This window comes from Scomber japonicus, chromosome 2 (genome assembly GCF_027409825.1).
Source record: "Scomber japonicus isolate fScoJap1 chromosome 2, fScoJap1.pri, whole genome shotgun sequence".
NCBI lineage: Eukaryota > Metazoa > Chordata > Actinopteri > Scombriformes > Scombridae > Scomber > Scomber japonicus.
This window is the reverse complement of record NC_070579.1, coordinates 32,488,223-32,558,130: the sequence shown is the minus strand read 5'-3', so window position 1 is coordinate 32,558,130 and position 69,908 is coordinate 32,488,223. Positions and strand designations below refer to the sequence as shown.

The 69,908-nt window shown below is 38.2% G+C and overlaps 5 protein-coding genes across 5 annotated transcripts; 1 reads left to right on the top strand and 4 right to left on the bottom strand.

Moving 5' to 3' along the window:
* Positions 1-13,090: 13,090 nt before the first annotated feature.
* cabp2a (calcium binding protein 2a) lies at positions 13,091-20,106 on the top strand. Its single transcript, XM_053334816.1, has 7 exons — positions 13,091-13,138; positions 13,485-13,703; positions 17,157-17,187; positions 18,622-18,756; positions 19,313-19,422; positions 19,618-19,765; positions 20,081-20,106. The coding sequence occupies exons 1-7, from the start codon at positions 13,091-13,093 to the stop codon at positions 20,104-20,106; spliced, it is 717 nt and encodes a 238-aa protein (XP_053190791.1).
* Positions 20,107-21,340: 1,234 nt separating this feature from the next.
* LOC128366592 (up-regulator of cell proliferation-like) lies at positions 21,341-33,522 on the bottom strand. The gene is made up of 13 exons (XM_053327333.1): positions 33,430-33,522; positions 33,210-33,293; positions 31,616-31,705; positions 30,935-31,024; positions 28,464-28,532; positions 28,261-28,344; positions 26,761-26,817; positions 26,511-26,618; positions 26,045-26,342; positions 25,905-25,950; positions 24,844-25,113; positions 24,486-24,752; positions 21,341-23,934 (listed from the first exon to the last, which is right to left on the bottom strand). The coding sequence occupies exons 1-13, from the start codon at positions 33,456-33,458 to the stop codon at positions 21,467-21,469; spliced, it is 3,960 nt and encodes a 1,319-aa protein (XP_053183308.1). The 5' UTR covers positions 33,459-33,522; the 3' UTR covers positions 21,341-21,466.
* A 5,647-nt stretch (positions 33,523-39,169) lies between these two features.
* On the bottom strand, positions 39,170-44,621 carry LOC128374533 (CD209 antigen-like). Its single transcript, XM_053334807.1, has 7 exons — positions 44,478-44,621; positions 43,989-44,119; positions 42,379-42,477; positions 41,476-42,270; positions 41,039-41,181; positions 40,210-40,319; positions 39,170-40,087 (listed from the first exon to the last, which is right to left on the bottom strand). The coding sequence occupies exons 2-7, from the start codon at positions 44,095-44,097 to the stop codon at positions 39,940-39,942; spliced, it is 1,404 nt and encodes a 467-aa protein (XP_053190782.1). The 5' UTR covers positions 44,098-44,119; positions 44,478-44,621; the 3' UTR covers positions 39,170-39,939.
* Positions 44,622-50,280: 5,659 nt separating this feature from the next.
* Positions 50,281-52,789, bottom strand: LOC128374544 (N-acetylaspartate synthetase-like). Its single transcript, XM_053334814.1, has 3 exons — positions 52,497-52,789; positions 51,945-52,109; positions 50,281-50,669 (listed from the first exon to the last, which is right to left on the bottom strand). Exons 1-3 carry the CDS (start codon positions 52,723-52,725, stop codon positions 50,281-50,283), a joined length of 783 nt encoding a protein of 260 aa, XP_053190789.1. The 5' UTR covers positions 52,726-52,789.
* Positions 52,790-66,338: 13,549 nt separating this feature from the next.
* Positions 66,339-68,902, bottom strand: rtn4rl2a (reticulon 4 receptor-like 2 a). The gene is given in 5 exon segments (XM_053334796.1): positions 66,339-67,256; positions 67,454-67,687; positions 67,828-68,054; positions 68,655-68,762; positions 68,765-68,902. Coding segments are annotated over 5 exon segments (1,512 nt in total). The 5' UTR covers positions 68,853-68,902; the 3' UTR covers positions 66,339-66,401.
* Between the last annotated feature and the right edge of the window lie 1,006 nt (positions 68,903-69,908).

Genomic DNA, 69,908 nt, shown 5'->3' with positions numbered 1-69,908 from the left:
TCATTGGAAAAGGTACAGTGTGTTTTTTCTTTCAAAAGTCATGTAGTTTCACTAACAACTCTCAGGTCAGATTTTCAATCTTTTACTTCATTAGTTGTTACGACCTTGGAAAAGTCCATTTCTTGAACACACCAGAAAACAAAAGAGATGCTAGCATGACATTCTCTAAAGATCTAAGGAATTAGCAAAATAGTAGCAAAATTTTCACTTGCACCATGATCTTGATTGAAATGTTATTGATAAATATCGAAATGCATGTTGTAAAATGTGAAAACTGAATGAACAATAATACTGGACAATTTCAAGATGATTTCATTCTCACCCTGTGAGAACCATGTTGTACTGACAACTGTACACAGAACACACGTTGGCTGGCTCACTGTCATGACTTACATTGTTAATTGTTATATGTATCACCTATTCTTATAATGACATTTCAAAATATCTGCTGTCAAAAAGGCCTGCAGCTCACACATAATCACAATGAGTGTGTAGTTTGGCATCTTTACACAAATCCTTCACAATCAAATTGATCGTTTGTGCTTTCATTTAATATTTAGTAAAACATTTCTTTTTAAATTTGATTGAACAGGTTGTGGTTAAAGAGTATGTTATAAAGCTTGCGTGTGTCGATGTTCAATTTGTCTACGGGATTATTCTTTTCAGTAGAATGCATTAAAGTAATGGATCACATCTAGTCAAAGGGACAGTCCTCAAAGTGGGATCTCCATGAGGTCTACTCAGGTACGGGAACAGTTCAGTTCCCCATTTTAACACCACACATCAGCTGTAACAGCTCATCACGATTATTAATCCTTACCTGGCTCTTGCTCTGCAGAGCCCCTTCTTTGGTTCCCCTTAGGGAATCAATCATTTCCAAAAACCTATTTAATCCTGTTGAATGAATTTAAGCTCCATTTAGTTACAGGTGGTGTTTAATTCATGAAAAACATGTTTTAACAGTCCCTGGCCCACCTGAAATGCAATGTATACTGCAATTTAATACAATACCACATATCACAGTAGTGCCCTTGGCCCCAAGCTGGAGAATATCTTTCATTGTTGGCCAACACATTGTACATGTAGGGATTGTGTAGTGTGTATGCTCGTGCACAGGCCCATATGTGATGAACAATGGGAAGTATTAGAAAGTGAAGAGGATTGAGGACAAGCCGACATCAGCATTGGAACAGACGAGATCATAGAGGGAGAGAGAGAGAGAGAGAGAGAGAGAGAGAGAGAGAGAGAGAGAGAGAGGGAGAGAGAAATAAATACAGGATTATTGAAAATGTCACATTCACAGACAGACAATTGTGTCAGGCTCAGAAAATGACAAGATATGTGAACAACTGTCACTGACACTTCAAAATATTCACATTTTTTAGTTAATTTCTTTCATGAGAGAATCCAGAAACACACTCACACACATACACACACAAACACACACTCTTATTGATGAAATTTTATTTATTGGTGAAAGTAATATTAATTATCACCAATAGTTTAAAAAGACTGTGTGTCATGGAGAAATGTATAGGGAAAGAAAACCAAGAAAAGAGCTGGATACAAGCTGGGGGATGAAAAAGTGAGTGATGAATGTAGAGATATAGGAGAAGAGATGAAAGAGAGAGCGGGAGAGAGATAAGAGAAGGAGGGGCAACAACAGTAGGAGATATGCCGCAGATTATCAACCGGTGTCAGATGCTCTAGAGACACATAAACAAGAGGAGTGGACAAGAGCGTGACAAGAGGAGAGACAGAAAAAGAGGACGCCTCTGTGCATGCAAGCCGGGCTGCAAAGATGACTGACGTGAAGAGCGTATCATCCATGGAGGTGCCAGAGGGGAAGTTAATGAAGAAGGTCAGTTGACGACCATGCCAGAATACAGTATGACTTTGCAGTGTCCTACATCCTGCCACTCTTCCTCTTATAAAGTCAACTATGGTGTCACAGCATCTGTCATTTGAGGCTAGGCTGGCATGGACACTAACTAATATGTTTACTGCTTTCAAACTGAATTATTGTGTGTTTTACTTACTTAAACAAAATAAAAATCAAGGAGGAGCAAAACCATGAAAGTAAAACCAACATTTTTTTGTTGTTGTTGTTTGAGGTTTTCTTTTTAGACTGTAAACTTTTCTGTCCAAATTCTACAAATATTGGAACTGCTCTGAGTTGGTACATTTATAAAGGTTATATGAAATGTTAATAGCAACAGTACAAGTGGGTGTGTTTTAGTCTTGAATCTGCTGCTGCAGTTTCTCTACCTTAACCTTTTCTCCATTTACAATCTTTCAAGTAATGTCAGTTTATTTGATTGTTTGATTTATTCATTCATAATCTCACCCAGTTCTCTTTCTCTTGCCATTCATTTAAATTTTGTATGCATTAATGACTTCATATTAAATAATTTTCCCTCACCTAATGTTAACCTCTCTGTGTTCTACAGGGTTCCATCAAAAAGAAGATTGAGTCATTGAGGCGATGGAGCTCAGCCAGTATAAAGAGGCCTCCAAAGACTAAGGCCAAGACCCTGAGTCTGTCCTCTCCTGTGGGAGACCCGGAAGAACTCTGGTTACAAGAAGGAGACAGGAGGAAACTGCGACCAATTGTAGACTCTGTCTTCGGACAGGTAGGACACTGATTGGACTTTATAGATGTTTGTGTGTAAGTGTGCTTCGCTGATGATAATAGGAAACAGGGAGGAAGACTACAAGTTTGCAAACTTGGGTGTAAATAATGTAGGTCTCATAACATTCATGAAATAAGCTTTGCAAATCATTTATGAAGAAGGAAATGTATTTTATATGTTTGTTAAGGACACATGATTCATTTGAGATGAGAAACAGTGATTATAACTTGCCTACAAAAAAAACCTCCATGGAGTGCATTTGAATTATTTGATTTAATTGGCTTTCATGAAATACATCTCACTTTGCACATGCTATAGAAAAACTACAAAGCAGCAATTTAAGGATTTTAATTAAACTGTTTTCTTATATGTCTATAGGGAACCATTTGAGACCCATAAATGAGATAATTGTAACAATATGACACACAAACCTATTTGCCAATAAGCCTGTTTATCATTCTGATTCAAATACAATAACGTAGTGTACCAAATTGTGGATCACAGATGAATATTTAATATTTAGCAGCCAGTAATGAGGAGTGTGGGGGTATGAGCTGTAATGCCCAGACATCATCCTGTGACCCTACTACAATCACATTTCAAAATCAAAACAAAAAAAAAAACAAATCAGAATAGCAGGAGGGATTATTTTTCCACTTCAAATCAAGATCATGTTAAAAGCGAGGTGAGTAGAGGACACATAATTAGATTCCTCATAGCCTGATGGAAAAAAGCCAAGTTCTAACGTAATACAATCACCTGATAGAGACAGGCCATAGGCAGAGAAAATAAAACACAAGCAAAATGAAATGGAGACAGACTGTGAATAAGTTTAACAGCAGAAGCAAATTGACACACAATGACACACGAGGACATGGTAATCACTCTACATGTGCTGTGGATAAACAGAGCTTCAGCCTCTCAGAATGATTTCACACCCTGACCTATGACCTCCCACAGGCATGTAGGCATTATGTACTCATGTGGGAATCAGGCATGTGCATATGCTTCAAAAAGTGCTCTGTTCTGTTGAATACCTGGTGTTCGTGTGTACAGTATGTGTGTAAGTGTATGAGCATACAGGTGTGTAACAGGTCTGAATGTGTGTATTCAGATAGAGTCGGCCGTGCTTTGTTCAGCTGTGCATGTAATAATAGCTTCTACACAACAGAAAGGAGTCTTGTCTAGGTTTTTTGTTCTATGTTTTATATTTCCTCATAGCATTTCATCTGTCACTGGTAATAACAGCAGTAGATTAGATAACATCGGTTACAAAATGTCACTTTCCTAAACAGTCCACTGAAAAGAAAAAGGAGGTCCTGGTGTATTTTTCCTCTCTCGTGTGTTTTTCTTTTTTTTTATTCTCTTGTTCTCATGGTTCATATGAGTCATCCATACCCTCAGCAACAGATGGAGTGAATGATGAGAAACTGAAGGAAGGGAGGGCTGGGATGAGAGCTGGAAAGGGATGGATGTCATAAAGAAAGAAGAGATTGATTGCGACGTAAACAGGATTTAGAGCTTTAAAGACTGAGAGGACAAGACAGTCGGACGCACATCACTTGTACAACAGGAGAAAGAGTTAACTTGAAGCTTAAAATACATAAAACCCTAACTCTACCAAAAATGGATTTGTTTGACAGATACAACTGACCAAACTGAAGTAATGACTCAGTCAGCATCAGTGAGAGATTTTGAGTTTTAAAGTTGATTAACATCACACAGTGACCTGCGTGGTAATCCGTGCTTTATACAAGTATAATTACTCTGCTTAAATAATTTTTCTTACCATCAAAGTCAAAACATGGTTTATAAGCCAATTTCCTCAGATAAACCTGTTGGTTACTACTAAGCAGGCAAATCAAACACCCCTGAGCATTACAACATAGATCCTCAGGCATGGAGTGAGCAGCACAAGGTGGGGCACAGTAAGTTTGTCTTAAAATCGGATGACTCTGCAAGTCTGTGCAGAAACTTAACTGTCAGCATCAGTGAGAGATTTTGAGTTTTAAAGTTGATTAACATCACACAGTGACCTGCGTGGTAATCCGTGCTTTATACAAGTATAATTACTCTGCTTAAATCATTTTTCTTACCATCAAAGTCAAAACATGGTTTATAAGTCAGTTTCCCCAGATAAACCTGTTGGTTACTACTAAGCAGGCAAATCAAACACCCCTGAGCATTACAACATAGATCCTCAGGCGTGGAGTGAGCAGCACAAGGTGGGGCACAGTAAGTTTGTCTTAAAATCGGATGACTCTGCAAGTCTGTGCAGAAACTTAACTGACAATATTGAATTGAATAGCTGGGAATTGAATATCTGACTCAGATATTCAATTCCCAGCTAACCTTTCAGGTGGCAAAAGATTTACTGAACTAGATATGATTCACCCATATCTTCAAATTAATTCTGATGATAGGCGGAAGCAAAACATGTGTGACCATAAAGGGCTTGTTCACGTACAGGGCACTGCCTTTCGGAGTATCATCTAGCTCAGCTATTTTTCAACGGACCATGGAAGGACTGCAGGGTATCCTTTGGGTGGCCTTTTTCTTAGATGACATCCTGTTGACAGGAAAGGATGAACAAAAGCATCTGCAGACACCATAGTGCTGCATCAGCTTCAGGGTGTAGGTCTCATGCTCAAGAGGACCAATTGCATGTTCATGAGCAAGGAAGTGAGGTTTCTCAGTCATAAAGTGGAACCAACAGGACTGCACCTTGTCCATGAGAAGGTGCAAGGTGTTAAGAACAACTCAACTTGATACAGAAAGACTAACAGTGATAAAATGCAAGCAGTACCATAAATGGCATCACGTAGGATCCACCGGTAGGCCATAATTTTGAAGGCAGATGAATAACACAATAGTGTACAACAAAGGAAAATACCACAGCAATGTAGATGCTCTAATCCACCTGCCTTTGCCAGAGAAACCTGACGGGGAGAGGCAAGAAGAGAGAGGGTTCTCATACTGAAGAGCTCTGACATCATACCAGAGATCAAGTGAAAGCTCGGCTTCAGTAGTCTCATGGGTTTGGGAAATGGTGCACAGAGGCTGGTCATCAGACAGGTGCAAAAGGCATTATCCTCCTTTTGGGAATGGGTAAGCGGGCGAGAATGAGAGCAGGGAATGTGGAACAGTCCAGGCAGCCATATGTGGTGGCAGTCTGTAAAATGAGTTTAAAATTGGGTTAAACTGAAATCCTGCTCTGACTGTACCAGCACTTTTACCTTGCCTTATATGAAAATTGCTGTCAGCACACTTACTCTAGGAATTTGATCAAAGTTGAAGTGTTGATGGAGGTTAACACTTTATATAACAGATGTATAGTCCTTATCTGTTTTTCTTTCTTTCTTTTTCTCTCTGTTCCTGGTCTCTATTTCACTCAGTATATTTCTGGATATGCACATACATGGAATATTTGGTGATGTGATGTTAAATAGTGTGTCTAGTTAAATATAACTGAGCAATTCTGATGTACCATACAGGGAAGGGGTGTATGATGTCACCCATTGGTTTGTGGACTCTTGTTTTAAAGCCTCAAGTTTGCACTTTAACCATCACCATCTTGGATTTTTCAAGCAAGAAGTGAGCATATTTGAATGAGAGAGAGAACCCTAATGCTAGGTGCTAGCTTGGTTAGCATTAGCAGTGGATTTACGGTTTTAACTGTGATAATGCTAATGCTACTTTGTACTTGTGAAAAACAGGCTTTAAACCATTAACACAAAATGTACTTACCATAAAAACTGATGACTCCTTAGAGGGTCTTTTAGAACAACCAAATACTGAACAAGACTTTTTAGGTGATGTGTAAGTTAATGTTACAATCAACTTTTATGAACTGAAAACAGCAAAGAACACAGAAATAGCAATGGCCACTCACTTTAAAAGGGACCATAATTCATTTAATGAACATCATGCTACATTGAAGAAGGCTTGAAACTAGCTGAACATAAACCCATTAGGCAACTGTTTGCTGATGTGATAAGTTACGTAACAATTAGGGTCATTTTCTCTGAGACTTCCCTACAATCAAACTTTTTGCAAAATTTTGGAACCAGTGGAATCCCCATCTATTGGCCATTAGGTTTAGGTTTAGGTTACTAAGTGATAGAGAGTTGAGAGCTGCTGTCACAGCTGCCAATCATGATGTCACACCCCCTTCTTTTTTCTTCTTTTTTGTTTAGTTTTAAACATTAAATAACCAATTAAAAATAATCTTTAAAAGGAGCACTTTGACATACTTCAGTGTGAAAAGAACTGCCTAAAATGACATTTTGTGGATGTGAACTATACTGCACCTAACCACCAGGCAGCAATCAAGGTGTTTGAGTTTACTTTTGGGGAGCTGTCCTTACATCCATATGTATATATATGTTATGGTATATGTTGGTGGCACAACTCTTAGCCATATTCACCCATCTTACAGTTGTTTTAGCAGACATGCTGCATAAACTCATTGCCAGAGAGAGATTAGCTCACGTTCAAGGTCAGAAGGCATTGTTTGATGTGAATGGATGGTACAGAGTATGTGCACGAAGACTTAATGAGGGGATGAACATTTTATATTTCTGTGAAAGCTCTGGCATTATAAAGACTTACATATAAAGGTGCTTTTACCCCTTTAATGCACTGGGATTAGCACCAACCTTATGGGAGATCCTGAGGAGAAATTTTAGAATCACAGTTCGATGACACTGATACTATGTTGGATGAAACAATCTTTTATAAGATTTTGGTTGACTAAATGTGTATCTGTAAACCTAATTTGTCAGTCACCATATTTGAGTCACATTTGCTGATTTGCAGCCTATGTCATAAATGTGTGTTGTATGTCAGCGTGCATATGTAATCATGCAAATACACATGAACGTATACCATATCAGCCACAATGTTTGACGTGACCCACACCAAGGGTGTTAGCATAGCATTGCATGCAAAATCCCAACTTTTAGAATCTGTCCATAGTGATGTTTACTGCCCCAGCACTGGATTTTCTGTTGGCCTGTCTTCAAACCTCGTCTTTCTGCCATGTGACGTCTTTCTTCAAACCTCGTCTTTCTGCTGTTGTCGAGGGATGGGGCATGAATTCTCACCCAACAGCTCTGATTTGGATTTTATCACTGAAAGGCTTTCTGCTCACGCTGCGATTTTTGTTTGAGACAGGGTTTTAATGCTTTTTTTTCATTGAGCAATTTGCTCTGTTCTGTGCTTTCTGCAAGCATCTGTGCCTACTTTATTTGTATGTAACTCTTCCTACATTTGTGCAAGTCATCTCCTACTTAAAACCAATGTTGACAGAAACCATTGTGGTTCACTTAATCTGAAGCATTCTGTGCATGTTTGTGAAATGTATGATAGGAAGCTATGCAGGAAAAAGCCCATTACAGGACTGAGGCTTCCATTTGCTAAGCTGGTGGGCGTCCAGCTGGATCAGTGGGCTAAGGCACATATTATATAACCGAGACATTGTGGATTCAAATCCTTTGTCGCAAGTCATCTCATCACACTCTGTCCTCTTTACTTAATAGATTCTCTTTAGAAATTCAATTGTTTTAAAATTCCCCCAAACTCCATAGAAAGGTCAGACTGCAGGGTCAGGAGAATCAAGTCGGCAGAGCTGATGGGGACTCAGTGATTGGTGCTTGAAAGGTTTTCCCTTTCAACATCTCTCTTCTCACTATTCTTCTCTGCTCTCCTCCCTCTTTATGCTTTGTGTTCTGTCTTGATCATTTCAAATGTTTTCTGAAACCAAAATGATGAACTAAAGTCTTAAATAGCAAGGCCATAGGCTGACACCTAGTGTTGGCCATTCAGTATTACGGCTAAGTGCAGGTTCATATTTGCATCAGCAATATCCTGAGCTTTGCTGCACTCTTCTGGTGATACATTGACAGTGTAAATTGTAGAACATCAATTCACCAATTAAACTTTATCATTCTGCTAACGTACCAGATGAATTAAAAGAGACTAGAGGTATGTCCTGTCTATTTTCTTCTCACAAGCTTGGCATGTTAGCGTGCAACTAACTTATTTATTGAGCCGGAAAAAAAATTAAAGAGCAGAAATATGGAAAGATTTGCGCTAAAAAGGCACTGTGGTATAAAAAGAGGAAGTAAACTGAGTAGAGTAGAATATAAAGGAATCCAGGGATCCAGGAGAGTGAATGTCCGTCATTAGCAGATATGGTGAAATGTGGAAAGACACTAAAAATGTGTTAGCTCTCCGAAACTGGCCGCAGAGGATTAGGGCTGCAGGCACTCAGCATGGACCTTACACATACTGCGTTAATCTCTGGCGCAAATACATGACTAGTATACAACATGGAACACCACACACACGCTGTATTATATACCCCCCCCCCCCCCCACACACACACACACACACACACACACACACACACACACACACACACACACACACACATTCAAATAACCCTAACCTTACCTTAACCTTAAACCAAGTCTTCGTCATCTTTTAATGATTTATGTAATGGAGATTTGATCTTTGTCCACAAAAGGGAGGCAAATCCACACTGTGTCTGTTTAAATACATTTATGTCCCCACAACACAAGTAATACAACTTGTAGTACAATTACCCAGTCTTAAGATCCATACTGTAGTTGCTGGTCTAAATCTAGCATCAGAAAACATATAAGAAGGATGTATGAAGTTAGAGATCATGAGATCATATGAAATAAAGCCTGATCACAACTGCAGTTTTAATCTATTTGAAGGTGCCAAAAGGATTAGAGAGTCCTCATAGCAGTGATTGCACTACAGCTGTACAGTTGTTACATAATGAAAAAATATTACATTTCTTTGCTGAAGTAAAAGAAGCATCAGCACAGCATTTAATATACAGGGTGTCCACAAAGTCTCTTTACAATTAAAAAAATTCATTACAAAAGCAAAAGATGAGATATGTTAATCAGATTTGTTGTATGTACTCAGTGTTTATCAAAGTTTTTAATCACATTGCATTAGTGTATCGTGTATGGAACAAAGATACGGGACATCAACGACCTGAAGCAAAAGATCACTGATGCCATTGATGAGGCTCTGCTACAGCCAACATGGCAAGAAATCCAGTACGGTCGTGATTTGTTTCGTGCAAATAATGGTGCCCATATAGAGGTGTATTAAATGAAGCAAAGAAAAAAACGTCAATATCTTCTCCTCATTTTGTGATAATTTCCACAGATTTGTCTATTTGTCTAAAGAGACTTCATGGACATCCTGTATATTATAGAGTTCAGTTTTGCTGTTGGGTAACGCACCTCACATCTCCAGTTTTGTGTCCAATTTTTTTATGTTTTCATGTTAGCACTTGAAATGTGGGCAAGAAGGAAGGAATGATGAATATAAGGAAGGAAAAGGGAAAGAACGAGGGCCGGAGAGCAAGAAAATAAGTAGAGTGGACAACAAAGAGAAGTTGTACAAATTGCAAAAATTGTGTTTCATTTGTTTGTTTCTGTTTCATTAATATAGACACCATAGCAGACAAAAACACAAGGGTTTATATGAAGAGTTTATAACACATAAAGCGAAGTTTACATTCTACAATAACACTACGACACATTTTATTTATGTTGTATAGCTAATTATAATATATTTACTTAGACAGAATGTATCTGTTGCAAGCAAAAAAAAGCCCAAATATCCTGCTGCCATTCCATTTCACATTACATGTCTCAAAGCTCAACATGACAGCCTCCAACAACTTATAGGAGTTTAGAATTTAATACAACATCAGAAGCCTACCTTGCCTCTCACTGGACCAATAGGATCTTGGATTGTGGCACATGCACCAAGAAGAGTGCTCAGTCCTTCTTATTGTGGTCCCAGTTGAAATGTTGCCTTTGCCTCACTGGGTGGTCAAAGAAAATTCCTTGTAGGATGCACTGCATGTAGTGTGTTGCTGAATTTTGGACTTTTACCCAGCTATTGAACAGAGTGAAAGAACAAGTGGAAAACCGGAAACAGGCAGGATGTAAGAACATAAGCAAAGGTGGGGGGATAAGGTGGAAAAGAGGAAATGGAAGAAGTGAGGGAACAAAGGAGGAGGGAAGGGGTGCTTTCAGAATCGTGGGACACATTGGCAAGGCGTCTAAAAAAGAACAGAACTGATAACTTTCCCATTCCATCTCCACCAATGAGAATTTCACCCAGTAAATCAGGGGTGTCAAACTCATTTTAGTTCAAGTTACCACATAAAACCCAATTCAAACTCAAGTGGTCCAGACCAGTAAAACTATTGCATTAATATATAATATATATACAAATTATACCTTTACTATAATAAACCATCTATTTAGAAAACAGATGAACAGCCTGAGTTGTCTTAAGAAAAATGAGTGCAATTTCAATGATATTATGTCTCAGTTTTTTTTTTTACAGATTATTTTGCACAGAAGCTACTGATTGATGTTCTATATACAGTATGAATGTTTTAAATATGATGGTCAGGGTGGAAAAACCTCTGAAGCAGCAGAAAATTAGAATTACTTTTCTGCAACTTTCATACTTAGCAAAATTATCCAGGGGGCCAGTTCTGGTCCGTGGGTCATATGTTTGACATCCCTCCAGTAAATCCTTCAATATGGCTGTAGGGAGAACAATGTCAGGGTGTTGGTTTTGGTAGCTTTTGAATGGATTTACTGAGAATTGTCACCATGGTGACAATTCTCAGTAAATCAGTTTTTTTTATTTGTCTTGGACTGCTATTGAAAATTGTGTGCACACACAGCAAACCAAATGTCCTCTGGCATATTAATAAAGCTCATCTTAAATAACATGATGAATTACTGAAATCTTCTCTTGTGTTTTTCCTTAAACTTTAAATCTCTGCCACTCTATTTTAGACATTTTCTGAGATGATCAGTGATTCCAGTGGTTTGGAAATGAAAACACCAACTGTGGCTCAACTTTGCTCATTTTGACAGTCACAAATTTTAGCAAAAATCTTATGTGTCCATTTGCTGTCCATGTTCCTGTGCAGGTGTAAAAATGTTGGTTCAATCAAGTGCTGGCTGGACGCAGATGAAAAACATTAAGCGGCAGGTAGAGAAATGAAAAACGGACAAGCCTTTGTGGTTTGTGATACATTTGAGCGGTGTAATCTCTCTCCCACTGTTCTCTCCCCTGCATTCTTTAATCCAGCCCTGTATTATTCCTTCTGCTGGTGTCACAGCAGCAGGTAGTTTATTTAGACACAATGTCTTTTAGGCAAAAAAACCCGAATTAAATTACCCTTGCATTCTTACCTTGACAGACCATAATACTTACTGTAGAGGGAAAGAAAATATATACAAAATATAACTTCACAGTTTAATGACTAAATAAAAAAAAATTTCACAGTGTTTGGTTGAAGGATTTTCAAAAATGTCTTAATTGGATGAGATGTATTTTGAAATTTGGCCAAATTTTCTTCACTGTAATTTGACAGGTGTCCCCCTTTTTTGTCATACCCTTTCATTTGATTTGATATTTTCTGACATTTTGGAGAACTTTTTGGAGATTACACTCTCTCGTATCCTCTATTTCAGTGTTTCACTACTTCTGCCTCTCTTGAAAATCAGAAGGGATTGAGTCAGATAAATATTTCTCCTCTATGTCCCCACTTCAAGCTCCTACTCCCCAGGCCAACATCACTCTTTTCCTCTAATCTGAAATGCTGGGGATTAAACAGTTAGCCAACTCCCCCTCCATAATTCTACCCATCCCCTCCCCCTTTCTCTCTCGCTCTCTCCCCCTTTCTCTCTCTCTCTCACACACACACACACACACATACAGTTGTGCCAGACTAGTCATTTTGAGAACATAAGCATAATGTTTGAGAGAGGGGAAGGTGGGTTGGATGGATTAGATTAAGTTGGTCCAAATTCAAGGGATCACTTGAGGCGAGACGGGGTGACACAAATAGGAGGGAAAAAAATATGTGTGTGTGTGTGTGTTTGTTTGAGAGAGAGACACAACGAGAGAGAAAATGGTCGAGTCATGCAATCAGAGCTGGAATCTGGCAGCAGGTTGTTTCAGCCCAGATATGACCCAGCTCTCCAACTCCACCCCGTCAATCTCCAGCACCCTGATGCCATTCCATATCACACTACACGTCTCAAAGCTCAACATGACAGCTTCCAACAACCTATAGGAGTTTAGGATTTAATGCAACATCAGAAGCCTACCTTGCCTCTCACTGGACCAATAGGATCTTGGATTGTGGCACGTGCTATGAGAAGAGTCCTCATTTGCTTCTAGTTGTGGTGCCAGTGGAAATGTTGTCTTTGGCTCACTGGATGTTCAAAGAATTTTGACCTTTTTTGTAGCTGTTGAGCAGAGAGGAAGATAAGGTGCAAAAGGGGAAACAGTTGAGAAGTGAGGGAACAAAGGAGGAGGAAAGGGAGGGTGGGGGGGGGGGCTGGAAGAGATCACAAGAGATCAGAGTCATGGGTAACATCAACAAGGCATCTAAAAAGAACAGTAAAAAGAATAAGGTAAGGAAAGATTAATTGTTTTTTACTGAGAAAAGTAGATTCATTAGTGCATTAAAATGAATATGTAAGATAATTGTAAACTATATATTTAGATATTAATATATAAACTTCCAATATTGTGGACATTTTAATTTCTCAGCCACAGTTCAGAAAAAAAATCTATTACTAAATGTCAGATGCAATAATTTGCAGTTCAATAATGATACTTAAATAAATGAATCATATTTGAAATGCTGACATATGGATGTAATAACAGTAGGTAGTGTGAATTAGCTTCATTGCAGTCAGCAGAATTTAGGCAGTAATGTTCTCTGTTTCCTGATCTGGCTGCTTCCCCTTCACTAAGGGGGTGTCACCTGTAGAACGAAACGACAACCCATTGGCTGCAGCCATGCTAAGGGATCTGGGTGGTGCAGGTGAGGTGGACACAGACGAGGAGGAAGGAGGGAGTGAGCGGGATTTGGATGAGCCGCTTTGCGCTCTGGTTAAGAACTGCAACGTGATTCACAACATAGTGGGGCCTGCTTGTATCTTCCTCAGACAAGGCTTCGCACAGAGCCAGCTTGTATGTATGACTTTCTCTCTCTCTCTCACACACACACACACATGCACACACACTCTTGTTTGACCGCACACATACACACAGTGCAGCTGGAATTATCATAGCCAAAATCTCTTCCATAAACCTCTTCATCCATTTTCATAGTGCCCTCACTTTCCAAAGACTCATGGAGTTAAGGTCATCTATCAGTTCAGTGTGATGTCATCACAGCTCTTCCATCCCATCTCCACCTATAAGTATTTCAGTAAATCCTTCAGTCCTGTACACAATCATTTCATCATATTTGACTAGAATGTATCAAACAATCAAATCTTCAAGACTTCTGTTGCATTTTTTTTTTACAAAACATCTCAGTGACAAAAAGTAAAAAGAAAGAAAGACATTTAAACGATCACTTATTCATATTGTATGTCCTATAGGAATGGGCTGTAAAAAGAAAATAATTGAAAGTAGAACAGATTGTAGTTTAACGACAGAGTTACTGCCCTCACAATTTGTCCAGATCGTAATTAACATCATAAATTCATTTTCTAACAGCGCAGGAGACATCAGGCACACCTCCAATGTCAGATTAATGTCACATGTAGGAGAGGGGAGATGTGGCAGAGATCAATAACAGAGTAATTTCCTGACTGTGCGGACAGCAGCCCTAATTGAAAAGAGCCATTAGGAAGGAGGTGTAGTCTATAATCACAGGTGCTTTAGTGAGCTGGAGGCTCCTGAGATATTAGTTGACCTTGGGTTGAGTCCAGAGGAGAAACAAAATTTAAAAAAATATTTATTTAAACAGGGGCTGAATATCATTAATGTATGATGTGATGTAATTTACATATTCTTTTGCTGTATTGGCGTGTTTTTGTTGAATGGATGAATATAATTACGTTTCAAAAGGATGAAAGTTGTCCTAGATTCTTGTCTGTGTGCAGTGTTATGTTGTGCCACTATTTTTTCATATGGCTTGTTTAACTGCGCATGTCTGACAGATTCAAGGTGACTCATTGTGACACCCTTGAAACAACTCTTCAGTTGGGTGACTCAGTTTCCCTAAGCTCTATAGAGTGATTTCTTGGCCCGGATCTTCATTGTTATGGTTCAGTCTAGCTGCTGTTATCAGCATTGTTTCTAGCAGTAACAAGCAGCTTCAAAGAAAAGCTCTGATAGTCTTACTGGGAACAGATAGCAAACTTGCTGTGGCCCAGATCCAACCCAAACCCAACACTTTCTGCACTTTCATCCAGCCCACATTTCCCAAATCTGGGCACAAGCCATAGCAATGCCATAAATCAACCAAGAAAAAAACGGATGAACCAGAATTGGCCCACATCCTGAATACACATACCACCACAGCACTGCATCTTTTTTTTTAAGATTTTGTCTGGCATAAACACCTTTTATTTTAGCAATAGACAGACAGGAAACATGGGAGAGAGAGGGGGGTGTGACATGTAGCAAAGGACCTCCGGCCGGGATTTGAAACGGGGTTGGCTGCGTATGTGGCATGCGCTCTAACCACTCGACCACCTGTACGTCATAGCACTGCATTTTTACCAAAAAAGGCCCACATTTGATTCGGGATAATGGGTTGTATTTGCTATTTTACATGTGAGCCATTCGTTTTGTCTGGGCCAGAAGAAGGCCAGCAGTACTGCATCATTGCCTGAATTGGCCCACCTCTGTATACTATCTGGGTGCACTACATATGTCAGAACTGAATATCTGAATTAAATGCACAAACATTCCCAAAAGCTACAGTATAAAACCGGCAAGAAATGCTATACCTGTTTGTATTCATATGTCTGAGCAGCAGTGGTGCTAATTAGAAAATGTCTGCATACTAAAACACACAACTAAGATGGTGAACACAGTTAACGTTATTCCAGCCAAACATCGTCATTGTGAGCATGTTAGCATGCTGACGTCTGATGTTAGAACTCTGTCATGCAGCACACTTTCTGAGCCATCACAGTCATGAACTTGTAGGACAATTCCCTGAATTTAAAGTCACAGATCGAGGAAAGAGATGAGATTCCTCGACAGAATGCACAGATTAGTCTATGAGATGAATAGGGTGAGAGTGAGCCTTTACTAGTTATTAATCCTCCATAATCCCTTTTGTTCTCTAAAATGGCAAACTAAAAATTAGACATAGAATTGATGCTCATAGCAGCAGAGTATGATGTTTTGGACTATTATTGAGAATTTTGTGCACACAATACAAACCAAATGTCCTCTGGCATACTAATAAAGCTCATCATAATTGTATGGATATGGCTTCTGCTTTGCTGTTGTGCCCTTTTTCCCTGGGTGGTATTTAAGTTTTTCTGAATGCAACAAAAATATTTGTCTTCAACTTGGCTCAACCTGACAGTCACAAATATTAGTAAAAGTGATAACAAGCAACAGTGTTATGTGTCTGTTTGCTGCACATTCATGTGCAGAGCCTGTGCAGGTGTGATAATGTTTATTCAATCAAGTGCCGGCAGGACCGCAGTTGCAGATGCAGATGAAAAAAATTCAGCAACAGACAGTGAAATGAAAAACCGATAAGCTTTTGTGATTTGTAATACAGTTTAGCGCTGTAATCTCTCTGCCACTGTTCTCCCTCCTGCATTCTTTAATCCAGCCTTGTATTATTCCTGCTGCTGATGTCACAGCCTCGTAGAACACATCGTGGACAGACGGGCATCACGTCTGTCCATGCCATCACACCGTGGAGCCAATTCAACATCAAACTTCAATTTTTTTTTTTTTTTTTTGTGCGTGCTGTTGAAATTGGAGCAAACACATATGTTTAAATGCATTCATCTTGTATATCATTATAAGTATTATAAATGTATTGATTTTTGAAGGTATTTCATTATATAATTTCTCAAAGAGTCATTAAATTAAAATTTTCACCAATTCTCTTAGTACATGAGCAAGTGGGTTGGATTTCATTGGTTTTGTTTCTCAGAATTTTATCAACACATAAATAACTTAATCAGTTTTGTTGTGTCATGGACGCTTCACTTCTGTGTGTTTAGAAAGTGAGAGAGGGGCAAAAAAAATCTGTATACTTGTTCATTGTGTATTTGTATTTTTTCACGTGGCACTGTACACTTTCAATGCTTGTTATGAAGCATATGCACAGCAGACTTACAAAGCTTCTGTACCAGCAAGAGCAGGATGAAAAGGTTATTAAGGTCAGTCCGATCAAAAATCAAATAATCCTGTAATAGAATCTCTGCTCAGGCAGACGAATATGAAACAAAAAAAAAATCATAGCGTCATAGGAGGGAAAGGAGTGGAGGAACATAGCAGCTGAAGCACTGACATGTTTGTTTTGTCATTGTGACTGGGTGTACTGTATGTGTGAAGCAGAACCAGATGAACAGAGTGAGACTGATAGTTTGTGTGTAAACTGACTGGCTGTCCATTACTGTATGTGTGTTCTCTCTTCTATCCACGCAACTCCAGGACAGAGATCTGCGACCAGAGGAAATGGAAGGTACAGAGATATCCAATGACCAATCTGAACCTTCGCTCCATCTCAGTCATTACATCTCTTCTTTCTGACCTGCCTTCGTTTCAATCCCTCTGTTTGACTGTGACACTTGTGTTCAGCCTTTAACCTGTAATCCATTAGTTACTGTGAAAAAAATGTGTAATTAAATTACAGTTACTTAGGAAAATGTTGATGATTACAAAGGGCTGTTACATCTGAAGTCAGACCTTTAAGATTTTGCTCAGGAGGGTCAATAGGGTGATATTTAACATGTTATTGAATTGTATTACTGTTTTTAGTTCTAATATTTTTCTTTAAAATATTTGTTAACTGAATCATGGCTTATGTGGTGCACACATGGGCTTAAATGATGTCACAATACCAATTAAGCTCATGCCAGACTTTTGACTTTTTAAATATCTTTATTTTATATTCTAAAATCTACATGAGATAAATCTTGCTTTATAAGAAATTATTTGCCTTATAAATCATGTCAGTACCCATGTAAAACACCTGAACTTGTAGGCAAACTTCTCCTGACAGTTGAAAACATTGACAACATGAAAAATAAACATAATAAGTCACATTACTTTGGTTAAGTAATTGGAATTAACTTAGATTACTTATTACATTTTAAATAGGATAACTAGTCATTTGTGACCTATTACATTTCCAAAGTAACCGTCCCAATTTGTGTTGTTTTGGGTGAGTCTCAATGTGAACGCTAAGAAACCAGGAAGCCATCTTGACTCTTGGCAGGGTGGAGCTCAGCTTTTGTTGAAGTAGAAGAGAAAGGTGGCTGTGTGAAAGAAGGCCATTGCATGCAAAAGCCTTACAATGCCATAAAAACAAGAAATGTTTGTGTTCTGGCTGAAATATGAGATGTACCATCGATTTCTTGGGTTTCTTGCAAAAGACACTTCAATTCTACAAGTCGATGCATAAGCCTAATTTTTTTAACCCTCTGAGACATGACAACTTATCCTTCAGATACTGCTGTGTCACATTGCTGTTGTATTTCTGTCTAACTTGTTAAAAATGTGTAAAAGCAAAGTGAATTCAAGTGAATTAAATTTAATTGTCAATTTATCATAATTTATAATTTGATTGTTTTTGATTTGATTTCATTGATGTGTTGATTTCTGATTTTTTTGTATTATTATTAAAAAAACATAATTTTATTGATAAGATTTGGAGATATTTTAACTGATCAGAATTCACAAATCATAATTAGAAAACCCAAATACTAGTCTCTAACCAAGTTAACATTTTAATTGCAAAGTTCCAATTACAATGTGACACAATGTCGTGATACAGTCGTGATATGTCATGATATATCAGTATCAAACTCATCTGATTGTCTATTTTTACTGAAAGATACTGTAATCAATTCAAAAAAGTTTGGACAGCAATCTCTCACACATGAATTTCCTGCAGAGCTTCGTGAGGCGTTCAAGGAGTTTGACAAAGACAAGGATGGCTTCATCAGCTGTAAGGACCTAGGAGAATGCATGAGGACTATGGGATACATGCCAACAGAGATGGAGCTTATAGAACTCAGCCAGCAGATCTGTAAGTCAGCACACATATTTTTGCAAAAAAAATGTAATCTATGGACAATGACACAGGGAATGTGAAGGATAATATGCAGTGTATACACAATACTAATCAAATTTGGACACACTTTCTCATTCAAGAGAATCAGCTGTTATTGAGGTGTAACAAACTTTCACCAACTAATATTTTTACAACTGATGCTGACAAGAATGTAAAGGTATATAAGGTATTCAATAATTGACTATTTTAATTCAATTGACTAATTTAGTACACATAATGTTTAGTTACAGAATTGACCTACAGTCACCATGTAAAGCAAATGTCTACAAGCTGTGGATAGGACATGCTCTGATCTGTCATATAACCTGGGGATATTACCTGGTGCTCATGGTATGAGTATACACATTATTTCCATTACTTTTGATTCTTGGGGTTCAGAATAACATTTACATTTCATGTTATCACATGTAGGTCTCATAAAACAGTTTCTTATTGTAATTACTTACCTTTGTAGCACCTAACGAAGATCAAGCAACAATTTATTTTGTATCAAATAATCCTTGTCCTCTAGGTGGAGGCAGAGTGGACTTTGAGGACTTTGTGGAGTTGATGGGTCCTAAGATGCTCGCTGAGACTGCAGACATGATTGGAGTCAAAGAGCTCAGGGATGCATTTAGAGAGGTCTGCATTATGATTACTGCTATCAGTTAGAAGCCCCCTACTAGAATGTATCTAATAATATATATGAATTTATAGCCAACAAGCCCATCCACATTGCATGTGGGACCCTACGAAGATACCTTTCCCCTACTTTTACTTCTTACGCATTTTATTTTGTATGCTTTTTTTTCTCTCTATCCCATCTATTGTTTTCAGTTTGATTCAGATGGTGATGGTCAGATCAGCCTTGGGGAGCTGAGAGAAGCCATGAAGAAGCTGATGGGAGAACAGCTCAACCACCGTGAAATCGATGAGATCCTGCGAGATGTAGACCTCAATGGGGATGGACAGGTGGACTTTGAAGGTGAGTGAAGATGTGAAGAACTGTTGCTTCAGTTAAGGAAGCTGAGCAATAAAAAGAAAAGTAAATGATGCAAGGGAACATGGCAACAAGGGAAAGCTTTTCTTTTCCAAAGATTTGACCATAAAGACAGGCACCTGAAACTACTTTTACGTTATGTTAGGGTAAAATTCTTGAAAATTCTGCTTTCGGCATGACAGAAAATTCTTCAGAGTTCAATTAGCATCCAAGAAAACAAAGGTGAATAGTCTAAGCTAAGGTAGAAAGGAGATAACATCATTTTCTTGACCAATGACAAAAAACGTTCTTTTTTCACAGAGTTTGTTCGAATGATGTCTCGCTGACTCTTCACCAAACCTCTCTCTGCTGCACTGAACACAACATGGACCAGACTGCACACTGTTAATGTTCTTGTATTTCTTCGTCATGTACAAAGAATCTTGGTGTCTGTTCTGTATTTTATTTTCTGTCACTTCCATCATCTATCGAGTATAAGAATCCCTTCAATGTGTTACCGTTGTATGAATGTAACGTGTATTTACTGTAACATGTAATAAGAGATTATGAAGAGAGTGACAGCTCAGCAAAGATATGGTTTAAATAAAAGGATTAGAGGTGAAATTGAAGGTGAATCAAACACTACATATGAATTGAAACAACATGCAAGTTTGTATTACATTACTTGCGTGAAGGGTTTGTTTCATACCTCTAATAGCATCTAGCCATCTACAGTAGTTGGGGTTAGGATTCACCATAACCCTGACCAACATGCTAGGTTTGGGTTTAGTTGTCCCACCTCTAATATTTCTGCCTCCAACCTAGTACACCGAAGAAAAATTGACTTTATTTTGTTCTGTTCAAGTTGAAGATTTTTTGGTGAACAGCAAATCATAGATGGATATTCAAACAAATCTAGTGATCAAATATGTTTTAACATTGTTTGATGGAACTGACCATTTAAATATCTAGTTTACTAAATTACTTGGACATAGATATAGAGTCAGATATAACATTCATATAAATATGAAGATTTATTGTCAGAATTTCAGTAATGCTGCATTTAAGATCTTCAATCCAAACTAACTGAAATGTAACTATTATGATTGTGACTGTGCGATATAGTTGTAGTATAAATAGCAAAATTGAGTAATTTGTTAATAATAAATGAGATTTTATTATATACATCTTTACTGTACAAACTACCACATCAATTCACAACATATCAATGTTTCTTCAGGTGGCCTGTCAGCTGTGCACTTTTGATATAATTCAACATAAGCAAATACAATTATTACAGATACTGTAAGATTTAGATATCTTTTTGATACAGATTTGATAACACTAATATGATGTTTTTTGATGAGTACACATCAAATGAATGTCCATACCTCTTTCTCTGTTCAGGTGGAAACTGACTGACTGTCTCAGAGTATATTTTTTGCAAGTATATATACATGTTTAATGTTTTATTTGTACAGTGATCAATAGCTCAAATGCTAAAAAATAATAAATTGCACTGTAAATAAAAGACATGAAGTGTAACAGTTTTTCATTGTTAAGTTCATTGTCTCAAGACACAATCCCTTTGTTTCTATTTACAAATGACCTGGGTTTCCCAAACTTGCTTCTGTTAAATTCTTCTTCTTCCTTTTCTTTCTGCATTCACATCAGTTTCCAGCCTTTTTTCTCAGGTGACTACATTTCTCATAGACCCTTCCAAAAACATTCTATCCTCCCAGCAAAATGTGTAAGATCACCTCTTTCTTGACACTTTTTGAGGTCACCTATCAGCTGCTTTTTGAGAGCATGCACAGTCTCACTGTATTCAACACTGACAGGAGCCATCGGTGGCGTCCCGCTCCAAACGGCAGGCAGGTACCAGCTGCAAAAGCCTGGATCAAACTCCATAACATCTGAGATCTTAGTGATGTTGGCCTTCGTCAAATTGGTGTCCCTCTGGATCATTTCATTGAGCTGTTCTACTAACTCCTGATCTCTTTCCTTCCTCTCTACAGGAGACATGTCAGACATGTTGGTATGCACAAAATGACACAGTGGCTTGTTACCTACATCCTTCGGCCTTGTGAAGGCGTGCAGCACAATCTTCAAGATGTCTTCCTCTCTGGAGTTGTCCCTGGAAACACTTACGATTGTGGCATCACTGAGAGCCACGGCGAGACTTGCAACTTCCCGGTCACGCTCATGGCTGTGATCTTCTTGAGCCGTCTGATGTGGTTTCAATCCTTCAGTGTCAATGATCAGGATGCAGTCACACTTGAGTTCCTCTCTGACGTCAGTGTTGACATTGATCAGCTGGATGAAGGCCCCTCTGCTGCAGCTTCCTCTGCTAGTGGCAAATTTGACTCCAAACATGGTGTTGAGCAGAGTGGATTTTCCTGAGTTTTCAGCTCCAATGACTGCAATGACCTTGAGCTTACTGCTGGAATTCATCATGTTGTGCAGTTTGGTTAGCACCTCAGTGATCCACCTCATTGGGATGTTCGCTGCATCTCCATCAACAAGCTCAATGGAGAAACCATCTAGCAGCATCTGAGCACACAGTGCAGGGAGTTGCTCAATGGTTTTTCTTTGACAACTGTATTCTGGCAGGTAACTCGCACATTCATACAGCTGCCCACACTCTCGGAAAAAGTGTTCCAGGTGTAGGGAACAAGCATACATTTTCTTGTCAATCTCTTCCATTTGTTCTTTTTCTTGGGGAACTGTCAGATATTGCTGTTTGCAATGCACCTGCAGAGCTGACAGCTGCTGCCGGGACAGATTGTCTAGATCTATTTCAAGCCATTTGAGGAAATAATAGCGTTGCACTTCTGAGGTGACCACACCGTTAAGGAAGTCTGACATTGCAGCGGTCATCTCAAATCTTTGCTGTTTTGTTCTGAACTTTTTTTCTTTTTTTTCCAGTGACTCGCGGTAGTTCTCGATGTTCTGATTGCCAACTTTTCGCAGTCTCCACCACTCATTTTTCAGCCATGAAATCTCTTTCCAGATGTGTCCTCGGCTGGGCAGATGTTCATCTTTGAATTCGGAGGTGTTAGCAATAAGCATGGTGATTTTATCCGCATCCTTCCTGGCACTCTGACATTCATCAGTGTGCTCATCAACCAGGATCCCATTGCAGCGAGCTTTTTCAGCCAGATTTACCAGCTGCACTTTGTCTGGGCAGTTTTCTAGCATCTTGGAGATGGATTCCTGGATGACTGTTATCAGCCCTGCATCTGTCTTCTTCTTACTCAGATTAGTTGTCTTTAGGCTTGGTTCCAAAGTCATACTTTTTAGTGTAAAGTTTTTCCCCTTGTTGCTGCTAATCAAAAAGACTTTTGCTTTCACGACTCTTCCTTCCAGACTCTTGAAGTAACCAGCTTCTGATTCATCACAGAAGATGTAAACAGCTGCAGATGTCTCACAGAGGAATGAGAACTGCTTGTCAAAAGCCCTGACGTCTCCCCTGAGGTTGGCAATGGCCACTGGCTCAGTGAATATGTCTAAGTTCTTGTTCCCACATGGAAGATACCAGCTGATTTCAACCAGTCCATCTGAAATCCTCCTGGGGAAATCACCACACATCATGTCACGATGATAAAATGTTTCATTTTGTTGCTGATTGTTGCTAAGCACTTTGTTTAACATCTCGGACTTGGATGAGGGCATCTTCCCCACCCTGACAAATGACACCAAAGAAATATCAGAGTGCACAAGTCTTTCTTCACAGTTCAACTTTCTGAATGCCTCTTTGGAAGGTCTGAAGGTTCGGACAATTTCGCGCATAGCCCACAGCATCATTGTGATTTCTCTTGTTTCACTGTTGGGCAGCAAGAGTGGGACAGCAAACTGGCAGAGTGACATTTTCTGAACTATGTCCTGCTGAAAAAAGCTGTCTGAACACAGAAACAATGCTGTTATCAGGTCCAGCGGATTGATGGCATTGCTCTTATCTGAGTCCATGTCGCAGGACAAGCATTTAACACTTCTAGCATTTGCATTCAGCATCATAAGTTTCTTCAAAAAGGCACCAGGAAGTGACTTTGCAGTTTCAAGATTGCTCTCTGATGTATCATCATGATCAATCTCCAGCACTGTGTTTGGCGTTAGCTTGTTTTCATATTGATCTTCAAGTCCAATTTTTGACAGCATGTCCATCAGACGTGGATCTGTATATCAAAATGAACCACACAATTTTAGACATGGTGGGGGGGGGTTCTACTCAGTTTGTGAAGTCAATGTACAGACTTTTTCAAGTTTGACAAAATAACCCCTGATGATATTTTTTAGAGAACATATGTGCACCTCTACAGGTCTATATTTATATTCTGGGGTGCTACTTGTATATGTTTGCATGATTTACTGTATTAAAAACCCCCTCCTCTGTTTCATAGCAGACTTTAATGGATGTTCAATACTGGCTTAAGTTGTTTGGTTTTATTTCTATTCACTGATCACAAATGCATCATACTTACTTGAATAAATCCCACCCTTACTTATCATACAAAAGTTGCTTTTACTATAGCAAATATATTTCCCCATAACATATATATATTGTATTATGTATTTGTATTATATGATATATAAGGCTGCCAGTTGTGTTTGTGCCAGTGTAACAGTACATATTAACAGTACAGTAACAGTACAGTGTAACAGTACATAGTAGTATGGTTGATATGTTATGATTTTGCTTTGTTTTTAAGACAATGTAACCTCTTACCTGTGTGTATAGTTGTAGAGACCGGCTCACTGTAATGACTATTGAGCAGGGTTAAGACAGAGATGGTATAGTCTGTGTCTGGCTCTAAGTCAGAGAACATCTTGTAGCAGTCCTCAGTGTGTATTGCTTGCGGTTCTTTCCCTGGACTTGTAACAGTTATAAGGTATTGATGTGGAATTTGCTTCAATTTGTCTCCTTTGGTCCATTTCAAGGACAGAGCTGTGGCCTCTGAATGCTCTTTTGTTAGGTGTCGAGGAGCTGGCACCGCTGTAAAAGAGCAGTCCTTTCAAATAAACTTTTTTTATTCATTTTTTAGAGTGTAAACACACTACAGTGAGAGAAATATGAAATGCCCTACCTGTGAAAACAGATTCTTTGACCCATTCACTCTGATTGCCATCCTTGTCTTCCGTGGCCACGCTGAAGAAATATTGTTGTCCTATTTCAAGGTTGTTTATTTCAATTCTATGAAAACCTTTGATTACTATATATTCTTCCATCTTCTTAAATGAGTTCCACTTCACTCTGAAGCTCATAGGTCCATCCACTCCTGTTGGACATCCCCAGTTCAGGACCACAGAATTTGGCTTGACTGACAGGAACTTGATCTTACCAGGAGGGGGCACCACTGGCAAACATAAAACATCACAAGAAATCATTCAGAGCACTTTGTACAGTGATTTTAGGCCTTGTGTCTCTTTCAGTGTCATTAAAATGGAATCATTTTGTAAAACATTAACTAGTTGTACAAATAGAGCGTAACAAGCTTCTGTATTAAATTGAAATCAGGAGAGAGCTATTTAGTTGTGAGGGGTCGAACACTTATAGATACTGTATGTCCTACATGCTAAATATTAAGCTCTGTATATGACATTCATTTCTGCTTATAGAAAGAGTGTGTGAGAGTGTCTTTTTGTTAAGTACACCAATTTTTCTTTATCTTACAGTACTTATTAACAGAAATAAATAATCAAAACCAATAATAGTATGTGGACAAGCACAAATTAAATTTGTGTTTTCAGGGATACAGTATGCGTCAAAATACAGATTCTGATCAACTCAGACACAACTGATCTGATTTAACATTTGTACAGTAAATCACAGAGGTTCTATTGAATAAATCTCCTTCCAACTCACATACACACTTTTAGAAATACATTTCCTGAACCAAATGATTCATTCTGTGTTTAAAGAGAGGCAGCTTTCAGGGTTTCAATTACTCAACTGTATTTTAGTTACTGGGCTTGTGTCTTCGCAACTACAGCTTGTCATAAAACTCATAAATACACATAAAACAGACTTTGTTGTTTCCTTATAGGTCTGCTTCACTATGGCACATTTATTTCAAATGGTCTTTGATCACCTCAAATACATCAGTGTGCCTGTAGTAAGAATACCTCTGTATAAGTATTTACTGACCTGTATCAGGTAGTCCACGATCCTGGTTTTCATCAGCTCTACACATCTGTAATTCAATTGTATAATAAGAAAAATTCTGCACTTGCACTAATAGAAGATTTTTTTCTAATATTTACACTTTTTTTTTCTTTTTCTCGTACCCGTCCTGCTGCATGTTGCATCCTCTGCAAGATGATGTCGTGTCCTTTGTGGCTTCCCTGTGCACAAATTCTGCAGATCGGCATCAGATCAGTCCTGCAGAAGATATCTAAACGCTCTTCGTAGTGATGACAGCGTTTACCCTCAAATTCGGCAGTCACATCTATGAGTGTGTGTCTCTGCAGCACCTTCACTTTGTAGTGCGGGCGGACATCATACTCACAGTAGGAAATGCTACAGGTCAAGCAGGTTTTCATAGCTGGAGCTTTACTGCAAATGTCACAAATCACCTCCTCTTGTCTGTTTTCAATCACAAAAGTAAAATGTCGCAGTTGGACAATGTATTTGTCTTCAAACTATTGTTTTCTTTGTATTTTGGACAGATTTGGAAAAACCTGTGAGATAATCACAGCACAAAAACAGTAACAAATTATAAGTAATTAGTAAGTTGTTGTTTTTTGTGCTCACATGCCATCAAGCACAGCTGTCTCCTCATCATATTGGGATTCCCTTGATCCAGAATAATCAGATGTGTCAGATGTGATGTTAGATTCTGCTGACCCTGCATAGTCCCAACTGAGAATGACAAGGACTTGTTATCATTTACTCCAACCCAGGCTAACTGTATTAAGAAACAACAGGCTACTATAATGTCACTTTATGGTAACTGTGAGAATTGCGTTGTGTATTTTTCAAATTCAACAGATTTTTGTCTTACCAGGGCTCTGGAGGGGAAGACTCAGACCTCTGTGGCTCCGGACTGTCCACTTTCTCCCTGAAAGTCAAGAACATATTTGTTTATTTGTTTTCAGAGATTAGCAGGACAAGAATACATGGTGGAAATCTAAATGGCAGTTGGGGAAGTTGAGGAATAATCAGCCTTCAGATGGCTTTGGAGAAATGATCAAAAACGTCATTGAAAGTTCTTAAAATTAACAACAAACAATGAAATAATAGGGGTCATCCTGAGAAACATCAGATATGTCCATCATATATCCAGAAGATGTATTAGGTTTATCCTTCATCCTGAAAAATTATAAGTACAATATATTTATTACAATTAACAAATATTTGATGCAACTAATGCCATTTTAAATCCTTCCTTTCCATCAGCCACACTGAATAAATGTTTCTTTTTTGTGAACAATGATTTATTTGTCTTGAAGTATTAATAGTACCTAGCAGAAGGTAAACATGACACATAGAAAAAAAAATACAACCCAAGCAAGCAAACATGCAGTTACAGTGCTTACATGATAACATGAGACCAAACATTAACATTAATATTAATGCACCAGTACAATTGTTGTTATTTGTTGTACATTTTAGGCATTTTTACATTAACAGATTAAAAACACGATTTCCACAGCTATTGAAGTAAGAGCTGTATGGCCTGTGCACGAAGTATAATTCATCTGCATTGTCGTATTGTTCTGATTTAAGCTGCTGTATTGGAAAAAAGCTGGTTTCAGTCCATATTACCAGTAAGCAGTATTCAAGTTAGTGAATAGGCTGTACATTTCATTTTGTATTATTATTCATTTATTTCATACATATTTACATTGTTTATTTTGATATTTTCAGCTGTAATCTTTGTTTATTGGTTGAAGTTAGCCCAGTCATAATGAGGACAGTCACAGTAGTAGCAATGAGTCTTTTTGTTGTGTGTTTCAGTATAATAAAATCATCTGGCACCTGGATAAACATTTCTACATTCAGTGTATAAAATAAATCTTAATATTTTGTCTACCTGTTGCTCACAGCCCTTTTGTTTTTGTTATATAGTCTTCATACTGACATATGTCTCACTGTTCAGTTAGCTAACTGTTAAAGCAGTGACATGGAGGTCTGGGTATCTGAGTGTCTTATAGTCACTGGTTTGTGCTGTAGCAGACCTTTATTGCATCTTCCTTATTGCAGATTTACTGTATTACTATTACACTATACTATAGTGTAATAGTTACTTTTAACTAGGGGGGCAGGCAGCATGTCATAGATTTTTTCATAATGTGAAACAAATTATTTATATGAAATCACTACTGGCAATGACTGGTATCTCATCATCTCTCAGCACTTGGAAATGTCACCAAAGTTACTTAAATGTGTCAAAGAAAAAATGTAATTTAACTGACTAATCAACTGTTACAGCACATGTTTGCAACAGTAACATGATCATGTTATGAGACAAGAAATGCAATGTTTGAAGTGTGATTTTTACCTGCTATGGATAACATCATCAGGGACTCTATGATCAGTTCTTAGCACTGGATACACAGCAGATGGGGGGCATAGGTCATTTAACCTGAAAATGATTACAGACAGTAACACAGTAATATGTATCAGCTTTTTCATGTTCCAGTTAAGATGTGTAGTGTGGTATCAGACAATAAAACAGATTTATATGCAGCAAACACACACTACCTTGGTTGGTCAAGAGGACCCATTATACGTCCACCCCAAGCATGGGGCATCCCATATGAGCTCCATTTTCTGAAAGGATAGAACAAATAGAATCACCTGTTAGTATTCACTTTTTTTGATTTGTTTTGTTTTTGCTCTTTAATCTACTAAACCAGATACAGACACAGATGTCATCTTTCCAAAAATATTTCAAGGTTTTCAGACATAAAATCACATAAAAATGTAGCATGTAATTTTTTTTATATGCATGAATACAAACTAGAAGAGGCTATACTTTCTGAACAAACCTTCTGTGCTCACTGCCAAAATGTTGTCATTGAAACAGTACAAAGAGTTACTGTTGAAATGATTGTTAAAAACAGGAGCTCAAACTGAAAGAAGTTCAGGTAGTAGTTACTGCACAATGGAAGTGAAAAAAAAGAAGATACGGTTTCATTTAAAGTTACAGAAAGAAGTTGGAGTTGGAGAATTCTGTATGAATACTGGAGTTTGTAAGAATCAGTCTAGGTGAAGAAGCTTTGTTGTTGTTTTTCTTCAAATATAAAGACACCTATGCTCAAGCAAAGTGCTTCTGTACTAGAGTTTATTAATGTTAGAAGTGTTATAATATTTTATTACAGCTATACAGTCATAAACCATCATATCCAGAAGATCTGGACCTTGATCTTGGACCATGATCTTGCATATTATAACATTAAAATGCATTTTTTTTCTTGTCTGCTAAGTTTTGAGCAATCCAATGAAATATGATATTCTACATATTCTTTTGCACTCAAAGAAATCAGAAGCCGTTTTTGCATATATAATGATCTTACTGTTTGTCTTTGAAAACTAAAGGGGATTCAATGGACTTCTCAGACTTCATGCTCACATTTCCACTGGTGGTCCACTGTGGTGACTTCCATCTGAAAGGCAACTCACAATTTCAGAGACTGTTTTCATAATAACACTTTCTATTTGACATGAATATTTAGTTACATACATTTGAAAGCTCTTTTACTTGTACTGCAACTAAAAATGGAGTTGAATGAGAAGATTGATACAACTCTTAAAATAACAGTGTTACCAATGCCCTTATCTAACTCCCATTAAGAAAACTGATAAGTGTATTTCCCAAAATATTGACCTCTTGCTCTAAACCTGTGGTTTGTCAAAGTATTGCATCAAACTTTTACTTGAACAAAAGAAGATAAGTTAAGCAACTTGGAAAGATCGATTACAGAGTGTTAGAGAGCTCGTGTTGTATGTATAATATGGTTATAGTACATAGATTCATCTCTTACCGTTCTTCTTTGAAAACAAAAGGGGGTTCAATGGACTTCTCAGACCTCATGCTCACACTTCCACTAGAGGTCCACTTTGGTGACTTCAATCTGAAAGGCAACTCACAATTTCAGAATGTTTTCAAAATAACACTTTCTATTTGACATGAATATTTAGTTACATATAGATTTGAACCCTTCTTTACTTACGCACAACTTAACTGCTATCCACTAGCAGATTATTAAGGATAAAAAAAACCTTCTTAGTCTTAAGACATAACATACATTTCACTGACTTTAAAAGTACTCGTGTAACTTTTCACTTGTACTATAGCTAGTCATTGAGTTAAATAAGATTGTTGCACATTTGCATTAGTTAAGTATTAGTATTACTGTTAGTTGAGTTAAAGCTTAAGTAGCACAGAAAGATAGATTACAGATCACAGTGTGGTCGGAGAGCTCATACTGTAAGTTTATATAATAAGTAGTATATGGATTAATGTCATCTTACTGTTTGTCTTTGAAAACAAAAGGCGGTTCAAAGGACTTCTCAGAACTCATGCTCACACTTCCACTGGTGGTCAACTGTGGTGACTTCCATCTGAAATGCAAATCACAATTTCAGAAAATGTTTTCATAATAACACTTTCTATTTGACATGGACATTTTCTTACTTTTCAACATGGCAATGTAGTCAGCCATTTAAATGTTTAAACCCTCCTTCACCTATGTACAATACCTACTGTATCCACCAAGAGATTATTAAAGGTAATCAGCCTTGCTATTCCAAAGACATAAACCTATTTCACTGTGACTTTAAAAGCTATCATGTAGATTTGTTCCCACTTGTACTGCAACTAAAAATGTAGTTGAATGAGACAATTGATACAACTCTTAAAATAACAGTGTTACCAATGCCCTCATCTAACTCCCATTAAGAAAACTGATCATTATAATTCCCAAAATATTGACCTCTTGCTCTAAACACTGTGACTTTAAAAGTACGCGTGTAACTTTTCACTTGTACTATAGCTAGTCATTGAGTTAAATAAGATCGTTGCACATTTGCATTAGTTAAGTATTAGTATTACTGTTAGTTGAGTTAAAGCTTAAGTAGCACATAAAGATAGATTACAGATCACAGTGTGCTTGGAGAGCTCATACTGTAAGTTTATATAATAAGTAGTATATGGATTAATGTCATTTTACTGTTTGTCTTTGAAAACAAAAGGCGGTTCAATGGACTTCTCAGACCTCATGCTCACACTTCCACTGGTGGTCCACTGTGGTGACTTCCATCTGAAATGCAAATCACAATTTCAGAAAATGTTTTCATAATAACACTTTCTATTTGACATGAACATTTTCTTACTTTTCAACATGGCAATGTAGTCAGCCATTTAAATGTTTAAACCCTCCTTCACCTATGTACAATACCTACTGTATCCACCAGGAGATTATTAAAGGTAATCAGCCTTGCTATTCCAAAGACATAAACCTATTTCACTGTGACTTTAAAAGCTATCATGTAGATTTGTTCCCACTGGTACTGCAACTAAAAATGTAGTTGAATGAGACAATTGATACAACTCTTAAAATAACAGTGTTACCAATGCCCTCATCTAACTCCCATTAAGAAAACTGATCATTGTAATTCCCAAAATATTGACCTCTTGCTCTAAACACTGTGACTTTAAAAGTACGCGTGTAACTTTTCACTTGTACTATAGCTAGTCATTGAGTTAAATAAGATCGTTGCACATTAGTATTACTGTTAGTTGAGTTAAAGCTTAAGTAGCACATAAAGATAGATTACAGATCACAGTGTGCTTGGAGAGCTCATACTGTAAGTTTATATAATAAGTAGTATATGGATTAATGTCATCTTACTGTTTGTCTTTGAAAACAAAAGGCGGTTCAATGGACTTCTCAGACCTCATGCTCACACTTCCACTGGTGGTCCACTGTGGTGACTTCCATCTGAAATGCAATTCACAATTTCAGAAAATGTTTTAATATAACACTTTCTATTTCACATGAATATTTAGTTACATATACATTTGAAACCCTTCTTTCTTAAGTACAACCTAACTGCTATCCACTAGCAGATTATTAAGGGTGAAAAAAAAGGCTTCTTAGTCTAAAGACATAACATCTATTTCACTGTGACTTTAAAAGTACCCTGTGGACTTTTTCACTTGTACTATAGCTAGTTACTGAGTTAAATAAGAAGATTGATGCATATTTGCATTAGTTAAGTATTAGTATTACTAAGGCTTAAGTAGCATATAAAGATAGTTTAGAGAGTGTTTAGAGAGCTTATGTTGTATGTATAGTATAGTATAATTATAATACAGAGATTTAATGTCATCTTACCGTTCTTCTTTGAAAACTAAAGGCGGTTCAATGGACTTCTCAGACCTCATGCTCACACTTCCATTGGTGGTTGACTGTGGTGAATTTAATCTGAAAAGCAACACACAATTTCACAATGTTTTCATAATAACACTTTCTATTTGACATGAATATTTGATGTTACATATACATTTGAACCTTTCTTTACTTAATGACAACTTAACCTTTAGGTAAAAAGCCTTCTTAGTCTAAGCGTAGTTCAGTATTAGTATTATATTAGTTGAGTTAAGGCTTGATAGAAAGATAGTTTACAGATCACAGTGTATTCAAAGAGCTCATTCCGTAAGTTTATATAGTAAGTAGTATCTTCTTACTGTTTGTCTTTGAGAACTAAAGGTGGTTCAATGGACTTCTCAGACCTCATGCTCACACTTCCACTGGTGGTCGACCGTGATGACTTCCATCTGAAAGGCAACTTGCAATTTTAGGGAATATTTTCACAATAAAACTTTATATTTGGTATTTGAACATTTAATTACATAATTCAAATGTTTGAACCCTTCTTTTGGCTCGTGGGTATAACTTGATCCCAATTGTTATAGGTAGAAACCATACATTTTGTGCCCCACCAATATACAGTATATCTCAATATCTCTTGGTAAATAATGGTGCTCAGCAAAAATAACTTTAAATTGTAACTAAGAAATTTTAAAATGCACTTTCCCAAATAATGTCTTTGTTCACTCTTATGTTTTATTGTTTTAAGATTATGTGCGTTGTCTTATGTTAGGCCTATATTGTCTTATGGCTGAGTGCAGTGTAAGATTTTGTGTCTTCTTCCATTGTGTGAGCGCTGCCAATTCACAGTGATACTAACAAAAGAAAGGCTAAGCTGTGATACGGCCTTGAACCTAAAAACTCAGCAGATAAAGACGCAGGTACAGACAGAGTTACGAATAGACAAAAAGCAACTGTGTATTAATTCAGAACATAAGTGTGTTATGACACATCTAACTTCATGTAGAAATAATACTCATTCAGGTATCTCTTTCAGCCAGGAATAATTCCCACAGTTTGCAAGTGTTGGTTGTTTTTTTTAAAGATGTTTTTTGAAATACACTGATCTTACCTTTCGCCCGTGTACTTTGAGTCAGCAGACATTCCTGACAATTCTTTCTCACGAAATACTGACACAAGTTGTTTCACATTCACTCTGAAAAGTATTAAAACAGTAAAGTTCTTCTGCTGATCTGTTCAGTTGAAAAGATAATAAAAAACACATGAAGTAAGAATGGTATTAATATGTATCGAGATGCTTAAAGATCACAAGTGAAGTTATGGATTCTTACCTCACATCATCCTCCTCCTTTGAATCCATCGCCTTATTGATTCAGGAGTCAGTCACATGATACACATCCATCCACCTTTGCGCTATAGAGCCAGTGGACCATTACAGCTAAGTATCAACCTGCAAATGTGTTCACAAGCCAGATATCAAGTATCAAATGTTGAAATTAAGTTCAGTATGGTAATATGTCTACACCCAACACTGAAGATTTGTCATGTACTGCTTGATGTCAGCGCAATTGAAGAATCAGGGTAAGTAATTAATTATTGCTTAACATTATTGGATCATGACTTTGCTGGGAAATGGGCCAGCACCTCAAGATTCCTCACAATGAGTCATGACTGATTTCCCAGTTTAATACAGTGTAGCAAAGGCCGTGTTTAGTAGCTCCACAATCTGAACGACCCTGTTGTAAACTGGCCTGAGCCATACCAATACTGGTATAAAAGCACAGAAGCTGAGGGGTGAATGATTGACTTCATGCCAGACTGATTTAATGGCATGGAGATTAATTAAACCTCACCCTTGGACCCACATTCCCCATTGTCATTAAGTCCTGACACACTTCAATATATTTCAAACCGAGCAAACCAAGCAAAAAACATTTCAACACAAGCCTTCAAAAACACACGTCATCTTTAAAAAAAAAAACAACAACCTATAAATACACATATTTAAATGCATTTCAGAATATATTATTATGAAACTGAGGAGGAACATGACAACTGCATGCAGTGTTTCCCACCAGAGATTATGGTGGTGGGATCTCAGTCTGACCTTCTAGAGGGGTCCGGGGGCATGCTCCCTCAGAAGAAATAGGTGTACATTTTTAAGTCAAATGCATCATTCTGGCACACTCTAAAACACAATCCTTCCCTAACTTTAACCAAAGCGTATTTCTCTCACAGAAGAACAAATCAGTTAAAAAAGTTGTGATTTTAATTAATGCCACAATTATGTTCCTTCCAAGACGTATTTAGAAGAATAAACTTTAAAAAAAAAAAAACATTTATAGCTGCACTCCTGGTGTTACAATGCATGTCTATACGGAAGCAGAAACCCATATATTGACAATTTTGAACAGGAAGCTCTTCAATGGAAATAAACAGTACCAGTACATGAAGGCAATGTCTGTACTGCAAATGTTTACAGTAATGGCTTATTGATAATATTTTCTGAATATTTCAGAAATTAAATATCAAAGGTGGAATAGAAAATTGCACCAAATATCCTACCTGATGAGAGTTTCTCCTGGAGTGAGTGTGTGTGTGTGTGTGTGTGTGTGTGTGTGTGTGTGTGTGTGTGTGTGTGTGTGTGCATAAGTTCAAGTTCCACAAACGTGACGCACACCAGGGAAACTGTACAAAGTCCCTTATGAGATGTGTTATAAATTCTTCTTGTTGCGTAACTTTGAATAACATAAGATGAACATCTGCTGTAGAACAAAAATATATTTATTTGGGTTCAGTCTCATTTCACTTGTAGTTTTGTCTACTTACAAATTGTGTTTTTGCAGATCTTAAACTGACTACAAAGATGTGTTTTCTTTCTTTATTATTCTCTTGTTTGTTTTCTTACAGTACTGCCTTCTGGTGTAGGCCAAGTTAAGAAAGGATTAAGTGGCACATAATATACCAGTTACAGATCTATATTTCTAACCTGGGGCTCCACTGGAATCATGGCAAATAACGCTTAATTTTTTGGCAGCACACTCGAGGCCATTGTTGTTGCTGCTCCACCTTCCTACCACTGACCCATCCAAGCTCCACCTTTGGTGCCTGGTCCGTGGACCAGCCCCAGTTTACTTGTGTTATGCGTTATCTACCTGACTCTGAGTTGTTTTGACTCTTGAATTTCTTTTTTTTTCTTTTCTTATTGAAAATACATGTTGCGAAGAATCCTAAGTTTCAACTGGCTGAACTGAAGATTTTTCCTGCAACAGCCCACTCTGATTGGCCAGCTCTTGGAAGTTTCCCCTTGGGAGTCTTCCACCTGCTGTGGAGGTTACATCAACAAACCTCGCAATAAACTATAGTAGAAGGATTTCACAGTTTTCAGTCACCAAAATGGAAAAATGTAGCAACTATGGAATGGACAGCTTTTTATGGCCATGTGCAAGGTAACAAAAACACATTTCCATATTAAACTCAAGTTGTGGAGTTTATCACAACTTGAGTATCGAATATCAGAGTGAAAGAAGGTTAGGTTTGTTTATGGGTGCCGGAAGGGGTGTAATTGGGGTGTGTTCCCGCTCCTGAAACTGTGCTTCACAAGCTTCAATTAATGGTGAAGGGGACTGTAGCTGAGGATCTGCCAGTCAATGTAGGACCAGCTGCCAAGCAGTATGCTAGTGTGGTAAACAGCACATACAGCCAGTCAAGGCCCAGTCAGGCAGTTGTGAAACTGAAATTTACGAAAATGCTAGTTTCACTTTAAAACCTGACTTACAGTAGCCCCACTGGTGTCTTCTCTCAGCATGCTAATCAGGTCAGAGTGCCTGTTCAGTGATGTGCTCTACATACACAGACACGTGCAGATACAGCAAGATAACTGCAATATGATAGAGAAAATAATGAAGAGTTTCCATATGACATTTGGGTCAAAAGGGAGTATAATTCATCTATATATATTTGTACAAGTGGGGGAAAAAATCCCCCTTTTTTCTTTTGATTACAAGGGCATATTGCACTAGTGTATAATCTACAGTAGCACTTTAACACCATAGGTTAAACACTTTATATTGCCAAGTGCATGAGACATACCTACAATATACAATATTTAGCATCTGATTAGCTTCTTTTTTTTTTTAGATGACAATGAATATAGGATGCATATATTTATATGGGAAAGTATGGGACACAGAATGTCTGTCTGTTGGTTGTGTGTGAAAGTATATTAAAGTATGTGAAGCTGAGACTTTTTACCTGTCAGTACACATGGAGCTGCTCCCACACAGCAGTGCAGCAAAACAGAGAACTCACCACCAACCTGTTTGAGTGGGCAGGGTAGTGGATTATCTAGATAGACAGATGAATACACACACACATAGACCTACTATGACATGATGCTGCAATGTAAGTGTATATGTTGTACAGTGCACTTGAGCTCTCATGTGGCTGTAAACTGTATGCCACTACACGATACAGTTCTACAATATAAGGAAAATAATAAATACATACAATACAATAAGGGAAATACTGTAGTAAGATGTGCAACATAATGTAAAGTTTGCACATTGTTTTCTCAAAACTAAAGGTTTATGACACTCATGCTTATTACAGGGTAACTTTGCTGTGTTTCTACAAATCTGTTTCATTGAATTGAAATTACATGTAGGATGTAAGAAAAAGTGAAGGAATTATATAGTTAAGTTTGTTAGACAACGTAGAAGGTTTAATTAACTGTATGAAAATATATTTTCCCAAAGGTATTGAAATCGAAATAAATTCAAGATAGAATATAATTATAGATACAGTATGTTAATATGGAGCAGAGAGGAGGACTTTCTTTATAACAGACAGAATGAATGCATGTGTGGATACAAAACTAACCATATAAACACTGACAAAAGAAACACTGCTTGACAAAATAGAATTTGTTCCTCATCCATGTTCGGAGTCACTGGATTCAGCATTTCTTTGGCCTACAGTTTTGTCTTTTAACATTTTTTTTAAAAAAAAATTTAAATTTTGTCACAGCTTGTCAATCATGCAACTTTAAAGAACTATTCTACACTATTCTATATGAAAGGTGCAATATAAATAAAGTTTGATTGATTGATTGATTGATTAATTGATTGATTGATTGATTGATTGATACAGCAGGTAGAGCCACTCAAAAACTGCAGATTAGTGTATGTTTGATGCACAGTAGGAAGGGCAGACGCTGCAAACAACGACTCTTCAGTGATGTTTGAAATCTGAAACAATTTGCCTGTTTAACATCTTCAATTAAATGTGTGGATAATCCATTTTATTATACTGCAGTTAATAAGTAAGGATTGTTGTACATATGTTAAAACAATCAATTGTTCTGTAAATGTTGCTGCTCATTAGGTGAAATATTCATTTATTGTTTGTCTGTTTCAAAAAGATCTAAGGAGGAAGAAAATAAAAGGAACACCCAGTACTGAGAGAGTAATGAGAACACACTCTTAGGAAAATGCGAAGGCGGATTGGAAAGGAATGAGTAGGATCTCTGGCTATGGGATTGTTGTGCCAAACAGAGGAGAACATCCAAGCAACACTATGACAGACTCATCATCTTTGTTACACTGTTCTGTTGTATTGTTTAATTTTTAAGATGGTTATCTTTCTCATGGTTTCAAAGCATAGTGTATGCTGAAGGTTGATTATGTGGCCCAGTGGAGATAAATGTTGGTCAGTGCAGCTTTCCCAGCAATATATTCACCTAAAGGTCCTGTTTTAACAGTAAAATGTGTTGGCAGAAGCACTACTAATGCAATACCAATTTGGTTTGATTTTTTTTTTCTCATAAAGGAGTAAAGGTTAGTAGTATGAGGGTTGTAACACAGAGGAAATGCTAACTTAAAAAAAGAGTCATACAACAAAAAGCAATAATTACCTTTCATCATCGAAGTTCTTTCTTGAACAGCAGAAGGAATTGTGTGATGTCTGTTCTTTTTGTGGACTGACCGGGTCTAATTCAGGTGACAAATGGCCAATTGGGTTCAGCTGATCTACAGTAGCTCACCTTGACAGTAAAAGTTGTTGAAAAAGCTTGCTTCTCCCTTCAGGCAGCATCTACCCTGTACACCCTGTATAACGGGCATAATAAAAAACTAATTTAAGGAATTGTGTATGTATATATATGAACATATGAAGCAGGGGGGAAAAGAAACTGGGACATGTGACAGAACACCTTATAAAACAAGGTACTTACAGAGAATGGATACAATTAAAATAACTCAATAATAAATGTATTTGTAATGAAGTTAATGTTTTTCATAAAATGAAACTGATTTTGCAGCAACTGCAGGGTTGAGCAGAGATGTTTTTAGATTAAATCAGCTGAAAGAAACTAAACATTTACACCGAGGTAAGTTGAACTATGGCTCAAACTATGGTACAGTAATTTTCTGTGGTTTCATTATCTTGAGGGAAAACTTTATTTAGTTCTTTGAGAGATTGTAAGTGATTTGTGCATCTTATACAGTATCTCCCACATGGACTCTCTTTTCATCACACATCCTGAACTGCTTTGTGACAAATGTGACCAAAATGTTTCAGAAGTAGAAATAAATGATATCTTTAGACAAGAGGAAACAAAGTTGACAAGCGCTGGCTGAATGGCATCTGGTACTTGAGGTTCTGGTGGTGCAAAAACATGAAACTGTATTTGCTTAAAGTCAGCTATAACTAAATATGCATAGGCAAAGCCAAATGGCCATCATACTAGTAACATCCTAGGAATAGATCTGACTTTCCTTTGACATTTGTCAGTTCTAAAAAACCTGAAAATGGTCATACAGAAAAGGTACTCATTTCTCTACCAGATATCACTAAGCAACACTAAGCAAACTCTGAAATAACTTAAACACAAGCACAAAAACTTAATATAATGACCACTACACTAATGTGTAGTGGTCATTATATTAAGTGCAATCTTTTGGTTGGACTTGACTGGTAGAAAAAATTGGTAGGAACTTTCTTTTGGCCTCAGTGTGTAATGATATTATTCTGAATCTGTGTACTCTCCTGATTAATGCAACATAACACACATTCATTATTTATTTATCATTGTCATTACAAGAACATAGTAATATAAATTGTTCTAATATATATGGCTTCATGCAAGTGTTTAAGATACCTGAGCATATAGATGAGCTCTATGAACGCAAGTCATTATATTAGTAGTACAAGATGAACAATGTGCAATCAATTCATTGTATGTGTACATAAATGAATAACTAAAATGTCTTTATATGAATATAAAGTAAGAAACACAATACATTTAATTGAATTGTAAGCATAGTACAACATCATTCTGGCACATTTCAGTAGTAAAAGCACTAATTGAATGGTTATTAATGTTGAAAATATAATACAGTATATTTATTGCTGGTGTCCTCTGAAATCAGTGTGAGACACTTACTGTACATGGTTGTGCACTAATGCCTTCTTGGTCAAACGACAAGCAACGATAACTGAGTACAGAAGTCGTTGAGTGACTTTAACTGCCACAAAAGAAATCAGCCTCTATATAATTTCACAAGTACATCTCATTCATATGTCAATCAACCAATCACAGTAGTAAATTAAATTGTATATTAATTAGTTATCATTCTTTAAAATGCCAGCTAGTGAATACAGTATCTAATCATATAAGGCAAAAAGAAGCCATTATATGAGCAGCTATCAATGGAAATCCCTATTCCCTTTGAAACAAGCATGGTTCAACATTACCAAGACAGCACAAGCTGGTCCACCTGCTAGATTCAACTTGTCAATACATTCCTAATGACAAAAACGTACACGTTGGTTTTTAACTGTTAACAAACCGACATCTCACAAATCCAGTTTTGTTCAAGGTTACAGTTCTCATCATTCCACTCGCCCTGTCTGGTCGCACGGTGCCAGAACTCCACACAGTCCTGGTCTCTTCCGTTGTAGCTGTTGGGCTGGCCTGAAGCCCAAAACCTGTAGGCCAGAGGGAGACATTCAAATTGAAAACAAATACTAATCTATCGTTGGGTAGTTTAAATCAACATTGTGGAGAGATTTTATTTTGGTCATGAAGCAATGCAAGTCTTGTCTCTTACGTTTTGGTCATTGGGGTCCCATCCACCCATTGCCACTGCCCCTCTACTCCTTTATCAGTCAGTCCAATCCAGACTTCTTTGTCACTTCCATACAGGGTATTGATGAAGTCCTATGAGGGGAAAGCAATAAATTTAAAGCTATTGTAGTGGGTTTTCACACATGAAATAGCATTAAATTAAAAAAACAGCAACAATACTGTATTTTACTTTATGATCATGTCATACATACAGTAAAATTGGGGTATAGTGGAGAACATAGCTTAATAGCAAAATTGTTCAGTCTATTTCAGCTCATTGTTTTGGTTCACTTTCAACCCTCATCAACTCCAGCTTAACACAGCTGTGCACTGCTGTCAGCAGACACCCTATTATTAATTTCCAATGCAGCAGATGTACTGATCATGTTACCATATGTTTTGGTGTATTGGGGATTCATTTAATTAACATTAACACATTCTTGAGCACCTTTTTCATTGACCAGTTTCATTTTGGTTAGATGCATTTTAGAACTACATAGCTTAGCTTCTTTTGAGTGCTTGGCCGCTTTGTTGACCACATTTTCAGAGATTTTTCAGTTTCTCACATTTTCAGTTTTATTGTTTTTTTTTAATAATGATTATTTAAAACAGCTATCTGGTACAGCAGCAAACAGGTTTGGATGAGGGTAGAAAACTGAAATCCAAAACAATGAGTAGATAGGTGTGAGACACGTTGTGGAATTGGATATTCAAACAAAAGCCCTCCAGTTGGTTCATTGTGCTTTCAGAATAAAAATGTTTATAGTAAAACCTGCACATACATGCATATTAAAAAATGCACACAGACATACCATCTCTTCTTTGCTCGTTACGATTGCCAAATCTCCTCCTTTGCCTTTACAGTATTCTCTGCTCTGGCTCCAGGATTTCTGGCTAACAGAAGTGAAGTAGCAGCTCCCCTCAAACTTTTTCCAGCCAGTGGGACAGTTCTTACCTATAATGGTATTCATCGATCAATAACCAAACACTAACCAGCATATGTCCTCAAGAGCACTGAGAGAACATTTGTTTGTCATCAGATGGCATTTCACACAAAAATATATTTTACTTGTGTACTGAGAGTCTATATTTCAAATCTAATCAAGACAAAATTCAACCATTGTTTTCAGCTGTGACCAACATCACTTTGTCAAAAAAAGCCACATGCATTCTTCCAGGTGAGAGGAAATTTCTAAATTTGAAACAATTTTAATGAATACTGTTTTTTAATATATTTCTGCCAGTTTACCTTGAATCTTTATATTCAGTCTGTCAAAGTCCGCCTTAAGCTGGTCTCTCTCAGCGGTCAGGTTGTCGTTTTTCATTCTCGCCAGGTCTCTCTCGTCAGTTGCATTTTTGCATGTGCTTTCAAGCTCTTTCTTCTCTTTAATCAAGGAATTGTAAGAAGCCCGCAACTCTTCTGTGGCATTTACAAGTAAGTTGTAAGTACCCTGGAGAAGGTCTTTTTGTGTCGTTACGTTTTTGTGACTGCTTTCTATCTTGTCTTTCTCACTGGAAGAGAAGTTGTATCTGCCCTGTAAATGCTCTATTTCCTGAATCAGAGTGTTGTAGTTCATTTGCAACTGCTCTTTGGATCTGGTTGCATTATTGAATTTGTTCTGTAAATTGTCCCTCTCTTTGGTCACTGAGGTCAAACGGACCTCTAAGTCCTTTTTGGTGTTGAGCGTTGTATCGTATGAATTTTGCAGTATCTTGTTGTTTTGAGTCAAGGCATTGTTTGCAGTCTCTAACGTGGTTTTAGTTGCCTTTAACTCCTCTAACTCCTTGTTTGAAGCAGCAGCACTAGCCTGTAACTGACTTAGATCAGCTTTATTTTTGCTTGCTTGTTCAGTCAGTAATTTGTTATTGGTCTGTATTTGATCTCTCTTTTTAGATAAGAAGTCATATCTTTGCTGTAACTGATTATAGCTGCCTTCAAAATCCCTTTTCTGTTTTTGCGCCGACCTCAGGCTTTCTTGTAGGTTGTCTTTCTCTTTATTCATGGTTACTTCTTTGACCTCATGGGATTTCTCCACACTTCGGTCTGCCACAGAGGATAAAAAACACATTGTCAATCAGTGATTTTACCACAACATAAGGGAAATTTGTGAAAGATGAATATTCAACAGGGAAAGCATAAGGGTAGACTCACAATGAACACTCTGACCTATGACCGCAGCCAACAGGAGGACACACAGCAGCCCGAGGCAAACTGTTGCAACCTTGAAAGGGCTGTTCCTCACCACGTAGACTGAACAACAGCAAGAGCAAGAACAGAAACTTGAAATTGATGAAGTGATTTCAGGAACTTGTGGTTAGCTTCTTCAGTAATATGATGGCAAATGGTATTACAAAATGTTCTACAGGATATCCATTTTAACAGAAAGTGCTGATTATTTGTTATTAAGAAATGCACATGATTCATTATGATTTTGAAACTCTCAAAACAACATAAAACAGCCTAAATCACATATCATTTGTAAAATATCTAAGAAGCCAAAGGAACTGGCAAACCTAGTAAAATGGTACCTGGAGCTTTTTTATCTTGATTTAACTTTTGATGTAAACAATTTGTTAAAGTGAGATTTTTTTTAAATGGGTAAAATAAATACAAAGAAATAAATGTTTTGGCTAATCCTGGGAATGAACTACCTGGAAAATCAGATACATTATCACATTAACATAACAAATCCCATGCTGCAAATAGTCAGTCCTGTTCGGTGCACATGACCTAAGACAGCCAATGATACTGATGAGATACGTAAATGCGTCAATATAAATTATATGGCACATTTTCAATAAATTGTCAAATTCCTACTGTCTCATACTGTGTTATAGCTTAATTTAGCTTCTTTAGTCCCAGTGATTTTTTTTTACTTTCTCCAGTGCCGACTTTGTTAACCACATTTTAGCTTCCTGAAATTTCTTCCTGTTTTAATTGTATGAAAACTGAATTAAAGCAATAACAGTAGATTATTTAGGCCACATTTAGGAAACAAGAACAAGGTAAGAACACGACATCCTATCACTTTATACTTTAGTTGTTACAGCAAACATGTTAAAACACATCTAGCAACATTAGCATGCTTCTGACGCATTTTTTTAATGCAGTCTAATATTTACCCTTCTTTTTTTTAAGTATATTTTTTGGGGCCTTTAATGCCTTTAATGGACAGACAAGTAGAGAGAGAGACAGGAAACTGGAGGCAGAGAGGAGGAGTGACACGCAGGTGCGGGATTTGAACCGGGGTCGCCTGCAACGAGGACTATAGCCTCAGCACATGGGGTGCGCTAACCACTGAGCTAAACACCGCCACGCAGTTACCCTTCTTTTAGGTCTGCATCTCCGCTAATTCCTGAGGGAACTATTTGGCTCTAAGGCTCCACTGTTTTTTCAAGCTAGTTGCTAATTCTGTGGGTCTACTGTTTGGTGCTGGGCAGTTAGCTTAAAGAAGGTGTATGAGCATTTTTTTAACTCCAGCCACATGACTCCAAATGAATGCTAATGTTGTTCTGTGTTAGCTTTGGAAATAGGCAATTGTTTGCTCACATGTTTGCTATATAAACACTGTGATGTAGTCAGTCTGTGTATTTATTAATTAATTTATTTCAGAGAAATCATAAATGGAACAAAAGAGACAGGACTGAAAAAGAAAATGTTCTGTGGAGCTTTGGGGAAGTGACTGCTGACAGTTTGGTTTGGTCTCATGGTTCAAATTGTGTAAATATCATCCAGCCTTATTTGAAATGAAGTTTTGTTACCTGAATTCCGAAACTTGGGCATGCCATCCTCTAAAAGTTGCTTGTAGCCGACTTTATTGTCATCAATGTCCATGTTTGTCACTGTTGATGACTTGAACTCGGCAGTCATGTTTGCATCTGCTCTGGAGAGTCTGAACAATGAAACAAAAAAGAAAAAGCAGCATCTGATTTAATTCTTCAATGTTTTACTACATTACTAATGTTACTACAAAATCTCCCCCCTTTCAGTCATTTCACTCTCTTTTATGTCCCTCCAATTCATATCTTTTCATAAAGAAGATGCAGAGCGTATCAATATTTTTGTTCTTTTTTTTGTATTCTTTAAATGATCTATTTATATGGTCAGTGTGCTGAAATGTGACTTCTTTGTTACTAATAGCTTAAAATAATATACTTGGTGTTCCAGGATTTATAATTCAAGAAGTGTGTTACTGCTAGGTTTTGGAATATAGTAGATCATGAATCTAAGATACACAAAGTAAATCTTACCTTTCCTTGAAGAGATGAAGCCAAAAACAACCAAAGAATTGGATATATTAAGGAGTTTGAAACTGAAGTCTAACTTCTAAATTGTCTCCTGTAACTTCACCCTGCAAAGACAATGTCGCAATGCTGCCTGAAATGCCACATTCACAGTAATGTCTGCATTCCCAAAACTGACCAGTGGACCAGATTTAAGAGTTGGTCAGTAGGCGGAGTAAGAGCCTCCATCCTTCCTTCCTGAATCTGAGTTAGTATGAAAAATCAGACTGAGGAGTGTTTATGTTGAAATAATACTCAGGATACTCTTGGCCTTCTGATAGTGCAGTTTGTGGTGCTATTATAAGATTTCATATAGCTTTCTTTCTTTATTAGTTTTATTATCATTGTAACTGCAATTTCAAGCTAACAAGTTAAACCTATTTGTGAAATATGGATGTGTCCGACTGGAATAAACACCTCCTCTCCAGATACTTAAAACTCATCACATCAAGCCACCGTACATCTTAAATAAAAACCCTGTTAAGTTTTGATTTGGTGCCAACTGAAATAAAGATCTGAGGAAGCGTTGGGCCCATTTCAAAACATTAACCACATGCTGACATGAACGGATATAAGAAAGAGAACACATTCTAAAAAACACAGAAATGCTGAACATGCAGTTTTCATATCATCATAATGTAAAAGTCTGAGTCAGGTCGGTTACTCAAGTTTTGTGCCAGCTATTTTACACTCTTAGTACATACACACAATGCTTGAAAATCATTGTTCAGACTCTGTTTCATCTAGCTGTGATCATTAATGCACTACAGTATGTGTATCTTTAACACCAGACAGTGATTCTTTGAGAATGTAGAATTATATTGTTGTCTGTTTGATTTTTTCTCACATTTATCTGAACTTCATGAGTATATCTTCATACTACTTAATGTATGATGCAGTATACAGTACTCGCACATTACTCTTATTGTTACACATTTCATATACACTACTCTCAGTGCTCAGATTACTATAGAGCTCACTCCTGGACGTATTCATGTTGACAAATGGTTCACCATTTTTCAAGTGTGTCTTAAAACAATAGTCAGGTGTCCATATGAACAGTGAAAGTGTGGTTTTCTTTCTGTAATCTTTCCTCTTGGGTTCCGTTTCATAAAGCCTGCTCAGAAAAGCGGGGCATATTGTAGAACACCTGACTTTAATGAGCCTAACAAATGAGATCAGGCTTAAGAGCGGTTCCATAAAGACCGATCCACGTGAGCAAAATCAGACTAATTCAAAACAGGCTTGAGTATTCAGACTAATTGTGTGTGCCATTCATAAGCAGCATATGACGGTGAACACAGATCAAATGGATTCACAATGGCTCCACAATAGCAGACACTTCTGCTGGAGATATATGAAGAATTTAAACATATGATCACAAAAAGAGGTAATACAGCATGGATAAATAAAATCCAAGAGAAAGGCTGGCAGGAAATTGCTAATTGATTGAATGGGTCTGATCTCTCTGTGAAGGTGCACCCTTGTTGCAGTGCCCTGAGTATTGTGGCAGCTCCTTCATGTACAAGCTCCTCAATCAAGGGACACGCCATGACTGACAGAGCATGGGTTGAGGTCATTAATTACTGTAGGCTGGACCTTAATTAGTTAAAATAAAAGGGGAAACACCTTGACATGTATCCACTAAACAAGTTTACTTTTTAGACATTATTTTAAATGTACTAATCAGTAACCAATACCTTTTGGTTACTAAAACAGCATTACCTACCAAGAAAATAGCAGTTTAAGGCATATGGATTTAAATATTACATTTCTTGTCCAGATATTTTTGCAGTTGTTCAATATTTATGAGGCTGTTATTCTGTTAGGCCTCAATGTCTCAATGTGAGATATCATGAACACATATGTGGGTTATGTGTGTGTATATACAGTGGGGGAAATAAGTATTAAACATGTCAACATTTTTTTCAGTAAATATATTTGCAATGAGGATACTCACATAACAATTCTCACCAGACTTTGGTATTAACTCAAGAAATCCACAAATATAAAGAAACTTTTCATAGCTCATCAACATAACCCAGCTGATATTAACTTGCACAGATAGAGGTAAAATGTAGCTGGTTCCTTGCCTCTCCTTGCCTTGGTGTGTTGCTTTTTCTTAGTGTGTTAAATACTTTTTTCCTGTGTCATTCCACTTTATTACACATAACTTTATTTATGGGCTTTAATCTTATGGTTTATTTATATGTGTGGATTTCTTGAATTAACACCTAATAATAGTATTGAAAAAAATGTTGATGCTGCAATACTTATTTCTCCCACTGCATATACATTTGTATACCCTATACATATGAGTATGTTGAAGTTTTTATTAGGCTACAGCAATATGTGTTCCTCATATCAAGACAATGTTTAAAAAGACTTGCTTTGCGAAGACTATAATACCATCCAATATAATACCCAAAACATTGAATAAATGCCAGCTGAGGGTTACATTTAAGATCTTGATGACTTGTCAAAAGTGTGTGGATGTGAGAAAAACTTTAATCAGCAGTGTTTCAAAACTGCAAAACAACTCATGCTTAGTCAGGTTCCTGTGAACATGATACAACAAATCAGCAATGACACATCCCAGCCAGGAAACAAAGTCAGGAAACACATAGCTGCCCAAACTTGTGTGTGCAAGTTCTGCCATATTATCGTCATCTCAATCATAACTTTACAAATATAGAGTAAAAGTAAACCAATTTAATCCATTAAGTGTGCACAGACCTTGGACTTAATTGTAAGAATGTGAAATAATTGGTGAGTCACCTTTTATATTGATTGAAGGCAGTTTTCCATTAGCATCAGAAAATTACCTGTGATGGTGATGTATTCTGTGAGTTTGATCAGAGAACAGGATGTAAGGTCAGTAATATTGTGGTAATTCGCATTCATTCTCACAGTGTGTGATGCTGCATATTCATGCGTTTCTGCTTCTAGCAGCAAGGAGAAGTTCTCCCAGAGGACACTACATTTAGCTGAACTGAATGGGGAAGTGCGAGTTCACTAACCCAGCCTTTCTCAAACGGAGATACTCCGGGGTGCTTCATCCGTCTTGCCGTCAAAAATTATTAAACTATAGCTACAACTTATTGATGAAAATGCAGATCATTAACTGTCTGATGCATCATTAAAATTTGTCTTACATGCACTTTTCCTCATGTTAAGACATCAACGTCAGAATCAGCGAATGAATAGTGTTCTTTTTTTTCTTTTTATTACCACGTGATGCATGCTGACTTATGAAACAGTTAGGTGAAACAGTGCACACAAACTATCATGGCAAGTTTTTATGAAAAGAAAGACTTGATGACCCTGAATCCATCAACTTCCTCATCTGTTTATAGCCTAGCAACGAGAGTAGTTTAGGCCGGCAGCAAGACCAAGAAAAGGGTCTACAACTACAAGTACTTTATCTTTATCAGGGACCCATCATGCCCTCTTCCACTGTGCCTGGTATGTGGTATGAAATTGTCAAATCAAGCAATGGTTCTGAGCAAACTTAAAAGATACCATTGACAACAACTCAACCGACAAGAGCAATGATGACGTCTGCAAAAGTGTCACAGAGTGTACTGGAGGTTAGCTTTCTAATGACCGATATAGTAGCTAAGGTTAAGAAGCAACAATTTGCAACAAAATGCTGGGCCCACAAGCAGTGAAATAAATTGCAACAGTTCTCCTGTCAGAGTGCAAAACAGAGATGTTAAGATGTTTCCTTTATGCAGTTCATTCTAACGGCATCTGAAAATGTTCAAGGAGAGATTTAAACATTATTCTCTATCACAGTCTTTTGCGTAGTTTGGGTTCATGTGCACTGAAAAGAGACTTTGCCATGGCTGGCACAGAAGCAACCAGCAGAGATCAGATAAAATCACACATTAAACATGACATTTCAAGACATGGTTTTGGACATGATTTGGATATCATTGGAGAAAAAGTCGAGCCTGACTTGCATTAAGAATACAGAGCGACTGAGCTCTGGACCAGGAGCCTCATCTGCCTCTCATCCATTCCCTAAAGAATAGGGCGGTCGTGTGTATCATCCCAGGCTGACAATTCCCCTATAAGTTACATTTACCTTGAGATTTTGAATATTTTTAAAAGGTGCCATGACTGAAAAAGGTTTGAGAAACACTGCACGAACCCATAGCTGTGAGGATGCTAATAGCAAAGTAAAAGGGTTTCATTTTATGTTCATTCACTTTATGAATATTTTGAATCATTATTTGACAGAAACCTTGGATGGCAGTTTCCAACAGCTGCTGAAACAGCACGTGTTAACAGTTAGTAAGCCAACTGAAGACAAATTAAGAGGAAGTGAAGAGTCCTGACAGGGCTGGGATCAACTGCTGCACCCTACTGTTATCTTGTCTGCAGCTGAGTAGTCAAGATAAGCTCTAAAAGAGACTGAGAATCACAAATGTACAGACATGACCACTCCAAGGTGTGTACAGAAAGATGCATTGTTGTTTTCCCAGAGATATATGCATTAAAGCAAATCTTTGGTTCATTTGAATGTTACACTGACAGACTCCAGAGTAAAGGCTTAAAATAAAAAAGACCTGCAGGGCTTTGTTAGTAGCGAAGCAATGCAAATGAGATTTATCCATTTTAAATAATTCACTATTTTAATACCTGCCAGTACAGCCACGGACAATGCATAGTTATACAAATATTTGTATATTGCATATTTACTGAGCTAAAGTCATGTGGATAATAACAGACTGTACAATTCAAAAGACACTGATATTAAACAAAATGTCTTTTTAAAAAGTCACAATCTGTTAGTACATACAATTTCAAATGACCATTTATTCAAATCACCAGCCTTAAACAACAAAATATCATTGTCCTTACAAAGTGATCTATATAAAGGCATTGTCATATAGCACCAGTATCGACAGGGAAACATCATTTGTCAATGCCCTTTTAAAATAACCCATAAACGGATCCATCACCTCTACGGTTTAAAAATAATTGAGTTTAGGTTGCTAAAATACTTGGGTATGAGTACAGAAAGATCGTAGTCACAGTTAAAAGACATTGTTCTTGACTCAATTTCACTTTTGTTGTGTGAAACAATGACAGTAAATTTTAAGATTGAATACATTTTAATTTAATTTATTTTTACTTGAAACTTGCATACTTATGTACTTGTGTGTTCAGTTCAGATGTCAATTAATTGAGATGGGGTAGCTGTGGATCAGGAGCTATCTGCGATTTGGTCCCCGTCTCCTCCGGTTGTGAGTTGTAAAAACACTCTATACACATTTCTTTTGGACAGACTTTTCCTAATGTGACCCATAAAAGATGCAACACATTTGTTTATATGCAAATGTACAAATTTGACCTGTGTTTATTGAAAAAATATGTTATGATGGGGAATTTATGAATGTGAACTGGTGTAGAGACGAATTATGAGTCAGAATATTTAAACAGTATGTAAGAGTTAATATCTTATATGATTGCGTTGACAATTCTTAATTGTATAAAGAGAGAAATTACAGGAGAAAGAAAGACCGTTTGGCCAGAGATGGAGGTGAATCCCAGTCTTCACAGTCAGACAGGTTCACCTCCCTTCTAACAGGTGTAGTGGTGCTACAACATCATACTACTGAGAGAACAGAATTATTTGCATGGTAGCAAGAGGTTGCTGAATGGAAAACGGAAACATATGTCATTTTAAGTACATAAACGTGACAATGACTTTTGGTCACTATTCTGGTGAGGACAGTCTGTCTTCTGTCTTCACTTCGGGTCAGTGTTGTCCATTTAAAGTGATATTTTGCACATCCAGGCTGTAGTGATGATGGCTGACCCTGTAGAAAATTCGTTCCAGGAGGGACCATCTCGCACCAGGTGTGACAAACCCGTTTGTGACCTCCACACAGCGGAAGCCCAGATGCTTGTAGAGCTGGTGAGCAGCAGGTGTATATGCTGTGGTTCCCAGGACAATGGTGGAGTATTTGTGAGTGACAGCAAATTCCAGCACTTTACGCCCCAGTGCCACGCCAACTCCACACCGTCGACAGCTGCGGTCAACTGACATCCGCTTTAATTCAACTGAACCTCTTGGCTCCTGCTGGCCGACTGCTGCTACAACACCCACCACTTTGCCTTCCAGCGCTGCTACCCACAGACGGGAGTCTGAGGTGGAGGGCAAGGACACAACACAAACATGATGAATAAAGGATTAGAAAATACAGCGAACAAAGGCAAATCATTCATTTTCAAACACAATTCATGTCTCTTCTTTTCACAGTCACAGTAACAGTCTATGTCTAAGAAAATGAACTGATATCCTCTGTCAGCAAGAATTTTATTTCTTCTGTCATGTAGTTGTTATATATTTCCTAATGATAAGAATAACCTTTAGAGCAATGTTGAGTAAAAACTGTATTTCACAGGCCAAAAACATAAAAGATTATCACAGCATCTGATGCTTTGTTTTGGTAGAGCTGCTTATTTAATGTCTTTTACAAAGTTTGTGTGTCACCATGCCTCTGGAGAGTCTTCCCAATAAACGTTTGACTTTCAGCAGTAAATGTTCTGACTATCAATGAACGATCACTCAAACATTTCTTTGTTCAAGAGTGCAATAAGTGTGTACAAAGTAGAGCTATATCTTATTTTAAATCTATAAAGGCCCTCTCCATTTAAACATTTTTCTGCTTATTCATTCAGTTGGATCTGTTTGATGTTCATGTTTCACTCTTGAAGGCTGTTTCCACATTAATCTGCTGAAAATGCGCTCACTGAAAATCTGAGTTTATAAAGCATGTACCTCCGAGCATCATTGGTGACATCAAAATTAGTTTTAGGCCAAATGTGACCCGATATACAATTTACTCAAGTGTGATGCGGAACCTTGAATCCTCCTTGAATCCACTGAGCATAGACATTTTCAATGAAGAAGTATGTCTCGTGTACAGCAGTTGAACTTTTGAAATGAAACATATTTGGATATTTATAGATTCTGGAGTTTTAATGAGGAAGAAGAAGAAGATGCTATTCTAGGGATTTTTAACATAACAATTTATTATTCTAAGCAGATTGCTGCAGAAGACCTTCAATTATTTTCTGGACTTCATATCTGCCAGCATTGTTTTAGTCCAACTAGGCCTGCAGATAAAAGGCTTTGTTGTATTTACATATTAATCAATAAAAAATAACTTAATTTAGGGGTTTTTATGCCACTGAAATTTCATCTTTTTCATCATCATTTTCTTGCAGGTATTTTAAAGGCTAAAAAATTACTGTACTCACAAACTGTGCAGAAAGATTACGCTGTGACACTAAACTTTTGAATCCAGGTAATGCTATTTTGTTTGTGATTTTCATTTGATGTGTAAAAACTGCATCAGTTGGAAATAGTGAAAGCAGATATTTTTCAGAACATGCTGCATGTGAACATTTTAATACCTGGGGACTTCATGTAAAACTCTTCAATGTCACCCATGTCTGTGCTCATGGCTTGCTCCAGGTAGCCATGTATCACACGACTGCTGAAGAAGTAGCGCCCACACAGCACAAAAGCAGGGAGGAGTCCTATCACCCACCAACACATGGTGATGACAAAACATGCCACTGCCGGAGGAAAGATATACACAGATATGTGTGAATATTAAGAAAATATGCAGTTGTGCAAATATGCAACTGTCTTCATAACAACAGTATAGAAGACTATTAAGGTTTGCAGATTGCTTTCACAAGAGAAAAATACAGTGGAATACAGAAAACTACCAAGTTAAATTGAATTTAAAAGAAAATTGAAAGAACGTATTATAAAATGAGGCAAGACAAGGAAAGAAAGCAGAAGGATTCATGATAAACAAGGAAGTATAAGTACCTATTTGCAGCAATCATTGAGCTTTTACATAAAGGGTTTTGTATGTACCACCAAAAACTTTTGTTTTTCCACACTAAAGCTGCAGAAGCAGTCACAGAAAAAAGGAACTTATGCAGTGATCTTACCTGTCATAATAGAATAGAGCAGCAGACTCTCAGGGTGATGTCTCAAGCCTCTCAAGGCGGTGTCTGGTATCATCTCCATTAGCCCTTCAGAAAAGATCTGCTGTACCTGCAGCTTGTCCGCAGGCTCAAACTCACGCACAACTATTGTTTGAAATCCATTTTGAGCTTTTGGTCTTGGTTTTGGTTTGTTGTAATCCTCTTTGTGCACTTTTTCCTCCATATCAGACATTGTAAAATAATGGGCTGCGGCAGGCAGAGGATGCAGATATAACTCGTCTTTCAAATCTAACTAGTGTTTCTGCAGTAATGCTTCTTTTTGTTATGTATGAGATGACCAGCATACAGCCCAAATACGTTTGGAAGCCAGTCACACCCTCACCCTTATCAGTTCCCATATGGATGAGTGAGCAGATGTTGAGCTCAATGACAGTAAACCCTGATTATTCACTGACCTCTGTCAGACTTACAGTGAAAAGAGTCTTCAGTCTCAAGTTAGACTAGTTTAACTTTGAAAAAATGTGGCCCACCCTTAACAACAGCAAATGGATATATTCCTCATCAGAGCCAAGCCTGTTTCTTTGTTAAGAGGGGGTTTGCCACTGGTGAGCTGACAGACAGGTGCTCCCCCCATAAAGAGGAGAAATAAGGCAAGGCAACTCAAAACAGTTGATTACAGAGTGATGGTTAAAAAATTGTGCACTGTATCTATCTAAATTTGGGTTTAATGACCATGTACAACTGTTTTATTATCAAATAATTTCTTATTATGAAGGGCCTAGTTGGATACATCAGTTGTTCAGTCATAATTATGGATTAAAAGCTGTTGTGAATGCAATTTGCAACTTGGAATCTTCTAATTACATTAAATCCAATATGATGTGATCGCAGGATAACAATAGGGTGTTTCCTTTTTCATTAGAAACTAGTGAAATTTGATATACAGTAATTACATTACATTACATTACTACTTGTTTAGTCAATGTGACATGAATAGCCTCTTAGCTGCTAATGTGAAGTGTGGCAATATTGAGTTCAAAAAATGATCATGGTTATATCCATAATTATTATGACAGGACTAATATATGTTATAACTTTCTGCTTTCGGTTAACAATCTGTTATGTAATCTGCGCAATGAAGGAGCTGGAGGTGTGGGGAGGTGGTTACCTAATAAGGAGAAATGTGTGTAACCCTACACCTGGACTATAATTCAGTTCTTATTCCATTACTTAACTGCGATTTGCTCAAGATTTACACAGGCAAATGGTAGAAGGAGGTTTTAAATGGGCAAAATAAAGAGCATTCACAAACACCAGCTGTTTCTATGTTGGCTCGAGGCTTAAGATGGAGCTCTGTAAAATGAGCCACAAAAGCTACAGTTTATCCATTTGCACTACAAAGGGATATAGCTAATATAATGCAGTGATTTTATGATAACTTCCACACAATGAAAATAGAATGCAGTGATGACGGCAGAAGGAGAGGGGCTGGGGGGACGCAGGGAAACTGGCGGCGAGTGACTCACTTCTAGTACGAGAACTCTAAGGAGGTCTGTTCAGATCAAAAAGGATCAGCGTACATTAGACAAGACCATGCATGCCAAATGTGATATGAGGGTGGGATCAGTTGGATTCTATATTTAGCGGTGATGACGTGTTTTGGTTGTGATGCTTATGTGATAATGAAACAAATGTTGGAGTGGAAGAAGGCAAGAATTTGAAAAAAAGGTAAAACAAGAATGAGAAACAAAAACTGGAAGGACTTATCAAACCTTTGGTAATAGGAAAACTTTTCAAGGTTCATTATCTTTTAGTTTCTCAGTTCCCTCCTTCACACTGAACACACTTGACAAAAAAGTGTTTCCCTCTCCTTTAAATGCAAATGAATAACAGCACTGTCTGCTTAGAAACACTTTATCAGTGCATCTTAATGAACCCTTTCCTACACAAGTGAAGGCGAAACATCATTTGATAATGACACAAGCAAACATTAACAAACATGAAGCTACATCTCTCGAAAGATTTTCAAACTAGAACTCACTAATGATGAACGCACACCTTGAGCAGGGTTGACATTTTTTCCCTCAATAACACAGAAACACAAAAAATACCCACACACACTCCCTATCAACATCTCACACTCTCTTTTTTCAAAACACTGAACGTACTATGAACACAATACACCTAACAATCATCCCTTGTCTTGTAATATGATTAGCATTAACTCTGTCACAGATCGTCTGATTTATTCTATTCCTCTTATTTTATACCACATATACCTTTGTATTTATGCTAATAAGAATGACTGGGTTATGAATAAACAGAGAGACATATATTACCCATGAATGATGCAGCATGTTTGTGTCAATCAGGACAGCCTGATCTCACATTAATACATGAAATGGCTATGACATTTTAAAGGCTGATTTATTGGTCCTTTGACACTTTTGTTAAGTGTCGCTTGACAGAAATCAAAGAGTCACACAATGTTTTCAATTTATGCTTAGGTGACTTAGCTAAACTAATTCATTAGTTAATTAATTAAACAAGGACATTATCTAAAGTTACAGAACAAAATATCAATAAGAAAGTTCAGTGAAAACTACAATCTCCATGACAACGTTAGTAACACTACCCAATCACATTGCGTGACAAGTGCACGACATGAGAGGAACATGTTGAGCAGCACTTGACTCTGCCTAAAATGTGTCATTTCTTTCAAACAAAATTATCTGTCAGTACCATGAAAATATGGAAAGTCATAGTGGAACCTTTGTCATAGTAGACCTGAATATGATCTCTGTATAAGGTGATAAATATCCATATATGAAGGTGGCTGGTTGGGTGGACAAATGGATAGATAAATGGCAAAAAGTGGACCTAACCCTTTACTCTGCCTAACTTCAAGGAAGTAGTCATCACCAGTAGTGACCATTATAATCCAAACTATGATCTTTCCCTAACCCTAAGCAAGTGGTCTTTGTGCTGAAACCCAACCAGACTCTAACCACAGTGTGGTCACACCATTAATCAACTTTCTTTTTTAATAGTGGTTTGTAACAGTTTTGGAAAGCACAGACAAATGCAGCCTGATCTCACTGAAATACATTAAATGACCACAATCACTTTTACGCAATGCAGTGTTAGGAGTTGGTGGGCATTTTTCACATATTTCTGTGAGATCAGGTTGATTAGGAACTGACATATAGTATATTATCTTCATAATCACCTAGATATGTCTTAAATCATAAAAATGTTATAAATCATCTTGTAAATTAGTTAGAAATGTATCAGTTGCTAACAAATTCTGTTATGAGTCATCATAAGTTCAGTTCATCAGTTCATCATTGATCCCAGAACTGCAGAGTTATGAGTGGTAATTAGTTGGACTCAGGTACGTCTTGTGCATGGAATATTGGTATACACATAGGTTTTATTGATTGATGCAGACATCTAAGCCTCTCCACTAATTAGCCGTTTCATGATGTAGCTACAATATCTTGGTCTAAACATACACTGACATGGGAGTTTCCTGTCAGTCTGTTGTTGCATTATCTATTGGTCCTTGCCAGAGATAATATATGGTGCATTTCAGCTCTTGTCATCAATTCTGAGGTCAGATTGACTGAAGATTTTTCAGTCTGTAGAGTTTACTGTCAGTCTTCTTTATATCATTTAAGCCTCTGCCTGATTTGCTCACTTTGATCATCTATAGTGATCTCCTAGTCACATTTAGATGTTTATTTCTTCCCATATTTGTTTATCCTAGTGTCGCAGGGGTGTGAGTGATAGCGCATTTTTAACCTGATTTAGCTGGTGACTCAGTAAACTCAAAAGGCACCCACAACTAAGGCCATTATAGAAGACACATATTCTTCATGCAGTAAAATTTGATTCCATGCAAACTGTGCACTGGCATCCATAAAACCTTCCCACATAGGATGTAAGTACACAATAATTTATATGAACAAAATCTGACAGAGCAACCCACATCTATATGAGAGAACATCAAACAGTTTGAGAACAGTTTGTGAAAACTGAAAAATATGTCAGCTCAGTGGTTTGATCCCTCACTGCTCCTGTATGTATGTCGAAGCATCCTTGTGAAAGATACTGAACCCCAAATTGCTCCTGGTGGTTGGTAGCTTGCCACCATTGGCGTGTATGTTCATGGGTGAGTGAGAAACAGAAACCATGTAAAGCGCTTTGGGAAAAAAGCACTATTTAAGCAGCCATCTATCATGTAAAGGGGGCTGAATGGTGCATAGCAGGAGCAATACTACTGAAGCAAAAAATAAATGTAGAACAAATAATGTTTTTCAAGTATCTTTCTGAATCTCAGAACAGACAAAATTCCAAAGCTGTATCCACAGGCGTTTCCGAAAGTAGTGAACTCAGCAGCCATTTAAGACTTCAGTTATTTTCTGCTAATTTCTGACTGAAAAGAAGAAGAGAGAACTGGAGCAGAGCCAGGAACACGGCTTCTTCAGCAGTTCTCTCACTAACACTGCAGGGAAACAACTGTCCTTGTTATGTTTGTTCGTAAGTGCTGCACTGAGTCGAGCCCCCAGGGGGCCCAGGCTGTTCGGTTTGTGCTGAGTGGGCTACAGTGTGGAGGCCTCTGTTGTGGACCGTCATTTCCCTGTTCCCCCGCCATGCCTCTGGTTAAGTTGTTTTTACTTCTACTTCTCTTTCCTGGTGAGCATTAGTCACCCTCAAAATATCTATAGTGCAATCAGAAAGTAACACACAGTGATGTGTTTGTTCTTATTGTTTAAACTCCAGTGTATTGGCTTAGAAATGTAATAATGACTTTGAGCTCTTTCTACGCATTGTCTGCCAGTTTAAGGTTAATGCAACAAGAAAGATCCTGAACCTACAGACATGATTTTTGTACTTATAGTGGAATAATCTTGACTAGTCAATGAGTCACCAGATCCTGTGAAAATACAAACCTATTCCAATCAATACAAGTACACAAATACTATCAGGAAATGTTCTTTAAGTATCAAAAGTAAACACAGCTTTATATTCAGTTTTTAGTGAGTCCCAATAAATCTTGTGATGGATTGTGATATGATTAATGAGGTAGCGAAGAAGAGAAAAAGATACTGCTAAACAAAACTGTGTTCATTTTTCTTTATGTTAATCTTTGATATTCGCTAAATAGTCTAATTTATCTTCAGGCCTCGAACAATTAAATGAATGAAACCATCTGAAAACTTTAGAGGGGAACTTGGTGGGTCAAGGTGCCATTCAGTTTAGTGTGACCTGAAGTAGCACATGAAGTTTCGAGGCTGCAAGTCAATGAGGAAAAAAGAGGGAAAAATGTTAGAAAGGGAGAACAACAGAGTATTTGCAAAATGCTGTATACAAGCACACCCTCATCTGGTGCCTCAGGCCACTACAGCAAGATGAAAAGGAAAACCACTAGAGGTAATCAAAACAAGATTTTCAGTTACTCTTAGGATTTTTAATCAATGATAAAAACAAGATAACAAACAGAAAAAAGACCAATTAGAGTATGTTGACAGATACTGTATTAATGAATAATCCCATGATGACAACCTCACAGAAAATGTGAGGACCCAACATTGAAATGTATTCAAAAGTACCTTAATATCATGGTCCATTGATTTTAGTGGCTGAAATGATGAGTGTCTCTTTTAACAGCTGTTAATAGCTAGTTAATTAAGCTAATCTTAGTTCAAATGTAACCTTTAATATGTACTGGATGGCTTCATACATGACATCATTCTAAATAAGTGAGGCAGTCTCACCAGCTAATGAACAGTGTTGGGTTTAACACTTTACAATTTTACCTAAAACACAGTAATGTTAAAAAAAGTAACGAGTAATGTGTCATACGTTACATTTTTTGAGTAACTTCCCCAACACTGCTAATGAACTATGTAGAATATGTGGAAATACAACAGTCTATTACAATGTAAAGCTAGTTAGCCCTATAAGAGATGTAGGAGACTGAGAGTTCGTTTTCAACTCGTTTGGCTGCTTAGCTTACATGAGCCAGCTAGACAGATTAGATGTATGCTTTATTGTTTGTATTTGCAAATGTTATGCTTTGCTTTTAATGGTACAAGAGACAAAGCTTTGAGAATGAGGACTAAATAAACTGGTTTGGTGTTAACACTTTGTTCATAAGTTGTTGCAGACTAAGTGAGTTAGATATTGAGCAGTACAAAACTAGTAACAACTTATTATTTAACAATTACTTAAACAGTAGTTTTTTGTGGGCCCTCCAGTAAAGTGGTGTATCATATTTCATAGTAACTAGATAGTGCTAGGTTTTCCGTTTTTGTGCTTGTGAATGGTTTCATTATTCGTTGGACCTAAATAGTTTTCAGCCACTCCTCCTGTTTCCTATTTTCTATTGATAATTACAATCCACATTCATTCAGTACAATCAAGATGTAAAGAAACAACAGTACAATAGAAAGATGAGTATGAATGACTGTTGACTGACGTGACACCTCAGTGACATCACAGGTAGAACAGAACAGAATGTCCCGAGGATGACGGAGGAGGCGAAGAAGGAGAAGGGTAAGAAGGAGGGGGTTGGAGAGAGAATGAGACAAAGAAGTGATAAGATGAACACAAAGTTTCATTTGGTGCTGCAGGATATGATCAGGAGACAGAGCTGTAACTAGGAGGAAAGGAGGTGGAAGGGATCCATGTGAGACTGAAACACGTGGACTAGAAGACACAGAGAAAGAAGGGGGCAGCGATCTGCAGAGGGCCGTGATTTTGTTTTGGTTCAAGCTTGTGATATAGTTGGTCTGTGACAGTTTTAATCAGGCAAGCACAGAGGGAAATGAGGACACAGGGGAGAGGGAACTGTGGGTAGGAGGACTGATTTATTGGTGCTGTATCATGATTTTCTGAGTTAGAGAGATCAGACATGCCCACCCCCTGAGTTTCCATAAATATTTGTTCTGAGGTTTTTAGCCTTTGGCAGTTATTAGCATTAGCCAAAAGATTTTACAGTGGCATAGACCACTGCTTCCTCAAGATCATGAAGTAGTCATACAAAGTTCAACACTGCATCTATAGATTCTACACCTCGGGAGGAAATGTTCTATATACTTAGCTTAACACTTCATGAAGTGAATTTGTCTATCCATCTCATGCCTCACGTAACAACCTTGATGTCCTTTTGACTTTCTGCACCTTGTCATGGTCAATCCCTAAGTGTTCCCAGGTCAGCTGGGAGGTATATATTCAAACATTTTCTTCTAAACACATTAAATGGGTTATAAATGTATTTCTAAAAAACGTGTAAAAAGCATTTCAACCATTTAAATTTAAATTGTGGAACTAGGCTTCACAAACTGTGGTTCAGGATTTAGTAGGTGGGTCTGAAAGTCACCATCGCATTACGTAACGCGTGTATTTGAAAATGCACCAAAAATACCAACCAGAAAAATACCATGCATGGTGCAGTTGATGGAAGAAGGAGCACAGGAAGGCCAGGCGGAGAATGGATGACAGAAAAAAGAGATGGACAGGGAAAGCAGTGGTCGAGTGCGTAAGATTGGTGGCAGATCAGGATGTCAATGACCCAATCTGTTTTGTCATTTTCATGATGAGGATCCAGAGACTTCAAAGTCTTGTTGGCTTGACTGAGTTGACTTATAATTTTCTTATGTAGACCTTGTGACTTGACTTTGATTTGATCATGTTTTGAAAAATAGTTCTGACCCAAACAGCCAAAGCGTTTGGGTACTTTTTTACTTTTCAACCTGTTGTTTCCTAGGAGAGATTGTGACCATATCACACTCACCACATACATTCAGTTTGAGGGGATAATGAGAGACGAATAAGATGGGGTTTGAAGAGAGATTGAAAGTGCAAAGTAAAGAAAAGAAGGAAAGGTTAGTCTCAGCAGGTGATAACTACCTTTCCTGTAGTTAATTGCCTGAAAAGTAAAATATGCAAACTATTACTAATGGAAACTGCTGCTCATTGACCTACATGACAGACTTTTTTCTCTCCTATGTTTTTGCTGCTTGTCTGTCTCACTCATTTCCACCCTTCAATTTGTCTATGTTCTATAGCTTACCTCCTTCTCTGTCCCTCTTATCCCTTCATTTTTTTCTTCTTTTTATTTCTCTCCATCCATTGTCATTATGTCACCCCCTTCTTCTTCTCCTCCTATTATCTCACTTTAAATGTCAACCTGACTGATTATGTCAGAATCATCCCCAGACATCTGTAAAAATGTGTGTCCATCTGTTTGTTGTGTGTTTGTTCTGGAACATGTTTGCTTATGCAAGTGCTTGATTCACTAAGCCCTCTGGGTTAATTGTTTTTCTTATGCACATCAATATTTCTGTTTTTTCTGTGGAATCAGTATCCCAGGAAAGTCTATGACATACTCCAGAAACACTAAAATACACACTGAATTGCAAATGCTTGTGTCATTTAAATCATAAATGATATTTTGTGGCCTAGTTGAGAAAATGTGGCGAGCCTGTGTTGCTTATGCATATAAAGAAGTGTATCTCTTATATATTTGTAGGTGTGTGTATGTGTAGGCATGCGTGTGCATGGATCTTGGTTTTGTGATGTGATGAGGAACGTCTGTCTCCCAGTGGGCCTCTCTCAAGGCGTACCAGCAATGCCAAACGCTGCCAACGAGGGTGCGTTCACACGTGTGTGCACGTGCACACTTAAGCCTTCCAAATGTTCTCGGCTGAAGAGAGATCCAAGAACATGACTCAAACGTCACACCTCTTCTGTTGCTATCTTTCTGTCTCCCTCTCTTTCACACAAGCTCTCATTTTCATCTCTTTCTGTCAACAGCAAACTGTGTTGCACCCCATATTGGAATCAATGACTTTTCACCTTTTTCAGTCTTTTTGTTACACACACACACACACGCACACACACACACACACACACACACACACACACACACACACACACATTCAGAGTAACAGTCTGGGATAAAGTCTGTCTTTTTTTATACTGGCCATGCATGTACCACAGAGATTAAATGTAGACATACTGAAGATTATAAGCTTCATTAAAGGTACTAATTCTTTTTCAGATTGTAGTCCATTATACAGGTATCCACCCTTTGTATATGCCCATATGTTCCTGGATGTGTGTTCATTTATCTTCATATTTGCATATTTATAAGCATAACCCTGCACCCTTGCATGTGTTTGATATGCATTACACAAGGAACAACAGTGCCTCATCAAAAGTGTTTCTCTCATGTAGGCTTGTTGCAGGATCAAACTCCTGTTTTCATCTCTTTGGTATGGAAACTATTCACAGTTCTCCCCAGTGTGAAAAGCGACATAAATGAAAAACACAAAGGACTATTTTTGTGCAACAGAATAATAAATGCGTATAATAAATGACTATGAGTAAAAAAATAAATCTGAAACTGGGTGTAGACGACTGCAGAAAAATGAACGGACAAGAAATTACACATTTCTGGTTAACTATGAATGAATGAGAAAAAAATAAGAGGAGCTTGCCAGTACATGTTGGAGGTTACATGTTAGAAAGAAAAGGTAATAGACAAAGTGAAACAGATGTGAGGGGAAAAGCAGAGCATGTGATGTCAGCAGGTCATTACTAGGGAGAAAGTATGTGTGAAAGCAAGAATACAGAGACCTAGTGAAAGGATGTGTTACATCTGCTATATATGAGTCTGAGAAGTTACATAAATTCCAATCCTTGAACACCTAAAATGTGAACAACGCTCAAAGTACGTCTTTGCATTAGAATGTGTGAAAATTGTTCACATGCTTGTGAATATGCGCATGTTTGTGAGTGTTAGAGAAGGAGAGAGGGATGGTGGAGCAGCAGGTGGAGGCAAGTTGTGACAAAGTAGTGACGCACTCAAACAAGTGCAAAGAAACCAGCCTCCTCTCTCCATCTCTGTTTTGCTCCCTCTCTTCTCGTGAATAAATTTGGAGTCATTAATATTCATCTATTCAACATACTGTAGCGTCCACAGACACATTCATGTCCTGCCCCTCCTAGCCCCCCCCCCCCGCCCCCCCACCACACACACACACACACCTTGTTCGTAGCTCGGCCCAGTGATTCTGATTGTGCCTGGCTGTTGACTGACATGCACATTTTCCAATCGAACCCACACAATTTGTATGCACTCTGCCATGACACTGCGTCATGGAATTTTTCTGCCACACACAAACGTTTGGAGACCAATGAGAATGTGAAGGATAAGCTGTCTGATGCGCTTATTTCATCCTTATATAGACATGACAAGCTGCATGTGGTTCCGCACAGTGAGATCTCTGCCACAGAGTGTGATCTATGTGTGTGTGTGTGTGTGTGTGTGTGTGTGTGTGTGTGTGTGTGTGTGTGTGTGTGTGTGTGTTTTGCAGTGTGAGCCTGTGACTTGTGTATGTGTCAGCTTTCTGTTTACTTTGTTGTCTGTTTGCACAGAAAGACGTCTGTCACTGACATACTGTTGGACAAAGTCAATATTTTCCTCCTCTAGGCAATGAATGAAACAAAGTGAAGACTTGGTGCCTTTTCCTTACCAACTAACTGTGTTTGTGTTTGCAATGTATGCAGGACATAAAGTTCCCATGACAACAACAAATGAACGCATCTTATTGCTGGACATGATCTCATGATAAAAAAACAGCAGTAATTCGAAACAAGCAAAAACAAAACAAAAAAGTATTAAATGCATTGGTTACTTGACTTCCACGAAATGTAAAAGTTTGATCTGAAGGTTTATTTCACCCAAATTACAAAAACACATTTTTTCATGTGGTATATGCAGATAGTTTTGGCCTTTATGTGGTGAGATTTTGAGATGAAAATACTTAATACAGATTTTCATGTCCACAACAGTTTGGAGTACACTTGAGTTTAGATAATAACACTACATCACACTAACTGCTCCTGATCAGCAACCCATGTTATTTACTGTCAATGCTGCTGTCTTAGTGTTTGGATACTTAATGTCACAATGCTACTAATCATTAACTAGTATTTGTGGTGTTGTTTCTGGTTTGATTATATGCTGTCAGCATATTGAAAGAGCAGGTGTTGTTTATGATGTCACTGTATCATTGTACAGGGTCAGTGTGCATGAGATGTCAGTGAATAGTAATGAAGTTTACACTGTTCTCAAGCTCTGGTTTTATTTCCTGTTCTCTGTCTCTCAGCGAAATAGCTGAGAAAGCTGGACAACTGCCTGGAGGGCTTACACAATACTATGAGTGTGAGTGTGTGAGAAACACCGCCACAAAGCAATTCTGGTAAAACAAGTATGAATTTATTATTTCTTTATGCTGCATCTTTCAATAACATCTCATGTTTTTCTTTTACAGTAAAAATAAATGACAAATAAGCCACTCTGTCATCATATAGAATTATTTCTTTGTCAGATACAAAACACAGAACATGCACGTTGACAGACTCAACAAGGAAAATGTGAAAAATGGTATAACTGGCACTTTGGTCTTCTGACAGTTGACCTCACTGTCACGGCCACTGAAAAGCACCGGGGCTCAGTTTGACCTCTTCCACGAGACTCAATAAGAGACTGAACAGCCAGATGACACTGATTATTTTCCAAAATCATACTTCTACTATTTTAAGATTGAAAAAAAAAAAATCTCAAAAAGGGGCAGTCGCATGCTGTGACTCAAAACCAGATAGAGAAAAAACGACTGCGGTTGTCTCAAGGTTAACTTGCTTTGTGTGTGTGTGTGTGTGTGTGTGTGTGTGTGTGTGTGTGTGTGTGTGTCTGTGTGGGTGTGTGGGTGTGTGCACATCACTAATACTGCCTGCTTCTCTTTCACTCCTACTACTCCTATCTTGACCTTGCTCTCCTCACCTCTGCTGGAGCTATGCAGACCACCTCCTGCTATTTGTGCTCTGCCCTTGAGAGACTTTAATAGATTTAGGAATCCGGTGTGTAAAGAAGAAAAAAAAAGAAAAGAAGGAAGGAAAAGAAGAGTTGCTATACATCAGCACACCTACATAATATTGCTTCCTGCAAGGCAATGTGGAAACTTGGATCAGAGAGGGAGGGATTAATACTCTGCTGAGAGAGAGAGATTGTGTGGGCGCCCATATTTGGTAACTTCCTCATCTTTTTCTTTTTGCCCTACTTCCACTGCTCGTTCTTCTACTTTTGCACTCTAAGTATTAACAGCTCTCTCTAGGTTTCGACTTGAAAGCCCACTCCTCCCCACAACACTTCAGATCATCTCCGTCAGTCTGCCTGCGTGTCAGCTTGTTGGTCTTAATTTGTGTCTTGCTCTCACCAGACTCTCATTGCTTTATTAGCGTATTTACAAATCCGCCAATTTTGCACCTTGTCTGTCCATCTGGCATCGCCCACCGATGAATCAGTGGAGTGACAAAACCTGCTGACGTATTTGTCTTTTGCAGCATTGCCAGCTTGTGAATCCATTCATCCACATTTATCCACACACAGACAGACAGATGCCCGTCATAGCCAGAGTTATTCTGACCGGCGATGTAGCTGCGACATCAGGTCCATGTGGTCGATCCTTTAAGTCTGCTTTAGTCAGATTTAGTCACGCTTTAGTCACACGATGGCAACCTGCTACTTTTTGGCAGAATTCTGTTTTTTGTTTTTAGTTGTTTTCTTCCCAGATTTGCTCTTTACTTTTAACAGTCAACCCTTTTGAAAACAAAAATGAGCATACAGATCAGTTTTTTTAAACAATATACTCTGCAAATATTGCCCCCAAAAGAAAAGCATGACAGAATGATTCAGGAAATATTCAGTGTTTTTTATCAAGATCTTCATCTGCATCCAGACGACAATCTTTACACATTATATCAATATGTCACAGAAAGACATCCAACAATCAAATCTCTGGCTTCCTGACAGGAAGCATCCCTCTCATGTGGTTGTCGCAAATGACACCATATTTACAGAAAATGATGGATGGCATCAGTTGTAAATGATTACTAATGAGCGGTTTTATTACTTTTCTCCTGCAAGTTGCTGCTTCTACGACCAGCACTGTCCTTCATGGTCTCGCTATGTATCTTGTTGCTTCTTTTCTTATTGCTGCAGGAACGTTGTCATCCCTCCTACACTTTCCTCTTTTCTTCTCTCTTCCTCTTTCTAAACCTGTTTCTTTAAAACTCCCCTCCCCTCCTCTCCCTGTCTTTTTCCTCGTCGCCCTTCCTTCTCCATCGTGCATCTCTCTCTTTCTCTTTCCTCTCTCCCTGCATCACAGTTATAATTTCTTATCTCCCTGATTGCCATCAATCATGGTAAACTCGCCTCTCTGTGCTTTGTGCTCTGTCCTGTAGAAGCACTATCCTTCACAGTTTTTCCTGGATCAAGATGAAAGCGATGTGCTGGATCACAGATACCGATATCAGTTTAAACACTAACAAGATACATAACTATTTACATGACACTTTAAGTGGTTACAGTATTGTCATTACTGTGCACTGATTCTAACAGTAATCCTTGTATTTGTAGCAGCCAGTTTTACTGGATGCACTAACAGCACAAGTAGTTGAAACTAAGTTGAGGTCACAAAATTAACAACATCATTCACAACTGCTATCAAATTGCAATGATATAAGAGATGGACTCAGCCCTCGTAGCCCTGATTGCAGGGAATTATGATGTCATACAGGTGTGACACAGAAAGCCATACCTATAGAGTATTGTAGATATATATGACCTTAGCTGAAGAACTCTTAGCAGCCCTGAAAAGTGTTAAGCCCTGTAGGTGGTAGATTCAGAATCTAACCATCCCCCTATCTCCCTCGCTGTACCTTGAGGATTGGTTTACAGCAAAGCGGGCAAAGGGGGTATAGAGCGTCTAACAGGGATCCTCACAGCCTTTAAAACAGGCTGGAAGGGAAGGGGTGTCGTACTAAGAGTCAGATTCAGCCGAATAGCAGGTGGAGGTTGAAGGTGAATACAAAGAGGGCCAGTAGAGAGAGGACAGAGGGCAAGGAGGATGAGGGAGAGGAGGAAGATGGAGTCAGGTCGAAATCAGGTGGGCACTCAAGCTCGAAGCATCGCAGGGTGACACCTGAGTCCTCGTTGCCGTAGTTCTGCCAGTACTCTTCTGGGTCAAGTTTGGGCAGCGCCAGTTCTTCCTCCCCCAGCTCATACTTGACTACTGATGTGGTTGTGGATGGGCCTTTCCCATACAAACCAGCCTTGATGGTTTCTGAAGATTTCTCAAAGATGCCTTTGGTGGATGACTGGGGCTTGTTCTTGTGAAACCACCAGCGGGTTTTGGTGCTGAAGGTGGTGGTGGTGGAGCCGCCAATGGAACCGGGATCGGGCAGGGGGCACAGGGCGAAGTCCATCTCACGAAGGAAGCGAAGGTCCTGGCCGCGGCGGGTGGATGGGGAAGCGCAGATCACCTCAGATGAAGAAACACGGGCCTCACGGAACCACTCCCACAGAGCGCGGGACTCACAGCCGCAGGACCAGGGGTTGGCGTTGAGCCGGAGGAACTCGATGCCCTGGGTGTCACGCAGGGTCTGGCTGGGCAGCTCAGCCAGAGAGTTGTTGAAGAGGAAGAGCATGGTCAGGCGGCCGAGGTCACGAAAGGCGCGGCGGTTCACCTGTCTGACGCGGTTGTCGTGGAGGAGCAGACGGTCGAGGTTGACCAGGCCACGGAACACATTCTCTGAGAGGGTGCGGATACGGTTGCCATGCAGGAAAAGCTGGCTCAAGTTAATGAGGTCAGAAAAGATGTCATCCTGCAGGAAGTGGATATTGTTTTCCTAAAGAAGAAGAAGAAAAAAAACAAGAAAAGGTTTAAAATGAGAGGAATATGTACTCTGGCTCTTGTAGTATTTGTAACAGGACGAGACATTCATGATATGGATGTGTGGGTGGGTGCATGTGTGTACTCTGTGGTGTATCTGATCAGATCAGTCATCTCCTGTAATGCATTTGTATGTCTCTCTAGCGCCCCTACCTGTAAGTAGAGGAACTGAAGGCTGTAAAGCTTGTGGAAGATGTCATGGGGCAGGGCAGTGAGCCGGCAGCGGTGCATGTGGAGGCTCTGGAGCTTCTCTAGGCCACGGAAGGCTCCCCCCTCCAGCCTGTGGAGGTTAGGGTTGTCCCCCAGGTCCAACTCCTCCAAGTCCCTCAGCTCACTAAAGGCCCCAGCCTCAATCCACGTGATGTTGTTGGAGAACAGCCACAGAACCTGACACATGAATTTAACTATTATTACTTTGCCGTAAGACGTAAGAAACTTTTTAAAAATCATTGCTACACATGCAGTAGAACTTGTCTCCGTGTAAAAGGATTTGAGAACCACTTGCACATATTTCCACTCGTTCTTACCTGAGTCCCGAAGCCAAAAGAGCCAACTCTAAGCTCCATTATCCGGTTGTTCTGGAGGAACACGCGCTGCGAGTCATAGGGCACTCCGACGGGGACGGCGGTGAAGTTCTGCGCCTGGCAGCTCACAGTCATAGGAGTCGGGTAGCACACGCACAAGTGCGGGCACGCCGATGCCGGACTTGGCTTACCGAGGACCAGCCACACCACCAGCCAGAGGGAGAGACCGCCTGGAAGAGAACAGTTAGAGGTGAGCGGGAGATGTCCATGGTGCTGAAATCAGCCATTAACATCAATGCAGCAATTTAGAGAGTCCAAACGGATGAAAGGCTGCGCTCTTTTAGTATTGCATGCAAAAAATCATCTTTAATCTCGTATAATTACATTTATAAACGTTCATTTAATGTGGAATTATATCTACAGGATTTTAGGATAGCACTTTATAGCCTCACTCTTCTACAATCAGTGAATTTTCGCCTCATTACTGCAACTGCGCCGAGCATTACGCACAGCATGATCACAGAAATGTTCTGTCAGAACACGGTAACTACTTTTTAGAGTTATCAAAAAGTTCTTATCATGTTCCGCTTCACATCATGCACATGAAATCTGACTAATATTAATCATAAAACAAGACATAGTCTGATAAAACTTCGAAGTCTCCATGTGATCTATCCATCTATCCATGTTCAATGTTTATGAATGTATCCAAACTCTTTAAGAGTTCTTAGATGAAAAAATTGTAGACTTTGTTACACAAATTCTACTGAAAATCAGCATTAGAGTTTGTATCGTCCATCCAAAACCAAAGAAGACAGAGAGAAACTTACTTTTGCAGTTGCGCATGATGGAGCATCGTCGGCTCCGAGAGATCGAAGAGGTTTCCATCCTGAACCAAAGCCCAAAGCGAGTTAGCCTGAGAAGCTGAAGTAAAGCCTGCTATCTCCGCTGATGCTCTGGTTCCCGAGTCGGAGCGACTGAGAGTGTACCGGTTGATGGCAACCAGTGTCCCATATATACTCAAGCATCCCGTTATTGCCTACGGCAGTGGGCACCGTGGAATCTCCTACGTCACCAATCCGGGGTCATGATTGAATGAGGGCGGCAAGAAACGGAAAGGGGAGGGGCCGACCGTAGGGGATTTTCTTGAAGAGCTTGTACGCGCGTAAAGGCTCGTTGGAGACGTGCGCTCATACTCTGTGAGAGGAGGAGACTTTTTCGACGCACATAGGAACGGGAGAAGGGAGAAGGGAGGGTGAGAGAATGCAAGCAAAAACGTTGAAGGGAGGGGGGGGTGGTTGAGCTAAGGCACGGCGCCCGGTGATGATGACTGGGCTTTGTGGAGGAGCGGAGGACGGGTAGGAGAAGAGAACACAGCTCGTTTCCTGGCTGGCTGTCTTAGAGACAGTTATGGTCCGTTTCCGGCGCGCTGCAGCCAGACAGAAAGATACAGAAAAGACTCAATTGGTTCTGTCTTAGGATAGGAGGATGCCCCCGAATTATGATTCAGTCACAAGAGAAAATTCAGTGCCAGAAGAGTCACCCAAAACAACCATGATTGAGTTGCTTGTATTTGTTGTGGAGGTTAACTACGACATGCTCCAGCCATGCTGTTTGAACAGTAATTATAGTTCCTGACATAATTATTGTTGGTGATGGCGATATGAATTTGCATTAATTGGCTAAAAGGCAAGAGTGGTCAGATATTAATGTGCTTTTTTTTTTCTTTGGTACTGGTGACTGGTGAAATGTAATTCCAGTTCCATTCTCAGTTCTTCTTATTATTATGTATCTGTTTTTATTGCACAAGTTCAAATATTGTTAATTAGGTTTGTTAATGGGGGAAATGGGCTATTAAAGTGGCTAGAAAGCAGAACACAACAGATGCCTTAACTGCCACATCAAGTCTGTTTTGCTGTGTGTGTGTGTGTGTGTGTGTGAGCCTCAAGCTGTCACTGCTTGTGTTTGACTGCCAGCTGTAAAATAGCAAAATAGCTTTGACAAAGATTGTGATAAAAATCAAATTTTACAATGAAGTTAACAGGTTTTTTCTTTACTAAGAACAGAAACCCCTGAAACCTAAG

Bases quoted from the DNA above. Each gene is read 5' to 3' on its own strand.
- cabp2a (XM_053334816.1), top strand. From the start codon at position 13,091: ATGGGTAACATCAACAAGGCATCTAAAAAGAACAGTAAAAAGAATAAG. The intron at 13,704-17,156 runs GTATGTATGACT...ACGCAACTCCAG, and splicing joins GCTTCGCACAGAGCCAGCTT to GACAGAGATCTGCGACCAGA. The intron at 17,188-18,621 runs GTACAGAGATAT...AATTTCCTGCAG, and splicing joins GCGACCAGAGGAAATGGAAG to AGCTTCGTGAGGCGTTCAAG.
- LOC128374544 (XM_053334814.1), bottom strand. From the start codon at position 52,725: ATGTCTGATATGGAGGAAAAAGTGCACAAAGAGGATTACAACAAACCA. The intron at 52,110-52,496 runs GTAAGATCACTG...TTCCTCCGGCAG, and splicing joins GCTCTATTCTATTATGACAG to TGGCATGTTTTGTCATCACC. The intron at 50,670-51,944 runs GTATTAAAATGT...CCTCCACCTCAG, and splicing joins GTTTTACATGAAGTCCCCAG to ACTCCCGTCTGTGGGTAGCA.
- LOC128366592 (XM_053327333.1), bottom strand. From the start codon at position 33,458: ATGGATTCAAAGGAGGAGGATGATGTGAG. The intron at 33,294-33,429 runs GTAAGAATCCAT...AATACTTTTCAG, and splicing joins AAGGAGGAGGATGATGTGAG to AGTGAATGTGAAACAACTTG. The intron at 25,951-26,044 runs GTACGAGAAAAA...ATTGAATTACAG, and splicing joins TGCAACATGCAGCAGGACGG to ATGTGTAGAGCTGATGAAAA.
- LOC128374533 (XM_053334807.1), bottom strand. From the start codon at position 44,097: ATGACTGCCGAGTTCAAGTCATCAACAGTGACAAACATGGACATTGAT. The intron at 42,478-43,988 runs GTAACAAAACTT...GCTGTTGTTCAG, and splicing joins GCCCAAGTTTCGGAATTCAG to TCTACGTGGTGAGGAACAGC. The intron at 40,320-41,038 runs GTATGTCTGTGT...TTCCCCTCATAG, and splicing joins TAACGAGCAAAGAAGAGATG to GACTTCATCAATACCCTGTA.